The sequence below is a fragment of the Xenopus tropicalis genome, chromosome 2 (assembly GCF_000004195.4).
Source record: "Xenopus tropicalis strain Nigerian chromosome 2, UCB_Xtro_10.0, whole genome shotgun sequence".
NCBI classification, from domain to species: Eukaryota; Metazoa; Chordata; class Amphibia; order Anura; family Pipidae; genus Xenopus; species Xenopus tropicalis.
The window spans coordinates 34,005,376-34,077,464 of NC_030678.2; the positions used below are offsets into that span (position 1 = coordinate 34,005,376).

Below are 72,089 nucleotides of genomic sequence, written 5' to 3' on the forward strand. Positions count from 1 at the left end.
CTTGTTCTTCCGATCTGATCCTGCACAAAAAAGAAAATTAAAAATTAGCCAAAGTTGTATTCGGTTTTAAAAGTTTTTAGACCAGAAATACTAATACTGACGGCATAATATAACGTTAGCCATTTACCATAACATTACTAGTATTCCTGCAACAACACTGTGCCCTGTGCCAAATGTGGGTAACAGAGCTGAGTTTGCTGTAGGTACAAGCTCTGCTGTAGGGATGGGGAATGCTGGAGTGACAGCTCACACTGTTTTCATTGTATTCCTATGTGTCAGAAATTGAATAGTAAATGTATCACATGTATAATACATACTTAGCTGCTTCCTCCAGCTCCTTCTGCCTTGCAATGATCTTGTTACTTAGGCATTCGAGTCTTGGTCCCAAAGCCTGTGAGCAAGGGGGAGAAAAAGGACATTTTATATATGCATTTAGACATGGTGTTAATAGTTCCTGCATTATCTTGCAAAGAAGAGAATAGGAGAGAGTTCTTGACAGTCATTGGCTCTGATAATATAAAGGTACTATCTTAATATAATTATTATTATTTATGAGCTTTTGGTATCCAGATATTAGAACCCATAGCAGCACTACATAGGATTTAATATTCATCCAAAATTTGCAATTAGCAGTTGGTTGCTATGGGTTACAGCACTATTTTTATCTACAATATTCCCCTGTTTCTGTTACCTGCACAAATCTACACTATGCTTCTTTTAAAACACAAAATTGCACAGTATTCCCTATAGCCTGACCAGCAGGAATTGTGCCCTTGAGAATTCAGCAATAAACCACCCAGAAAAATCTTCTGGAACAGTAAAAGTGGGCAGGAAACTTACTCTCCGGGCTTGCTGCGTCTCCTCGTATTGGGCCAGTATGTGCTCCACCTCATGCTCCTGCTGTGAGAGACAAGACTCTGTGTTAAACTACTGCTGATTTGTAACAGCGGCACAGTAATGGTACTTAGAGGGAATAAAAGAAATAGCATTGATAATATTATTAAGGGCAGTTGCTGGGAATATGGTGAGTAATAAACCCACAAATGATAATAATAGGGATACAGTTGGTACAGTAAATAACCGCACTAATAATAATAACAAATATAATAATAATGGTACTTACCTCAGATAAAGCCAGGACCTTATGGATGTCATAAAGAGTTACCTCCAGCTCCTCAAGTTGTTTCTGTAACATAAAGGAAGGTACCAATGTGAGAAAGGGATCTACACATCATAGCTGTTCCCCTTGAAATCAGATCTATAAAGCAATTTTGCTTTAGTTTCATTATTGGCCACAAGTTGCAGTTATTTAAAGGGAGGCTTGGCCTTCTGCATTTTTCAGCTACTCCTGGTTTACAGGACACAGTAGCCAAAACTCACAAATTCTCCTTTCTTATTAGTTTCTACACACACATATTAACTTTGTACTGGCACATGGGTCTATTTAATCCTTTAAACTGCATAATGGGAATAGCTTTAGTTGTTCAGGGAGGGTCTGGATCTGCTCATGTTATTCCCTGTTTTTAATGTAATTTTCCCCATTTCATCATTAGAGTCACACAAAACATTTGCATTTAAATTTTCTTCCCTGTTTATCTAAACTTCTCTTTTGGATTCCTTACCCGATAGGCATCCATAAGGATAAAGTGGGCCATGTCCCTCAGATGTCCAACGTCGTTATCAACATAATATTGGCTGATGAAATGATCCCTAAAAAGCAAAACCCCAACAGATCATTAGTGACACTTCCTACCTACTATTTCACTGTATTTCTACTGTATTTGCACTTATTCATTTGAGCAGATACAATATGGGGCAAACACAAAATGTGCCATAATGCACTGTAGGGTGCAGAGCGGATATCACTTGTGACTGTTTGGGTGCTTTATACAGTATAAAAATTAGTATAGTATTAAAATAATAATCAACTAAAAAAACATTTTAGGCTCTAGAAAAAGCTGAAAAAGAAAGATTAAGGCAAAGTTAGAGGATTTGCTCTTATAAATATTCCCAAAGAGCTTACAATCTAATCTGGGAAAGGTAAGATAATTGATAAGATCATATTCATGTTACTTACCAGTCGTCGATGTCCGGATATCTTCGAAGGTAGTGATGTTCTGCAGGGAAACACATTGCCATTAAACACTGAGCTTACAGAGGGAACCAGTCACATATAAGAACCCAGCACAGAGGCCTTTGCCAAGGACAGTGGCCATGTTTCTGCTTTTCCAAATACATTTTGGGTTAAATGAAACCACAGGCTGCTCTATCATATACTCGTGTCATGCACTGTAGAGTACTATCAGCTAAAGGAGAATTAATCCCCATATTATTGGAGGGGTGAGATTTGCTAGATACTACCAGTGACTGTAATCGCTAAATAGTGAATAACCTCTCCTTTAATATATTTGTCCCATCAGCGGTAATAGCATTGTTCTGGTCCCCCTCCCCAAAGGAAAAGATCCATGGACCCCCCATCCCATGGTCTCCTGGTAATTACACTGCCATGCCCCTTATTTTATACACCCAGTCATCTCACTGTTTGCCAGAGAATTAGCAGCCCTGAAACTGGTCAGTGGCTTGAAGTTCAGCAGAAGAGAAGTTCTGAATGTTTACAAGGGAATGCTGGGAGTGACAACTTTATATTTCTGGGGTCAAAAACATAAAGTTATTGATGTTAAGCACAACACTTACCATAGTAGCCAAGAAGGGCCTCGTCAAAGGTCTTCAGCTTAATATAGTCCTCCAGGACTGTGAAAAGCACCTGTAGGTAAAAGAACGTTAGCCACTCATTACTCAATGGATCTATATGCTGCCAGGGTAGAGGCTAATTTTGAGGGACAGTGTATGTAGTAAGAAGTAATACACTATGGTCTCAAAGAAAGGATTTTACACCCATCTATTGTACATTTGTCCCCATCTACAAATGCTCCCTGGTAGCAAACCCCTTTAAAGCACCCTGAGTGCCATTACCATTAAATTATAGGACATACAGTATCTGCAGAGAGGTGAGTGATATGGCAGCTTCCACCTATATATGTTATAAAATGATGCAAGGTGTCAAATCGTGTATAATGAAACCAGGCACTCAAGGAGAATGAATGAGAGAGAAAGAGCACGTTAGATGAGAGCAGAGTTCCACATTCCCTTTACTTAAAATGAGAGAATAAAGTGATTCCTTACCTTTACCTCTGGCATTCTGCTGCCTCAAAGTACAGCCACCTAAAGGCAAGTGATACAAAGGGGCATTATATTGGCAGCACAGACACAGGCAGTCTCAGCAATAGGACATGTATGTGTGGTTATAGCTTTCTATTCCCAGTCATATTTCAGTACTAAATAGTATTCTGGGCAGACTTGCTACATAAATGGTTAAAGATCAGTAAGATTACCTCTTAAAAGAAATGAGCCAGAAGGTGCCGTTGGAACCAGAAGTGCCAGATGTTAAACTCTTCTGGTTCAGATAGTGAGGGGTTCCTCACACCTGAGGGCCGGCACAAGGCCGGGGCACCCAAGGGAGACCCTCAGTAGAAAGTGGCTTCCCCTAGACCAGCTCAGATCAGAATGGAATTGATCGAACTAAAGGGGAAGCCAAAAAATCGCTCAGGAATCGATGAAAACCTGAAAATCACAGGTAGCAAACACCGCACAGAGTCCAGCAGGAACAGCACTATAGCAATCTGTATAGAGAGACCATAGAATATAATATAAGGGCAAATGCAGACAGAATGCATTTAGTGAATAATTGGACTTCAGGCAGGGCCACCAACAGGGCAGTACAGGTCAGGGGTCCCATAGCAGACAAGATATTTAAAGGTATGATTTGTCATGAAAGGTCAGATCGGGGTTTGGCAATTCATGTGAGTGGCTTTTTATTTTCATTGGGACCATATTTGTTGGTAGGGCCCAGCAACCAGGGGTCCAGGTGACCAGTGGGCTAATGCTAAATTGGTATTATGGGGCCCCATCATTACTGATGGCCTGCCGTCAGGTTTGACCCTGCCCCCAGCCAACCACTCTGGGTCCCCTATGGGGACCATCCCCACATCTTAGGAACTAGTTTTAGATTTAACCCCCCCACCTCCAAATCATAGAAGTAGTAAAGCATGCAGTGTTTCCATAGCAAGTGATAAGTGCCAATTGCAGAGGGGCAGAAAGGGCATTTATGAACATAGGTGCTAAATTGGACCAGTGTGGTTACCCATAGCAGTCAATTAGATCTTTGCTTTTATTTTCATGGAGTCCATATGGCTGTATTACTGGGTAACTGTAATGTGAAGCATGTATATCTCTCACATTAAACATTATTATTCAATACAGCCCCACCATGTACCCTACTGCCCCCCCAATGACCAAGGCAATTTCATACATTATTCTAATGTAAAATATTCTAACACTGTGTATAAATCAGTCCTAGTGCAATTCTGCTAGAAATAATAGCAGCTTTAGATTACTGCAATTACATTGCCTTAGTACCCCTAAATACATCATAGCAGGGTAGCCATTTGGGGGTACAAGGTGCCCAAATCTAATGGGCCCATCATTTATAGAAAAAATAATTAAATACTGTCAAGTAGAACACAGGACAACCCAAAATAGTATGGGGGGGGAGTGTGTTTTGCTGGTAGCCCTGCCCAACTGTCAAATACTTGTTGTGTCCCTCAGCCAGAGCCAGCATTAAAGTCATCTCCAAAGCCCATTTTATAAGAATTCTGCCCAAATGAACTAAAATCCAACCCCCACTAGTCTCAGGGGTACAGCACTATCACTATAGCCTCTCTTTTTGGAATAAAATAAAGGTATTTTGGCAAATAATCTCTCTGAAGGGAAGATCACTTACCTCTCACCACAATGCTCACCAACTGAATAACTGCCAAAGTCAGCGCTGTAGCAGTTAGTCAGTTGGTGACATCACAGACTGAAATGTACCCTGTTCATGAGTGAGGTTTATATGCCATTAGTTTGCCCTTATATGTGCAGAACCTACACAGCTTTTTGTGTACACGGAAAATGCTGCATTGTTGGACCCTAAACTACTCAGTAAATATAAACTATTGCATCTTGCATCCAGAGAGATGTGTCAGTAACAAATGCTGTATGTCACTTATTTTATAGGACTCCCAAAACACTTATGTCAGGGAACCTCCTATACACACTGGTACAAATCTTTACCCACTGATTATATTGACTAAATTATATATACATATGTAGCATTTGTTTGTAAGTTTTGCTATATGAATAAAAACAAATTCCCTATGTGGATCTATGATTGCCCAAGGGGCATTACCTTTGTTAGTTGTATTACTGTACATTTATATAGCCCAGTGATGTCCAACTTATTACATGTAGTGGGCCAATTATATGTCACACAGCATGTTGGAGGGCCGTATTCAGTTAAAAGGACCATATCATATAGTGCAGTCTATGAAGCCCCTGAGCATACTGGGAGCAATAAATATCTTTTGGCCACATCTGACCTGCGGGCCTCCAGTTGTACAGCCGTGACATATAGCCGCCAAATATAGGTTGTGGGGCACACAAACACACTTATGTATAATTCAGCAACAATTCTCTGTTTTTTTGTGGTGACTTTTTTTTGTTTCTGCAAATTTTTGATGCTGATGGCAAAATGTGGGAAATTGCTGCCAATCCATGCCTGGAGAAAAGGTAGATTTAATTGCATTATTCTGCACAGTTATTAGAACTACCAATGCTGATAAAGTTGGCTAATTTGGACTTTTTTTGGCAAAATCAACTGACTGCGAGTAGATTCTAATTTGGTTAACTAAATGAATTATTTGGAAATAGTTGTTAGGGGGGTCCGTATGGTGTGTAACTGTTATGTGCTGGGGGTTGCTGTACTTTCAACAGAGGAGAAGGAGGCACCTGGATTTAAGGGTGAGGCTTAATATGACTTAAAAAACTTTTTTGACACATAAGTGATGGGTAATACCCCTGCAGTGAGCATCAACCATTTGAGGGCGCAACTACACAATCCATTGACATGCCCTGATGTTATCAGTAATACATCCCCACAAAGCTGAAGTAGTTCTTATGCAGTACAAGTGATAGGCAATCAACAAGGAAATATATGAGGTGGTGCCATAACTTTTTTCAAGAAGTGCATCGTCTATCACTTATATATCCTCATCCTGAGGGATTGACGTATATAAACTGTGTATGTCAGTGCTGCACAGCTCTAAATTCTCAAAGCTACGAAGTTTACCTAGCGGATCAGTAGTATCCTGGTTGCAAAAACTTCTCTACAAATTTAGACAAAGGTTCCAGTACTGAAGCTTTGCCAGATACAATTGGTCTGCCTGGTCAATTATCAAGATATTTGTCAATCTTGGGAAGTAGATAACATGTGTGGGAATAACACCATTCTCAGAAGCCTGCGTCACCAACAGGTCAGATCCACAGCAATTTTCTCATAATGACCAGGCACTGTAAGCTGGGTAAGTGCCTCATTCATATATTTAATTATATCCATTATAACCGTGGCACCCCCTTTGTCTGCCTTCCGGATTATAAGAGAATCATTATTTTTAAGAGAGGCAATGGCCTTCCTTTTCGCAAAGGGCAAGTTAACATACAAAGGTTTAGTATTATGTACATCCCACATTCTTTTTACAGCATGTGTGACAACCTTCTCAAATGTAGTTAGAGAATAATTAGTGACCTCAGGGATAAATGACCTCGTTTTTTTAAATTTAGCACATAGTGTTATATACAGTGTTATCAGGTTTCCATTCAGTATTCTTCACATCAGTACTTTGTAATGTACATTAAATTTCATGTCTCTAATATACTTTTGGAATTCAATCACCCACATTGTTATATCTAGGTAACCAGCTTCGCTGAAGAAATGTTAACTACAAGGTCATTTACCTCGTCTGGCTGCAATTTCGCTTTGGGTATTGCCCCCTCACACACGTCAGCAAATTAACTTTTATTATGAGGTAGAGAGGGCTATTCTGAGACAGAATGCAACTGATCTTCATTTTTTTATTATTTGTGGTTTTTGAATTATTTAGCTTTTTGTTCAGCAGTTCTCCAGTTTGAAATATTTGAAAATATACCCTGCCTTTGATAAAGAAATTCATACCTATGGGGATGCCAAGAGCTGTAATTCAGGGGCAATAGTAGCCTAGCCCTGCTTTAACAAGACCTTGACTCATATAATAATTAGTAACATTAGTAAGGCAGGTATCAAACCCAATACTTGGGCCATTTCATCACAATGTGTTTGAGCAGATGCCATGGATTGCCTATTGCTCACCCCCCTAGTGCAGCTACACAACATACACACCTAGAGTGCAGCATAATTACTTGTACTCTGTTATCCACAATTACACGTTGGTAAAGGGGATGGAAGATTTAAACCGAGGTTAGCCTGTAAGGGTTGGGGTTGTTTGCTCTGGAAAAAAGGCGCTTGCGAGGGGACATGATTAATCTGTACATACATTAGAGGGGATTATAGGCAGATAGGGGAGGTTCTTTCCCCCCCCCCATAAAAAGGATCAGCGCTCCAGAGGCCCCCCCTTTAGATAAGAGGAACAGAACTTTCATTTGAAGCAGCGTAGGGGGGTTTATCACAGTGAGGGCAGTGAGGTTGGGGAATTCCCTTCCTAGTGATGTTGTGATGGCAGATTCTGTTAAAGGAAAAATAAAGTCAAAGTCACTTGGGGGTGCCAAAATGTTAGGCACCCCCAAGTGACTTTAACTGCTTACCTCGTACCCCGGGCTGGTGCCCCTGTTAGGAGAAAACAGCACCAGCCCGGGGCACCTGGAGCGCAGCGCTTCCGTCTTCCTCGCTTCCTTTTCCTGAGTGCCAGCGGTGGGCGCATGCGCAGTAGAGTGAAAAGCCGACTTTAACATTTAAGTTCGGCTTTTCACTCTACTGCGCATGCGCGCGCAGCGAATCAGGAAAAGGAAGCGCCGGCAGCTACCCCGGGCTGGTGCTGTTCCTTCCTCACAGGGGCACCAGCCCGGGGTAAAAGGTAGGCGGTCAAAGTCACTTGGGGGTGCCTAACATTTTGGCACCCCCAAGTGACTTTGACTTTCGTTTCCCTTTAATGCCTATAAGAGGGCCTGGATGAGTTCTTGAACAAGCATAGTATCCAAGGCTATTGTGATACTAATATCTACAGTTAGTATTGATGTTGGTATACGATTTATGTATGGGTGTATAGATAGGTCAGTATAGGTGTGTGTGCTGGGGTTACTTAGAAGGGTTGAACTTGATGGACTCTGGTCTTTTTTCAACCCAGTGTAACACCCACTCAGTTTGAAAATGCAAATTGTATGATCGCTCCCCTCTGCAACACGAGGTGAAAAATAGAGGCAAAGTAGAAATTGGAACAGCAGGGATTTTTATTATACAAGTATGAAACACTTGCATAGGGTCCAGTGAGAGAGAGCAGCACAGGTCACATGGTGTCACATGGCGTGCACATCATTCACATGCAGATAATAATGATAAATCACATAACAGTCGTTGTTATACAGTATCTGCTGCTTTGTTGTACTAAGGGTATAAATGATCAGGAATCCCAAAGGCTTTCTTGGGGGTGACATTATAGATGTGGCACGACGTCTACATGTTGTGAGATTATATATAGTAGGTTATAGTATGTTCTCACTCTTAGGATTTAAGCGGTTGTGGGGGAGAGGGTTGAATAATACAGACATATTCAAATATAGACATTGTTAACAGAGCAATAAAATCATAGATATCTTTGGGCTGCTTTTCTAACTTTCAACTGAATCAGTGCAGCTGCCATTAGTAACCAATCAGATCCTTACTCTTGTTTCCCAACATGACTGGCCACCACTAAATTGGTTGCTATGGTAACATTGGTGCAACTCAGCATCCATGTTAGTGAATTGGCCTCCTCATGTCTTACTGTCTCTTAAACCAGGCATGCCAAAGCCGCATCTCCAGCTCACGTGAACTATGATTTCCAGCATACTCGGGAGTAACTGAGGCTGTTGGGAGTTGTAGTTCACGATCACTGCAGGCTGTAACTTTGATGCCTGTGCTCCACCGAGTAAATTATTCCCCAGAATTCAACCTAGAAACAGAAAGGTAAAGGGCTTAAAGGCACAAGAGGATTTTCCTCCACCACCAAGGAAACCACCCTGATGCCCTATCAGCAGTACAGTTTATATCATATACACACACATTATATATATATTTATAAAGCATTTTCTGAAACTCAGTATAATAGAGGGGAAACATACAGACAATAACAGACTGTACACATGGACGGCCAGGGTGGTGAGATGCTATAACCACTAAACTAATAAAATGATCAATGACCCAAGGTTTGTACTGTACTCTATGAGAGAGGAGGAGATACTAGAAGCTAAAATGAGGAGTACAAAGATGGCCACGGGTCTCCTGGAAGGGTTTAAGCACCCAAATTCTGACAGTAATGCTAAGGCTACAGACATAAACATGGGAATTATAAGTGTTGGCTGCACTGTAATATTGTATGGTTAAATGGTTCTCTCAGCACATAGAGAGGGCTGCTGGTATATGTGGGAACCTGCATATTAATAAAAAGTCAGTAAGGGGGCATTTACTATAAGAAACATGTGTACAAAGAATACATTGCCTTCCCTGAACATAGAATTCCCACAAGTCTCTGCATGAGCTTTAACTATCCCCCTGAATATGCCTATACATTTGGCAGCTCTATTCACAAGCGGCAGAGCTGGCAATGGGGCCTGATTTTGTAGCCTACAAAAATCCAGAGCAAGGTGCAGACTGCAGCTAAAGTGGGGGGTTTATTGGTGGCTGAACATGAACTTCTTCCCCTAATCTTTCCCTTCTGCCTCTCTCCCAGCAAGAAACCAGTTGTGTGTAGAAGACCTTCAGGCACCAGTTAGTTTGTAGCAGTAAAATCAGATCACCAGGGACACGTCTAGAAAATCCAGCTAGAGGGGCTGCACTACTTGCAATGTACTTACAGTCATAGCAGCCCAGCAACATACATAGATGTGTCCCTAAGCCTTCAAGTGATTTGGTGATCTGGGAAATCTGCTGTGAATCATTGTCGTGCCATTTCCCAGTGTCCTCTTTGTGTTCAACCGATTTGCTTTTTCCCTATAACAGTACAAGGAGATTGGTAAGCTGCATACAGATCTCATTTATTCTCTTTATTTCTTGGCTGACTTGCTGATTTATACTCTGATACTGGTCGGCACTTTGTAGGAGAGGCCTAATAGACAGGTCAGTAAACTGCCCACTTGGTTTTGGGGGACTGAGCCAGCAGCTTTTATTGGCCACAATCAAAAAGTCAATGTAAATCATTAAGTAGCCAAGGAGCATCTTTTAGGGCTCGTACAGAAGGGCATTTCATTCTGTATTGCTCTGTGGCAGTGTTCTACCGCAGGAAAACGCAGGGCAAAACACAGCCCTTTCCTCCCTATCGTGCTGTAAGTGCTGAACGCAGTTAAAAGGCAGCATGTTGCGTTCCACCTGTGTTCAGCATTTACATGCGCCTGTGTGAAAAAAGGAGTAAGATCTGTGCCGTACTCATATAAATCTAATAGCCTACAAAAATGGGAAAGGTACAAATTCCTGCAAAAAACGAAGGACTGAGACTTACCAATAGCTAAATGTGTGTAGAAAGTGCCTGAAGCAGGATGAGAGGATATATGCTCGTGGCACATGGATTCATATGCAGCCTATACAACTGTCCTTCTTGAGAGGAAAAAATAAGCATCAAAGAAAAATGGCCCTTAATAAATATTTACCCTTTACACCTTTGCCAATAATGAGAACTGAACAAGATTATAATCTTCATATGTAAAAGACAGTATTATGAAGCATAAGAACATAAAATCAAAATAAAAGCATGTAACAAAATAATTGTGTTAAACATTGTTGAAACCACAGTAACGCTTGCTTACACTGTCCATGTTATGCAAAGCAACCAATAAAAATAACGTTACAGTTCACAAAATATTCACATATTTCCCAGATCATCGGGTCCAAAACGATGGACTACATAAAGAATATATTAATATAATAGTGTATTCTGAAATAACCACCCCCCATCAATCATATTTAAGATCCCCATATGGCTGTCTAAGAAGGGTACCCAGGCAGATACAGGGTGCAACAATAAGCAATACCCTAGCAATGCCCCTAGAGCAGGGTGCTGACTGTTGCACAAATACAACTCCATCCAGGCAGCTGCGGGCTGTGCATAATGGCAGTTGTGTAGAATAGTGCTGTGGCTTATTCCAACAAGAGTAAGCTACACAAGCTTTAGGAAAATCACACAGATAACTTGCTTAAAGGGTTCCTTCCTTTTGAGATCTTATATAACAATGTATTTAGAGCACTCCTTTCTTTCTATACCAAATGTATCCCTGGCATGAACACTTCTGTGGAGAGCAATAAAGCGTTTTGGTCATAGTAAAAGTTGCACCATAGGGGCACGAGTTTCTCACTGCACAGCAAGGGAGATAAGAAAGGTTCCATTTAGCACTCCTAGCCTCACAGGCACCAAGACTGGCTGCCAAATCAGCCACTCCTGACAGGTCAGCAGCTATGTAGGCTATGCATAGGAGAAGAGATCATATTTAACAATGCATGGGGCCAGCCAAGGGCATCCCCAACTCTTATGATGCGGACCTGTTTTCCGATGAATCTACATAGGGCCTCTATGTAATCTGCTTGTTGGACCAAGGACAATACAAGCAAATTGTCCCATGTGTGGCTAACAGAACTCAGGACCTAAACAGAATCTGCCTGTGCAATGGCTGTTGTTGGATTGATTGGTATAGTCTGAACACACTTGGCAGTGAGTGCCTAGCGAGATCCAGAGCTTCTGAAATGAACAGAAGCTATATACAGATTGTATGTGCTGGAATAAGCATTAGAATGGAGCACTGCATCTGAAATATGTTTCATAGATGTTAGACAAACAAAATATAGCCCCCCCCCCCTTCAAACTTCATTCATCGTTCAGGATATAGAAAGGGAAGAACAGTTTCAGATTTCAATGGGACATTTCTACTACAGTGAGTAAATATATATATATTCTGTGCAGGATACAATAATGTATAGTGCTCCTATGTCACTTAGGGTTCACATGCAAAGGGTTTCAGAAGTGAGCAGATAAAATGACGGATGAGGCTGCCATGTAACAGGGAAATGAAGGGGAGTTTGCTTCTTGTTTGGCATTTACCACAATATGAACTCATTTCTGCAACAGGGGAGAAAAAAATGGCTTAAAGCACATTAACAGGCCTTGGCCAGTGGTTCACTCAGAAGGGCAGTCTAATTCCCTGGGCTGTGCTTCAGTCTTTTTGGATTAAAAAAAAATAATTAAAAAGAAATTAAAAGAGCGATTATTAACCCCTATAGATACATGTCTGTAGCACTTTGTTTTTCTGCATTTAATAGCAATCAGCGATCCTTATCTTTTTACATAACCTTCTATAAAATGCAAAGTAAATATAGGGCAGATTATACCTGCAGAGCCACACACAGCACCTTAATTACACAGCACTACCTATAGCAACACTCAGACCCAGACTAGCACCTTTCAGAGCAATAACTGCCCATGCAGGGTGACCCATGATGCTTTCCATTCAAGTTAATAGGCGGTGATCTTCTGCACTGTCTTCTCCCAGAAGCCTTAATCCAAATGCCCTATGTATCATTCCCTGAACATGTCTCTGATTCAGTTAGACCAGCAGTTCTCTCGTGTGCCCAGTTTGACTGCACAAAAATTAACATATTCCTTCAAATTTATGCTGAAACAGGAGAGCAATGGTGGATGCCTATTGCTGGGAAGTACAAAAAGAAACACAATGTTGTATATTGTACAGGATTGTCCAGCCTGCATTCCTTCACCTTGAGGACTTACAGCCAATGACTTTCCAACCATATTGGAGATGCAGTTTAGAGGCTAAAAGGATTAAAGGTTGGTTTCCCCTTATATAGAGCCAAGAGACCCCCCATGCACACTAACACAAAGTGGTGGTACATTGTTTCAGGGCTATAGTGAAATGAAAAACAAAATGGCTGGAGTTCTTGCATTGACAGGTAAAAGCAGCATTTTGGTAGCTTAGAAAGCATACACCATAGGGCAGAGAAACTGAAGGCACAGAGGCAGCAACTCCAGCCAAAGCAGAACTCTGCCATACAAACAGCTTGAATTATACAAACAAACAGTAACCATCTACTTGAAAAAATATCCATGAACAAACTTAAAAACAGAAGATAGATATGACTATTCATGTCCTGTCATTGTTGAAGGCAATCTCATGTTGAGTGCATATGGAGGTGGACTCATTATTCTTATCCTTATGCCAAGATGCCTGTGGCTTTCTGGATCAGGGGAATCTGCAACAATACCAAGAGGAAGATCAATGAACTTAAAGCAAAACAACACAGTAATGTAATCATGTACAGGTTAAAACTGATAGAAGGAATTGGATGCTTTGGCATTGAGAAATACATTGTATTTGTAAGCATCATTTAACTTTAAAAATAATAGAGCTTACTGTAATTAATGTATGAACGTATCTGCATTCAAGCATTCTACAGATAAGCACAATACTGAAAAGCACTCTATATGGCCACTAGATGGCACTGCTCTGAAACTATGCAAAAGAAAAGGCCATGTCCTCATACTGGTTTGTTACATTAAGGGCTCTGGGACACGGGGAGACTAGTCGCCCGTGACAAATTTCCCTTGTTGCGGGCTACTAATCTCCCCAAAATGCCATCCCACCGGCGAGAGTGTAAATCGCCGGTGGGATGGCATACGCGGCGCTGCGATTTCAGGGAAGTTTCTTCTCAAGGCAACTTCCGCACCGCATATGCCATCCCACCAGCGATTTACATTCTCGCTGGTGGGATGGCATTTCGGGGAGATTAGTCGCCCACGACACGGGAGATTTGTCGTGGGCGACTAGTCTCCCCATGTGCCAGAGCCCTAAACCTACTAATAAAACAGGGCAGCATTAACAAAGGTGGAAATGAAACAAATCACAGATCATCCAATTTACAGCATAAGTAAACTTTCAAAATAAGTGAGTAAATGGCTGAGGGTGATATTCTAAGCACTTTTGCAATTTACAGTCATAATTTTTATTCAAAGATATTAAGGTAAAATTAATTTTGTTACAATGCTGGTCTGTGTACTTACCTTCGTGAGATCCACTCCAGTAAGTGCTTGTACTGAAGCTGGGACCTCAGCAAGCAACCGATTCATTTCTCCAGTTATTTTGCTGTTCTCCCCACTAAGAATGACTATTTCATCCACTTTGGCCAGATGAGCAGATACTTTGGCAGCAATCTAAAAAAAAGTTATAAAATAATGAGCTGTGTTATATATAGTTTTATATAATAATTATGTGGCACACTTTTCGTGCTCTGCATTATTTCTCTATGCATATGCCAGCTCTGTGTAACACCCATCAACCACTCTCACAAAGCCTCTAGCTCATATTTGCTGAGAGGGTATTACAGAATAAGGCACAACACACCTATAAAATGCATCATTACACCAATTATTTATCACCTCCCAATACCCTTTTATGTATGTATGTATGTATTACTTCATTTATAAAGTGCTACAAGGATATGCAGCAATGTACAATCTTACAATATACACAATTACACACAAGGAGGACAAATCTTATAATAAATAACTATAAATACACGGAAATTAAGTGCCAAGTTGTATGAGACACAGTAGGAAGCAGGTCCCTGCTCTGTAGAGCTTACATTATGTAATAATACTCTCACAAGAAATCAGAAGGGGGTATGTTGCCTAATGGTCTGATATTTTTTGGTAGCCCAGTAAACCAAACATCAAAAAACCTCTATAGCAGGAGCCATAGTTTGTACAGAGACACACGACTGGACACAGGAGAGAGAGAAGAGATATAAAGAGCACAAGAGTCATAACCACTATCTGAATTATCAATAGGCACTAAACCTTATAAAACTAGATACTGTATTTAAACAGTGGCATAACAATGGAAGCAGCCCCCTTTACTATTCCTTATAAAGAAGATAATACAAAAAATAACAAAAAAGGGACCCTTTGCATTTCTACCACTATTAGTCAGTGTGAAACAAATAGGCACCTGGGGTAGGCATTCCAACACCATAGCCATTTTAGCTGCTTCACCATACTGCTGGTAGGCCCCTGCTTTCAGCTTCATTTTCTCTGCTTCAGCTTTGCCAATAGCCTCAATGGTAGCAGCTTCAGCATCTCCAAATTTCCGAATCTTTTCAGCTTCAGCTTGAGCATAGAGCACCTGCTTCACCCTGGAAAGGGAAAATAGTCAGTGAAACTTCTTTGAGAAAAACATTCCTTTACTTATTTAAATACAATAGACATTTCTTTTAATGTACAGCAGAAAATTACAGACATAGAATGTGAGAGTCAGCACCCTATTACCCTGTGTATCTGCCTAAATGATACCCTCCCTGGCCGATATCTGTTTGGGGCTTATTAAAATACAGAACAAGCAGGGTGAAAAAAACCTGTAGGCCGAGGACAGGCCATGAATGTACCTAAATGGGACCTCCGTGTAATGTGAACAAATGTTACCTACATTTGTAGCCAAATCAGGTAAGTTATCAAATCAAGTTAAAGCATTTGCTTACTTCTCTCCTTCAGCTATTTGCTGCATTCTGTATGCCTCTGCTTCAGCTGGCCTTCTGACAGTGGCTATCAGTTCTTTGTCCATACGGACAATCTCTTTCTCTTCAATGTCAATCTGCTTCTTACGTTGCACAACTTCAATCTCGATTTCTTCCTGTCGGATCTTTTGCTGTTCTTTGGCAGCCTGCAGTTCATAAGCCAGCTGGGCCTCTGCTTTCTATAAAAATTATAAAACAGAAAATGAAAACCACTAAGGACATTTAGTCACAGTATAATGGTCATTATAGTTCTACTGTATTTACAACTATATCATCCAAAATTCAAAGTCCAAATCAACCTGACTTTAGAATTTGAATTTCTTTACTACGGAGGAGGGATGGAATGCCTGCACAGCAATGTGAGAAAAATCAGAAGTAATTGGATACAGTTCATGGAACAGTAAACTAAAAGGACACAAACAAAAAATTTTAAATATTGTTACAAACCACATGGAGAATTGATAAACCGATAATAAAAAATGTCAAGAGATTCTTATGAATCAACTATCTATAAAAATGTAAGTTTAAAATACCTAATCCTCTATAAAACTTGGAAAAAAGCACTAACTATAAACAGAAAAATTATCCAGAGCTATAAAGTCACATCATTTAAAGGTTCACATATTAGGATTAGAATTAAGGGTAGTCATAGTCAAACAACAACTGGAAATTGGGAATTACTGATTGAAAGAACTGAAATCTATATCAAGCAGCACCTGATATCAGTAGTTGGTATAATTCAATAACCAAACATTAGAAAGGATTTACTTACTTTAGTGTTAACTTCCTGTGAAAACCCTGCTTTCTGCATTTCAAATTCACATTTGGAGTCAGCCATTTTTGTGTCAGCTAGGTATTTCACATCAAGCGTTTCCCTCTTGCACAATGCTTCCTATAGCAAAAAACATTTTAGTAAAACATTACCTTTGAAAATCAAAATTTACTATTAATTACCAGGGTGGGAAGTTAGATATTACTGGCATGTTCTGCTGTCATATTCTTGTCTACTGGGGAAAAGGCAGGATGTATAGGGGGCCCAGTGGCACACTGGACTAACAGGCAGTTTCAGTGGGTGTTTAAGCAAATGTCTTATTCAGATTCCTTAAGACAGAGGAGGGTCCCTAAACTTATTTTGCTATGGGGTCCAGTAACTTCTACTTATAGGATTACCACTCACCCTTATACCAGCATCACGTTCTGCTTCAGCCACTCCAATATCAGCATCTCTCCTAACAGCAGCAGTCTGAGATTTATCAAGGGAATTCAACCTTGTCATACACATCCTGTAGAGAGAAAGGAGACCGAGGAAGATTTTAAACTATTTCAATGACACTGCTTTGCAATTAAGGCAGATCAAAAATGAGCATTTCCAATAATCCCTTCTAAGGACAAAACTGCACTTGCAGCTTCCTGTTGTGAGAAAACACACCTTTATTTCCACAAAGTTATAGTTGTAGCGGAAATATGTTCTATTTACAGCCAGAGGGAATACCACTTTGTTAATTTTCTAATCAAGTAGCTCTTATTGCAGTAATTTTAGCTAACGATGCACTAGAATGTAAGGCATATAATAACTAGTTGATATAGGATTTGCCATATTGTTCCCAGCTTGTCATACCTTGATGGTAAAACTGAGGATTTCAATACTCATACGTCCCACATCAGGGGCTGCCACTTCTCGAACTAGTTTGGCAAACTGATCTCTGCCCTGGGAGATTTGTTCCACAGTTAGTGTTCCTATAAGACAACAGAGTGACACCAGTATTTTAGGAAGAATATTTTATAGTGGGAAAGACCCCCCTGTGAAATGCAGTGTCTGCCTCAGCTGTGCATTGCTTGTTGCTATGTTGGCAGCAGTAGCGACCATCATTCATCAGGATCCCTCCCAGAACTGCCCTAATAAATGGACAAAAAGTTACCACCCTATCATTAGCAATCATTTTCAAATGAAATATCACCCAGATATAGTTGACCCCTTTTTTAAATCTCTTTTGATAGCGCTACAATACCCTAAAGGACAGTAAAGGCCAAATTCAAAGGTGGCGGGTGCTGGGGTTGGTGCCAAGGCCGCCATAAGGGGGGCACAGTGGGTACGATCGTCCCGGGCCCGGGTGTTTTTAGCTTTAAAGGGGGCCCAGCCATGCTAGAGTTCCCTTAGCTCGGGCCCCCTTTCATGAAGCACGGGCCGAGCCCAATCTTTAGTTGCGTCTTCCTCTATGTGCCGCGGCTCTCTGCTACATCCTCGCTTTTATAAGTTTGCACCCGTGCGTACTGACGTCACACGCACGGAGAGCAGCCTTATAAAAGCACAGAAGCAGCTGGGAGCCGCGGCACATAGAGGAGGACATCACAGGAGCTGGAGGCCGCTGGGGGGAAATGGAAGGTGCTTGGGGGCCCTGGGGGAAGCAAGAGGATGCTGTGGAGGAGCTGGAGGATGCTTGGAGGCCCTGGGGGAAGCTGAAGGATACTTGGGGGGCCCTGGGGGAAGCTGAAGGATACTTGGGGGGGGCCCTGGGGGAAGTTGAAGGATACTTGGGGGGCCCTGGGGGAAGCTGAAGGATATTTGGGGGGGCCCTGGGGGAAGCTGAAGGATACTTGGGGGGGGCCCTGGGGGAAGTTGAAGGATACTTGGGGGGCCCTGGGGGAAGTTGAAGGATACTAGGGGGGCCCTGGGGGAAGCTGAAGGATATTTGGGGGGGGCCTGGGGGAAGTTGAAGGATACTAGGGGGCCCTGGGGAAGCTGAAGGATATTTGGGGGGGCCTGGGGAAGCTGAAGGATACTTGGGGGGGCCCTGGAGGAAGTTGAAGGATGCTTGGGGGGGCCCTGGGGGAAGCTGAAGGATTCTGGCGGTGCCCTGGGGGAAGTTGAAGGATACTTGGGGGGGCCCTGGGGGAAGCTGAAGGATGCTTGGGGGGGCCCTGGGGGAAGCTGAATGATGCTTGGGGGGGGGCCCTGGGGGAAGCTGAAGGATGCTGATGGTGCCCTGGGGGAAGCTGAAGGATGCTGGCGGTGCCCTGGGGGAAGCTGAAGGATGCTGGAGATTTCTGATGGCGGCCCTGGTTGGTGCCAAAAGTAATTGCTATATTTTTCCCTTTTCTAAAGCAGCACAACTTGCCCATTTTACCTGCCTTTCCAAGTCGACTGTAGGTAGACTAGATGTAGCCATACATGGGCAGATCTAAGCTGCTGATAACCCACACACTAACTTCACAACTTAAGCTTTTCCCATTGTAAGATTTCCCAAGATAAAAGATAGCCATTCCACACACAGCTTGGTGGAGTTACGAAACATGTATCGTAACACATGGATGATCATTTATGAACATGGTGCAGTGAGCAAAGTTCAATATTGAGGCGTAATTGCTATGTTTTATACCCACTATGCAGCATTTTACCCCAGAATTCCAGCATCATTGTAGCCAAGTGGCAAGCTGATTCCATTGCACACAATGTGTCAGTTGCATGTGCCAGATTTTAGCTAATGAAATGTCGGCCTAGGCTAGCATTCTCAGAGTGGGGACTGTGGCATGGCTTTAAAACTGCATTAGCATGTGATTATTTTGGCCCAATTCTGTTGCACAAATTGTCGCAGCCTGCTGTCACGCCCCTAGAAGTACCACCGCATTCTGGGTGGCCGTAACCGCATTCTGGGTGGCCGTAGCTCCCAGGTTTCCCAGCGTCAGTAGGTGCATTCGCAGGACTTGAGTCAGGACAGATGCAATGGAGCTCAGCACTACTATGTGGGGGTACAAGAGTGCATTTGAATACACAGGAAGATGCTGTTCCCAACTCAGGTTCTGTAGCAATGGGCTTTTTGGGGAACAAAATGTTAGTTGTGCCAGCTCCAGTCATAATGAGGTTGTTGTGCCAGCTCAGCCCATAATGTCCCATACCACCCATTTCTGTGAGGGGCTTTGCTAGGAAACCAGCACCTTTATTTCTGTGCTTCTATTTCTGTGCTTCTGGTCAGGGCCGGAACTAGGGGTAGGCAGAGTAGGCGCCTGCCTAGGGCGCAATCACTGTGGGGGCGTACATTAAAGGGAAATTTTTATTTTCTTTTTTTCTTTTTAAACTAGTTTGCTTGGCCTTTAATAAACGACCGCCTCAATCCCCTTCTGGCATGATGTATGTAACTTGTGTTTACTCTTCAGGACCCAGGAGCGCTCCCCACCCCTAAGCCGGCGTTTAGCTTATTCATTTTCTAAACTTCCGAGTTGACGCTTGCGCTGTGCGCATGGGTAGTTGGCAGTGGCGTGTGCGTACACCTGTGCGTCATTCAAACTGCAGAGACAGAAGCGCTGGCGCGTTGCGTTGTTTCGGAGTTAAGTCGAAGTGGAGAAAACCTGAGCACTGAGCAGGAGAAAGGAACCTGGGAGTTCTGGCTTCTGGCACAGGAAAGAACAGACTTGGGGGCAATTCTTGACTGCTGCTGGCACAGGTACATATGATTTGGGGGCAAAATGATAGATTTTTTGGCTGCTACTGCCTACTAGCATATGTATACAGATTGGGGGCAAATTGGGAAATATGGGGGATTGACTGCTGCTGCCTGCTGGCACAGATGGGGGGCAATATGAGGGATTGACTGCTGCTGCCTGCTGGCACAGATGGGGGGCAATAGGAGGGATTGGTTGCTGCTGCCTGCTGGCACAGATGGGGGGCAATATAAGGGATTGGCTGCTGCTGCCTGCTGGCACAGATGGGGGGCAATATGAGGGATTGGTTGCTGCTGGCACAGGTATAGATGGGGTAATATGTTATATGCTGGCACAAATACATGGGGGCAATATGATGGCTGTAGGCACAAATACATGGGAGCAATATGATGGCTGTTGACACTGGTACATGGGGGCAATTAGGGGGCTAATTTTATGTGGCAGCTGGCAATTTATTAGTTCTATCTGATTATTTGGACTGTGGCTGGGCATCGGGTGGGGCAATACTTGAAACTATGCTGTGACTGGGGGGAGGGGGTGCTGATTGAAGCCCTTGCCTAGGGTGCCAAAATACCTTGGCCCGGCCCTGCTTCTGGTAGAATTGTATGTATGTATGTAGCTGTTAGGGGGGTCCGTATGGTGTGTAATTGTTATGTGCTGGGGGTTGCTGTACTATCAACAGAGGAGAAGGAGGCACATGGATTTAAGGGTGTGGCTTAATATGACTTAATAAACTTTTTTCACACATAAGTGATGGGAAATACCCCTGCAGTGAGCATCAACCATTTGAGGGCGCAACTGCACAATCCCTTGACATGCCCTGATGTTATCAGTAATATATCCCCACAAAGCTGAAGTAGTTCTTATGCAGTACAAGTGAATCAACAAGGAAATATATGAGGTGGTACCATAACTTTTTTTCAAGAAGTGCATCGTCTATCACTTATATATCCTCATCCTGAGGGATTGACGTATATAAACTGTGTATGTCAGTGCTGCACAGCTTGATGTCTGGCTCTAAATTCTCAAAGCTACGAAGTTTACCTAGCGGATCAGTAGTATCCTGGTTGCAAAAACTTCTCTACAAATTTAGACAAAGGTTCTAGTACTGAAGCTTTGCCAGATATAATTGGTCTGCCTGGTCAATTATCAAGATATTTGTCAATCTTGGGAAGTAGATAACATGAAACTCTTTAACATGTGTGGGAATAACACCATTCTCAGAAGCCTGCGTCACCAACAGGTCAGATCCACAGCATTTTTTTCATAACGATCAGACACTGTAAGCTGGGTAAGTGCCTGATTCATATATTTAATTATATCCATTATAACCGTGGCACCCCATTTGAGACGATGGCCTTCCTTTTCGCAAAGGGCAAGTTAACATACAAAGGTTTAGTATTATGTACATCCCACATTCTTTTTACAGCATGTGTGACCACCTTCTCAAATGTAGTTAGAGAATAATTAGTGACCTCAGGGATAAATGACCTCGTTTTTTTAATTCAGCACATAGTGTTATATACAGTGTTATCAGGTTTCCATTCAGTATTCTTCACATCAGTACTTTGTAATGTACATTTAATTTCATTTCTCTAATATACTTTTGGAATTCAATCACCTACATTGTTATATCTGCTTTAAGACCTTGACTCATATAATACACTGCTCAAAAAAATAAACACTTAAACAACACAGTGTAACTCCAAGTCATAATACACTAATAAATGATAATGCCCCAATACTATTAGCAATATCTATGACAGATAAAGTAAATTCGCTTTAACGTTAAACTCTGGTTAAGGGAATGGTCCGTACCAATCAGTTAGCTGAGGTCCGGGTGTAAAAACCCCGAACCTTTTCACTGGTGCAACAATGAAACACAGAGATCAGTATAAACAAGTCAACTCCAATAGATCACCAGAATCCCTGGATGGTCCGGGTGCTCGGGGCCCCGAACCCGTAGCTGTAGGGAGGAAATCCAAATCCAAACGTGAAGAACACCAAGCGCTCCGGACTCAGGGGTTTTCACTTAAAAGCAGGTTTTTTATTATTGTTCCATTTAAAAGATTAGACGACTAACGCGTTTCGTGCGCGTGCGCACTTACTCATAGGCATATGCATATTAAAGTGAAATATTTAAGTGAAAACCCCTGAGTCTGGAGCGCTTGGTGTTCTTCACGTTTGGATTTGTAACTCCAAGTCAATCACACTTCTGTGAAATCAAACTGTCCACTTAAGGCCCCCATACGCGGGCCGATAGAAGCTGCCGATATCGGTCCCTTGGACCGACTCGGCAGCTTATCGGCCCGTGTAGGGGCCTGGCCGACTGATATCTGGCCTGAAATTGGCCAGATATCGATCGGCCAGGTTAGAAAATCCAGTCGGATCGGGGACCGCATCGGCTCGTTGATACGACCCCGAACCGACTGCCCCATTGCCGCGTGCAGAATTCGCCTACATGCCTCCCCGATATCGCCACCCGTAGGTGGGGATATCGGGTGAAGATCTGCTCGTTTGGCGACATCGCCAAGTGAGCGGATCTGCCCATGTATGGCCAGCTTTAGGTAGCAACACTGACTGACAATCAATTTCACATGCTGTTGTGCAAATGGAATAGACAACAGGTGGAAATTATAGGCAATTAGCAAGACATCCCCGATAAAGGAGTGGTTCTGCAGGTGGTGACCACAGACCTCTTCTCAGTTCCTATGCTTTCTGGCTGATGTTTTGGTCACTTGAGACGGAGTCTACAACCCACACAAATGGCTCAGGTAGTGCAGCTCATCCAGGATGGCACATCAATGTGAGCTGTGGCAAGAAGGTTTGCTGTGTCTGTCAGCGTAGTGTCCAGAGCATGGAGGCGCTACCAGGAGACAGGCCAGTACATCAGGAGACGTGTAGGAGGCCGTAGGAGGGCAACAACCCAGCAGCAGGACCGCTAGCTCCGCCTTTGTGCAAGGAAGAACAGAAGGAGCACTGCCAGAGCCCTGCAAAATGACCTCCAGCGGGCCACAAATGTGCCTGGGTCTGCTCAAACGGTCAGAAACAGACTCCATGAGGGCCCAACATCCACAGGTGGGGGTTGTGCTTACAGCCCAACACTGTGCAGGACGTTTAACATTTGCCAGAGGACCCTGTGCTCTTCACAGATGAAAGCAGGTTCACACTGAGCACATGTGACAGATGTGACACGTGAGTCTGGAGACGTGGTGGAGAACGTTCTGCTGCCTGCAACATCCTCCAGCATGACTGGTTTGGCAGTGGGTCAGTAATAGGGTGGGGTGGCATTTCTTTGGGGGGACGCACAGCCCTCCATGTGCTCGCCAGAGGTAGCCTGACTGCCATTAGGTACCGAGATGGGATCCTCAGACCCATTGTGAGACCATATGCTGGTGCGGTTGTCCCTCAGTTCCTCCTAATGCAAGACAATGCTAGACCTCATGTGACTGGAGTGTGTCAGCAGTTCCTGCAAGATGAAGGCATTGATGCTATGGACTGCCCGCCTAGACCTGAATCCAATTGAACACATCTGGGACATCATGTCTCGCTCCATCCATCAACGCCAAGTTGCACCACAGACTGTCCAGGAGTTGGTGGATGCTTTAGTCCAGGTCTGGGAGGAGATCCCTCAGGAGACCAGCCGCCACCTCATCAGGAGCATGCCCAGCATTGTAGGGAGGTCATACAGGCACGTGGGGGCCACACACTACTGAGCCTCATTTTGACTTGTTTTAAGGACATTACAAAGTTGGATCAGCCTATATTGTTTTTTTTCACTTTAATTTTGAGTGTGACTCCAAATCCATGGGTTGATAAATTTGATTTCCATTGCTAATTTTTGTGTGATTTTGTTGTCAGCACATTCAGCTATGTAAAGAACAAAGTACTTAATAAGAATATTTCATTCATTCAGATCTAGGAAGTCTTATTTTTGTGTTCTCTTTATTTTTTTGAGCAGTGTAATGAGTAACATTAGTAACATAGCTATCAAACCCAATACCTGGGCCATTTCATCACAATGTGTTTGGCTGCTTTGAGCAGATGCCATGGATTGCCCATTGCTCACCCCCCTAGTGCAGCTATATAGCACACACACCTAGACGTAGTTTTACTAAACATGGCGGCGAGGAAACTCCTATTGTCAGACTGTATTAGCCCCACAGCGAGAGATACCCAACTTAACCCGCCAACATTACGGCGACTCCGCCTCTTTGGCATTACTCCTCCCACTTAAGAAAAGCCCTCACTCCACCCTTTCTATTTTACTCGCGTTCGACTGACATAAAGTAGCGGGGCATGAAGCCGTATATCCAGCCCCACCCCTTCTCGTCCCACAGATCATTCATGTTTTGGCTTCGCCCCAACTTGAGTCCGTCCCACAGCTCATTCCCCCCGCCCCGTACTAACGGGAAGCAGAGGGTGGGAGGCGGTGATTGGCGCGCTGGTTCCGCCCTGTGAGGGGTTGTGCGTGTTGCTTTCCCAGTCGCTTGTTATTGTTTGGGGGAAGGGGCACGGAGCGCCAGTGCTTGAGTCGCGGAGAGGCTTTAGGAGCTGATTTATTTTGTCCGGAGAGATTAGTAGTGAAGCGCCGGTCTGCATGGGGAACTGCCATACAGTGGGGCCAAATGAAGCCCTGGTCGTATCAGGTAACTATGGGGCCCCGGGGTGTGACTGAGGGAACAGGAATCCATTGGAAATCTATGCATATAGGCCTTAAGCCTCTCTCACTTCCTCCATGTTGCCTCGGCGTGCTAAGGCTCGTACCGTGCAATTGTACCCCTATACCCCTATACAGCAACCCATAGGCATAATTACCCTATACCCCTATACAGCAACCCATAGGCATAATTACCCTATACACCAACCCATAGGCATAATTACCCTATACCCCTATACACCAATCCATAGGCATAATTACCCTATACACCAATCCATAGGCATAATTACACCCTTGTTAGAGAGAGCTTACCGTGGGGACCCGGGCTTGCTGAACTACAACCTTCCTCTGCGGATCCCGACTGGTACAGCTGCGCAGCCAGAGGTTAACCTAGATTCTTACAGAAATCCATCAGCTTCTCTGTGGGAATTGGTGACTGAACAGAGGCAAATATTGCATATCAGGCATGACAGGGTTTGAATTTCTCTGTTCTTCTGTCTGCATTTATATGATATCTGCAGTGACAGCCATCTCATATTGGGTGTTGGGGGTGGGGTGTGGGAGTTGTAGTTCAGCACACCAGCTGATTAGACATCGCTGTTTTATATGGACTGAGCATTTGCCTTTAGGATTTCCTTATCTGAATAGGCAGATAACCATTGCGTATAGCCAGCATGTGGCTTGTCATTTATCCATATATTATATATCTATATATTCTTCATTTTTAATCAGGTGATTATTACATTTCCGAGACACATACCAGGAGCATCAGGCTAGAGTGTGTTTACACACTGACAGTTGTACAGACAAACAGAAGTAGACAGGATCTGCAGGGAGTGGCAATGATCGGACTGGTCCAATGCAGAGAATTCAGTGTATTCCCTCCTAGATGAGCGTGATGCCTTGGGCAGCTGAACTGTACTCATGTATAAAGCAGCAGCCCTTCTTGAACCTAGGGAAACCTGCAAGGGGATTTTGACTTCACTAAGGCGTTGCCTCATGGAAAATGCGAACCCCCCCACCCCTTCCCCCGTGGGAATTCTATGCCTTTTTTCCTTATAAACATGGCCTCTGTGTGTGCCAGCCCTGCCAGTGTTTCCCTTACTCATTCATTGCTTTTGGTTTTTAAGAAACCAGCTTTGTCCGTTCTCAGGATGATGTTACTAGTTATTTTTAACCAGTTTTGCTAAATATTTTTTAAACATTATCCTGGGTTTTTATTGCATGGTGTTTGCTGGCTTGTTCTTTATAGCTACAGCCATCTTTAATCTGTTGCATAAACAAGAACCCACCCATTCTGGCTCTGTTTTCAGTGGAACCTTATTTTATCCATGTTTAGAATTTGGACCTCAAAATCTTACAGCGTGAAATGAAAGCTGGTGGTTAAATTACAATAAAATGAAAAAAAAAAATAGCGAATTCATTCAGATTTTTCAAAACTGCTCTCTAGTGGCTATTGCTTCTTAAATAGCTGCACAATACATAGTTTCATGTGTACTGATAGTACACAGGGCTATTAGTCACCCACAAGAAATTTGCATTACCAGTGGGCAACATTTCTGAAAATACCTTTGTATTGTAGTCAACACTGATAAACTGATTTTTCTGGTAATTGTCTGAACCTTCAGGCAATAATGCAGGTAATAAGCGGCAATTCCCCATTGACTACAACAGAAATTAATTTTCAGGAGTCTTGTCCCTGCAACAAATCTTCCTGTGTGCCACCACCTTTAATGGCTTTGAAACATAAAATAATGTATTGTGCAATTATGTGGCAGTTATGAAAGAGCTCTGAAGCTTGGGCATACATGTAAAAATCACTCTGTTGGAAATGTTGCCCTGTAGTGGATCTTTGCCTGACTCGGCTGCTGTGTTTTGCATCACATACATTAGGTTGCCAATCATGCACCGATATGGCCGAGCAGTTTAGTGGATTTCGGCATTACTGCTAACCATCATTATATATGTGGCCATTTTGGGAAACAGTTTGTACCTGCCAGATTGCAGCAAGCCTGTTTGGACCATTAATCTAATCTGCTGAGGACTGTTCTTGGAAAATATACTTAGATCTAGAAGAGAGAGGTGCCACAGGCCCTTTATTTGGGCATTTCCACTTACTAACTAGTGCTGTTTGGCACAACCACCACCCTCTAAAGAATATAGGAAATGTTAGCATACTGTGCATGCAAACTCTCCTAGACATCCACAAGGAATCCGTGGGGAAATCTGTGAACACGGTGGTGCTACTCCTAGTGAAATATGCTTTCCTTTTCCTTTTGGTCATAGTTGATTCTCAATCAAAATACTGGAACTGTCACAAGTGTGGTGTCTTGTGGTAAGAACCCACGCAGCGAGTTACTCAGCCGCTATAGGTCTCTGCTACCGCAGGCGAGTAACCACTCCAAAAAGTATAATCGCCAGTGGAAAGCCCTTCACGTTCCTTCTGTAACCCAAAGTCGCACAGAGTTTCCTCCTGCAGGCAACTTCGTGTGACTTCGAATTACCAAAGTGATGCCAAGGGCTTTCCACCAGCAACTTCTATTGTTGCCGGTGGAAAGTCTTTTTGGAGCGGTTACTTACTCGCGATAGCAGTGATCTATTTCGGTTGAGTAACTCGCTTTGTGGGTTCTTACCCTTAAATTGATTCATGCCCAATCCATAGGATGACCAGAGCAAATTTTATTCAATAGTTTGGCTCATCATCTAATAAAAATATTTTTAAACATGTAAGTAAACCCAGTAGGATTGTTTTGCCCCAATATTACCCATGCAGCTTAGTTAGAATCAAGTCAAAACTAAAGACTGATGTAGCAGCAGAAATGCTGGTAGGTGGCTAGCGGTACTTGGACAGACCCACAATGGCTGGGCCTGCTGGGATTTTTCCTGGTGGGCAAGTCAGACCTTTACCTAAAGGAGGAGAGGGTCAGCTATCCCTTTTCTTGAGATGGAAATCCCAAAGCTGCTTATTGTATAAGTGGCTGCTAGTTTAGTTAATAATTTAATTGATCCATTTTTGTAAAACTTTTGTATTTGGAATTGTTTCTTTAAAGTTCTCCTATCACCCTAAATTGTTTCCCCTGTCAGAGGTACCGGCTAATAGAGCTCGTACTCCAGTTGGGAGAAACAATTGTGTTTAAAAAAAAAAAAATAGCACCCTACAGTGCTAGGCTGCCCGCACCAGGAGGGAGCTCCTGCTTCAGGTAGTCGTGTTGTGGGACTCACATGCGCATAACAAGGAAGTGTCACAACTCGCTCATTATGCACCTGCGTGTGACATAGGATTGGTGGATGCAACTCGCCCACCTATGTCACACACATGCACATAATGAGCGAGAAGGGAGTCTCGCTTATTATATGTATGTGCGCTAAATAACATGGGCATCGTCACCGGCAGCAGCCTAGTAGTAGCAGGGATTTTTTATTTTTTAAATTATGTTTTCCCCAACTGGAGTGTGGCTCTATTAGCCTGCAGCTCTGGTGGAGGAAGCAGTTTTAGAGTGATTGGTGCCCTTTAACAAAGTCCTTCCAGTTTGGTTGTAACTGGTTAATTTGTGGCAGTTACACTACTATTGGTTTCACAATTATCACGTGAAACATAATTTGGAAATCCCCTACTGGCTTCCGGTCATTGTATTGTAAAGAAGAGTGACTGTGATGAAATTCAGTATTGAATTGATAAATCCAGTGCCCAATGTGCAATTATACATTTTTAACTCAAATATAGTTGTTCATATAGTTATTTAAATAAAAAGTACCCATTCTGTAGTGGATGTTTTCCCTAATCATATTGTTCTTGCCCTTTCTCAGCCTAAGTTTTTGTCCTTGGAAACAACCCGGTCACACAGTTTGACATTATGAATTCCAAATCACAGACTCATGCTGAAATCTGGTGGCCATAGGCTGGCTGATAATCTTTGGAAACTGACACTTGACAATCAACAGAAAACCATGTGACAAAGATGTGTTGGCATTGTCTACCCAACATACACATACTGAAAATCCTGCTAAACTTGTTTTCATACAAATATATATAATAAGAGCAAATGCATGATTATTGTGTTTTAAGCATTCTCTGCTCTGCACAATTAGTCCTAGGCCACACAGCATACAAAGCTTAGCTAATTGGCCCTCCTCATCTCATCAGATGTTCTGTAACCTTTTGCTAGCTTCTCTATGAATGGTCTTAACTTGAAATAGAAATGTGTATATATATTTTTTTTAATTTTCTTTTTATTTTAGTAAAATCAGTCAGGAACAAAACACATGCAGTTAATGCCTAAAGACACTAAACCGTATAAATCAAATCATATTTGATGAATCCTTTACCATGCTAATTTTGAATATTCAAGCAGGTGGGGTTGGATCCACTCCTTTGGTGAGGTTGCCAAACAAGTGGATCTATACCTAGCAACCCGTTCCAAATCAGGATGTTCCAATTGTTTTGTCCGGGCCAACGATTGTTTTATAATGGGGGCTTAAGGTAACCCATTGGGAGAGGGCTTTATCAGTGTGCTGTTACACTCCTCCATTTTGGGGATTTTCTAGCCTGCCTATTACATCTATAACATCTCTAGATGTATATAAGGTCATATCCTTCCTAGATGAAGAAAATAGACTGCCTATGATAACTTATCACAATTTTTTTTACATGTTGTAGTCACTTCAAGAGTAGAACATTTTTATGATATGTAAGTATGGGATCCATTATCTGGAAATCTGTTATCTGGAAAATCTCCCTGAGACTCCATTTCAATCAAATCGTTCAGATTTTTAAAAATAATTTCCGTTTTATTTGTAATAGTAAAACACTGCCTTGTACTTGATCCCAGCTGGTTTTATTAGAGACTTAAATTAGGGTAATACATATTACAGAACAACCCCTCATCCAGAAAACTATGTCCTGAGCATTTTGGATAACAGGTCCCATACCTAGTTATCTGTCATACTAGTTTTCTGTCTGATTCACATTGGATTTAAATGTTGGTTGACTGTGAAGGATTATTTTGTACAAACTTTTCTATATTTATAATATAACCAGTGGGACCCCTCCACACATGAACATACCCCCCAACTGTAGTTACTCCTGCAATCTGCTCTGTTCCCCCAAACCTGCCAAGAAGGGGTATGCACACTGGAAATTGATTAGCACCAGGGAGCCTGAAATCAGAAGTGAACTGGGGCAAACATAGTGGCTGGCAAACTTCATTTGGGTTTGTCTTGCAGTAATGGGTAGGGTTAATTTGAGGGTCAAAGTGAACTTTGAATGAGCCCTGCTGATAAAGATCGGATAGGGGTTTAGCTCCCCTATGAAGTAAATGTCCACAGTAGAGTACAAAGGGTAGTTTCCTTGTGACTTTTTCACTGTTTGTGAAATTCCACCCATAAAAATGTACTTGTGTTACACTTGAATTAGTTAATAGGGCTAGTGGCACACAGATTATTTTTCATATAAACTTGTATTTATAAGATATAATTTGGGCTGGGCAGCATACAGTTCTTATTTATTTATAAATAAGATATTTATTTATCTGTATCTACCTTGTCTGCCTCATGTAGTGTTTCTGAGTGATGCATAACAAAGGATGTACTCACATGTTGCAACAAACTTATATCCTGCCCTTAGTAAATCAACACACACAATCGCATATTGGAGTCACCCTACAGTGTGAATTTGAGGTGTGAATGCAGGTGCCATCAAGATAGGTAGGAGCCAGACTTTAGGGCATGGGCCTTACGACATAGGCCCGTAAACTGTATTGATGTGCAGGTCACCCCGAAACCTGTGGTATTTGCGGGTGCGGGAGCTTTTCTTTTTACCCTACCTGCTTGTGACCTTCTGTGCCTGGCTTCCGCCTCAAGAGCCTCTATTTATATGTCACACTTGCCCCACCCCCGTCGTGATATCAGTGATGGGACAGGCACAAATCTATAAATAGAGGAAGATTGTTGGGTCAGGTGTCTTTTGGGTGCGGGCATTTAGGGATGGGTGTGGGTCGACTTTTTGTCGACCGGTACATCACTAGTGGGCCACCAGTTGGACAGCACTGCCGTAGGGGATCAGCCAGTCCACAACCACCTCAAGTAACGGCAAAATGAATTGCTGGGTAATGCTTCTGACTGAATTCTCACAACAGTCCCTGCAGCAATACCGATTTGTAGTGTTTGTTCGATAAATCAGTTCCACACACAGATTGTAAAACTTTTTTCATTTTATTTAATTTTTTGAGTTCCTTAGGGTTAGTGTTCTGTTTCCTCCCTATGCTCCTGTATAGACACATATGTCTGGCAACACTTATAGGCACACCCAACAAATTGAGTGCAGAATCATAATGTTATTCACATCACCACTTGAAATCTGATACGATGTGGAGTGAATGAATCTGAACAAACATGCACACGTTTTAGGTATAGAAAAAGCTTGGAATGAACATTTCTTTGTGATGTATATTAGAAGGAAGTTCAATAAGTTGCAAATGTTGAAAGGGTTAAAAGTGACCTCTTTGTCTCCCATCAACACAAAGCAGCATATTTACAGTAAACTGAGCATTGCCCCTCCCATGTAGCATCTGGGGCTGTCACAGCCAGCATTTGGCTTAGGAGCAGCAACTCCCAGCAGATACAACAGTGCATCTGTCGTTGTCTTATAAAACAGTGGAGATTTCCCTGAACAGTGTAGCCTCAGCTGTTTTAGTGCATTGTAGGATGGCTCGCTAACCCCCAGAAAGTTATTTATTTTTTGAAAGTCAGTGGGGCTCATTTAACAACAATGGGCAAAATTGTACTTGGGCTTTGTTGATAAATGAGGTTAAATAGTTTGACCTTGCCAAACGAGCAAATCTTGCGGCAGTGATCCCGCAACCAGGGGTTTGTGAGCAAAATGTTGCTCCTAGTGGCCTCAAAGTAGGTACACCTTTGGTTTGGATGCAAGTGTTTGAAACCCTGAGACACAAATTTACTCCTGTTTAGCCTCCTGCAGGCCAGCAGTCTACATGGGGTTACCCGATAGCCAATCACATCCCTTATTTGGCAGCCCCAAATATTTTTTTTACATGCTTGTGTAGCTCACCAACACTTTTTTTACATCTGAGTGTGGCTCACGAGTAAAAAAAAAAAAGGTTGGGGGATCCCTGCCTTACATTGTATGGCCACCTTTAGGCCTAGTATTTAACTTACACTATCTGCCAAGGAAGGATAGTGTGAATTAGTTGTATGCACATGGAAATATGCTATGTTGAAGGAGCATTAAAAATATTCTCTCATAATTGGTGTGTTCTGTATAAATGACTGTTTCTATTAAAAGGAAACCCCTAATATCTTGTATTATTTGTGTCTCTCTACTAGGTGGTTGTTGTGGCTCTGACACAAAACAGTATGTGTATGGAGGCTGGGCGTGGGCATGGTGGTGTGTATCTGACACACAGCGGTAAGTAATCTGCCTTAATACTACATTTAATTTTCTTCTCAGATGATTTCCAATTTGACTGTATATGATTACCCTTTTGAACAGGTGTTTTTTGTTACATCTTTTGCATGCTATTTATGTAGTTATGGTAGGTAATCTTTAAAGGTACAATATCTTTTGATTACCGGGGTTAATAAAACAGTTAAGCAGTATCCTAATTTACAACAAAGCCACTATTGGGCTTTACAAATGTAAAATTCAACGTTGTACCTTTAATTTGGTTATTGCGAACTGTTCACTGCAGCCTGGCCTCTGCTACACGAAACACGAGTACTAACAACATAAATGGTTCTGTACAAGCATATTTAAATGATACAGCATGGATGCAGAATGAGTTTTTATTAAGCAATAAGTTTTGCTTTTCCCTTGTTTCTAGTTTTATTATTCTGTTTGGTGCCAGCCGACCAGAACCATCTCAAAGCAGTGCTGCTGTGCAACAGTGGGAAAGGAGCATGTTTAAAGATCCCACCTGTTTTGCAACATGTACTGTTTTTTTGTGGTTGTGAACAAGATTGGCCAGGGCTGCACAAATACCGTGTAGTGCCTTAAAGTTGTGTTTTATGCTCTTATCAACAAACCTTGTCTGACATCAAAAATTCTGCACCCTCCACGTGACTCTGTCTTATATACAAATTTTTTTCATGAGCTCATCGAGCAAGATGATTTTTGCCCAATGTGGCCACTGAAGTGGTGAGCCAAACTGAGCTGATCCAAATGTTTGGCTACACAATCCTGAGGGGTCTGTGCAGACCTCTTTGAGAAAGGATGGCATCCATGGCTTTTATGCATCATGTCACTGTGAGTGAAGTTATTTTGTTCTGTTTGTCCCTTCTTATGTGTGACAGATTGGTCTTGTTGGGAGAGAGACAAGATGATGGTCTCCGATCTTGTTATCTAACGAAAAACCCTATATTGTTGTGTCTTGTATCTGTACGTAACTAGTTATGCCTTTGTTATCATGTATCTTGTTGCTTGTGGTTTTCAGTCAATCAATAAGGTTCTTGCAGCGGTTTTTCAGGCCTGTTGGAATCTAACCTCTTTCATCCAGCCTAATTAGCCAAGTATTAACCAATTTAAAGTTAGGGCTAAACCCCAGCAGAATCTGCTTTTAATAAGTAAGCTGCATATTGAGGCAATAGGTATCTGTTTCAACAGTGTCAAATTTACATTACCTTCATTATTATTCTTGACCAAATTACCCAACCATTGCTGGTTACTGACAAATTTGACGCGTTCCAACAGACTACTGTTTGACTTGCAAGACTGAAAATGTGGTCCTTATGCCTCCTATCTTCATGTGAAGGGATCACTGGCATATTGGTTGACCCAGTATGGCCATATAAGAACTGCAGTGATGGTCAGAAGAGGCGAGTTTGAATGTGAGAGAACCTCACATTTAAGGCCAAATCTTATTGGTGCTCTTGGAATGCATCTTTCCGTGCACATTGGAAACCCATTTTTGCCACTCCTGGGGGTAATAGACAGGTGACTGGAAGGTGCCAGTATACCTCCCAACCTAGGAAACAAGTCATCCTTGAAAGCAAATATTAGCCATATTTGCCTTCAGTCAGGACCCCCTGCTTCCTGTGCTTTACATAGTTACATAGACTTTGGTCTTTTTTCAACCCAACTTAACTATCAAGTTCAATCCCTCCAAGCGAATCCAGTGCTAATATATAAACATAATTATACCGACCTATCTATACACTCATATAAACTATATATACCAATATCTATACCAACTAACTGTAGATCTTGGTATTACTATAGCCCTGGGTAATGCTTGCTCAAGAAATCATCCAAGCCCCTCTTAAAGGCTTTCATAGCATCTTTCATCACAGCATCACCCGATTGGGTATTACCCAACCTACACTGCTTCAACTAAAAGTTATGTTTTTCTAATCTAAAGGGATGGCCACTGGTGCACTGATCACTTTTATGGGGGAAAAAAAGAACACCCCTTATCTGTCTATAATGCCCTGCGCTTTAAGGCAAACACTTTTTATTCCCCAGGAAAAACAACCCCAGCCTTGACAGTCTTCCCTCATAGTCTAAATCCTTTATCCCTTTTATGAGCTTTGGCAGCCTCAGTTTTTTAAGCTACGTGGACCTTTAAAGAAACCGTTTAAACCAAAACAATGCAGCTACTATAAAAGAAAAGTATTGCAGAATTGTAGATTTTTGTCATTTCTATTTGTTTATGTTTGTGCATCTTCTAGCTATCCTATATTAAATGGAATTTAGATCCTTATGTTTACTTTCACTGTGGTTAGTACAAATTTAATATATTGGTAGCTTTGAACAGGTGCCTGGGTTATTCCTGATAATGCTAAACCTGGAGAATTTCAGTTTGTCTATATTTTTGGTCATGTCTGCACTGCCTTTATGTCAAGCCCCCTGACCACATAAACCCCTGCTTCTCTATAGGCTGAACACAGTAGAAGGGCTAATGGTGGTGATAATGACCGCTGTGGCTGGGAAGCCCCTGACAGATTTTACATGATTGGTTATTGTTACATAAGACATATAAAAGGTAAATTGGTTGTTCGGAGGAAGCAGCTTTTATGTGTCTGTCAAAAAACAAAAACCCTTGCTTAGTCAAAGATTCATGACCTTAGGTTTTTGTGGCTTTTCTCAGGATGTTATATAGCATTTACAATTCTTAATGTGCCTGAAGTGTAGTCTCTGTGACCTATTTTACTGAAAACAGTAAATATTTGAAAAGAAGGCATCACCCTGTTGGGCAGAGAGCTCAACAGGGTGCCTTTCTATTTTCTGCTATTGTCTCCCTGGACCGAACGCCAATAAGCTGCCAACTTGGGCTGAGAACAACTGCTGACTCTTCCCTTCCAGACCATGTATGTGCCCCACAGACACAAATGTTACATTTTACTGGTCTTCTCTAAGTGTAAATTTTTTGTACCCAGGCTCTGGATATTCCTGTTCTTTTATTTGTTATTTTGATCAGTAGAATTGTATGAAATGAATGTTGCAAAAAGCAAATAGAACCCAGTTCAGTGGATAAAGTAGAGTTTGGTATGAAATACGCAAAGCTTTGCTTCCTTACAGTGAAAATTGTCTGCACATTGACTGCTAGCACCAAAGGGCATTAGATACAGCCCCTATTGATCACTGGCTCCACCTGTGGTTAAAGGAAACATAGTAGTAGGATCAAGGTAGTCATGGTTGTATTATGAGCTGATTATCTGAATATGTTTTTGAAGAGCTTTGAATAACCTGAAAAATTTGTATTTGTAAATTGTGCCTAGTGATGTCATTGGTTATAGTCAGTTCTTAGTGATGCCGCAAGACTCATTATGAATTAACCTCTGTTGCAAAGTATGTGGATGTTAGAATTGACCGCAGTTCCAAGACGTGTTTAAAAGCACGCAGCCTGCAGCATCATATTTTTGTGCAATCATAGAACTACTCTGTGTTACACATAATTCACTATATATCCTGTGGAATTGTTGGGGGCACAGTTTGTTTCACATATGTGAGCAAAACAGTTTTTCATCCATGGTCTGTAGCAATGGGATTGTATGACTGTTTGGCTGCATGCTTTTATTTGTGGGGGATTTACTCACATCAGCATATGCTGTACTCACTTATCCTTTCATCATCTGTCAGAGGGCTGTTTCACTTGGTAGGATTCCTCTCTCTATTTTGCAGTTAAGATGCTTGATAAATGCACAGCTTAGGGGGCTCATTTCAAGGCTAAACTGAAATACATTATTGTACTTTGCCTTTATTGCCAAATGGCGATATGTCAGTATACCTTTTAATTATTAAAAATAAATTCAACACAGATTACAGGGGTAATTTAGTGCGGTGTGCAAAATAAGGACCTCAATTGCCCATTGCACTTTGCAGTGGGGAGGCTACTGATTTGTGTACCCCCTATCCATTCTTATGCTCAATTCTCTACTATTTTGCTGAATCTTATTTATTTTATTTTCTAATTTGGGCCTCAACAGTATAACAGTGCAACATGGATAATAAACAACACAATTACATACTCTGTCTCCTGTCTTCTTTCCACCTGTAATGGTCTTTCCCGTACTAACCTGAGATTCTTTTTCTAATAATTGTCTGCCCTTTTTGTATATTCTCTCCTCTTCTCTGCATCACCTAATTTTTCATATTTATATTATTTCATTCAATTCTGCCATCACTTTTTTTTAGTTATTTTCCTTCTCTAGCTTTTTTTTTTCCCCGTCTTACATTCTCTTCTGCACCTGTATGCTTTTCATTCTGCTTCCTCTTTACTTTTTTTCCCCAAATTCTAATCCTTTTGCCGATATACCCTACATTGTTGTCCCAGCTAAAGACACACGGATCTACTAGTAGCAGCTACTTGTTACGGCAGTACAAAATAGACAATGCTGCTAATTTACTGATAACTGTGTAACTGTGTGGTAACTGATAATGTGTTTTAGCAGAAGCAGTTCTCATTGCTGTCTATAACAGGGTATTTTCTGGCAAGTAGCTGCTACTTAGTAGCTGTGTGTCTTTGTCATAAAGCGTGTACTGTTTCAGATGAGGGCTCTGGGCAATTTTAGTGCCTTATCACTTGCACCCTAAGGAAAATAAAATAACCCCTTATGTACTCCCTGCTATGCAAATCTAAACTCTGCAACCCTCCTGAAACTAGAATGGTGAACCCCATAATAACTAAGTTTATGTAATATAGACTTAACAGAGCTTCTAAAGTGGGCCTGTGGAAATAAGCTACATAGCTTTTGTGGCTGGACAGACCTTTAAGCATAAAGGAGCTGTTGAGAAAACCATGTGGTTGGACATCTACCCTGGATACAGAAATAACATGAAATCTATTATTATTGGTGTCTTCCAGTTTTGTTGCTGTCAGACAAGCTGTGTTGAAAAGCACTTATCAGACAGCTGTGTTGCTAGTAGCCCTGATAGTCTGTCCAGCAGTGCTGCCTGTGTAGTGTAGCTCATACTGAATTCTATGCTTTCCTGTCATAACTAAGGTGGCACCTCTTTCCCAGCTGTATGTGAATACACTCTGCATGCTGCTAATGCTAACCTTACTGAAACCTTGCTCCTCTACATGCTATGGTGGAATCGTTTTTACCTTACTCTCTGGTAACTGCTTTGTGTATCTGCTGTTGTCCTACCCTTGTCTAATGCTGCTCAGACTGTCATTGGAGGTTATGACCATCCTCTGTCGCTGCGAGAATATTGAAACATCCGAGGGGGTCCCTCTGTACGTTACAGGGGTTGCACAGGTAATAAAATGCCAAATGCCTAACTCTACTCTTCTAAACTCCTTTTTTGTTCTGTTAGATGCAGGGACGGCAGGAGGAGCATCACTAACCCTTCTAACAATCTTTTCTGATATGTTAAAATCAACTTTTCTTCCCCCCTTTCCCCCCTTTTCTTTACAGCCAGCAGTCACCTTTGGCCTCATTGTGCAGTTACACATAACCATATATATAGAAGCCATACCTAATTTCTTTATAACCCTTTACAAAGGCTACAAATTGTATCCAGGAGTTTGCTTTACACAGTATGTGAGTAAATGTTTGTACCTCATACACACAATTGATTTTTAGGATGCACTGAATAAAAATGGATTGCTTGGTGATATTTTAAAGAATTTTCCAATATTACAAAATACCCTTGTTTGTATTTATATACTTAACATATTAAGCATGTGCCATTTTCCACATTTTAGCATATATATTTATTTATTTATTTATTTTGAACCATTACCATAATTATTATATACAGCATTTTAGCATACATATGTAATACTGGGAGCTGCCATATTTCCAGTCTCTTACTAAAAAAGTATACATAGATGTCAGTAAAATCAGATATAGACAGTGTTTTGGGCACGTATTAAACTCTTTATTACTGGTTTGTTCTTTATGGGACAGCATTATTACCCATTGCAGGAAATTCCTGTCATGGTGTGTTGCAGTGATATGCAGATCAGCACCTTTGAAGATGCCCCCAGACCCTCAGTATCCCATCTTCTTTTCTGCTGATTCACAGCATGTGCTTTGGGCTGCTGTCAGATACCTGAGCTTAGGGTCTGACACTAAACAGCATTTATTTACTTTACATTCACATTACATGGCAGCTCATAAACCACTGCATTCTGCTTCAGCTTCTATGAGAGACGACCCTTTTTTCTGCTTGATAATTTATGATGACTCTATAGCTTCTAACAGCTGCCCACACTGAGCATGTTCAGTGACCCTTACATTATGTCCTAACAAGATCCAAGATGGGAAGCTCCTATGTACAGCTTTGAAGGAACTGGTCATTACTGTTTTAGGGCCGCTGAACCTCTCTAATATTACAGAAGGTTCAGTACATAAAATACAGTATTTCTAGTCGTATTGATTTTAAGGCTTTAGTCCTTTACAACTATAAGATGATATAAGATTTTTTTAGTGGATAATTTAATAATCCTAGTTATCTACATAATGTACTTAAAGAAGAAGGAAAGGCTAATAAAGAGTTAATCTCAAGCTGCAGGCATACCTTCAGTTCTCTCAATAGTGCCCTTAAGTCTCCCCATATTTCTCCCATTCAGATGATCAGAAGCCTTATAGGTTAAAAAACACTGAGCTCTGTAAAGAAAGTTCCCATAATGCCTCACTCCTGAACCAAGACCTTGTACATGCTCAGTTAGTTGGACTATAAGGAAGCTTCCTACTGATTGGCTAGGATCACACATGCTTAAGGAGGGGGAGGGAGTTCTTAGCATTCTTGAGGGAGGGGGAGCAGGAAAGGGGAGAGAGCTGCGTGTCTCTGGCAGAGGAAAACAAACAGATGAGAAATCCTATATCTTTTGAATGAGGACTCATTTCAGTGTTTCTGTGAGTGCTTATGGCTGTATTTACATAGACCTTTCTGATAAAGCTTCAGTCCCTTAGACCGATTCAGAAGCTAATCGGCCCGTGTATGGGCATTACCGACGGGCAGGTTAGAAAATCTAGTCGGATCGGGGACTGCATCGGCTCGTTGATGACTTTTTCTATGCCTGTTATTATTATCATTTATTTATAAAGCGCCAACATATTCTGCAGCGCTGAATATCCCCAGGGCCAAATGACGGAATTATCCTGGATTCTTCCGATATCGCCCACCCGTAGGTGGGGGATATTGGGAGAAAATCTGCTTGCTTGGCGACATCGCCAAGTGAGCGAATCGGCCTGTGTATGGGGACCTTAAGTTTTTACCTTTCCTTCTCCTTTAATATGGTCATGCTGCTCACAGTTTTCTGTATTTCACCATGTTAATGGTTCAAGTAAAATGCAGTTCTTTTCCCAAAACTATGGGGTGATTCATCAGTGCTTTGAATAAAAAATTTTGCCTTTTTTTTTTTTTTTTTTTTTCTTCTAAAACCCCCAGGTTTGAATTATAGTTTCATAAACTTGAATTTTCTATATTTATTAAGTGCAAACAATCTTAAAACTCAGATGTAAAACTTTGGCATCCAAAAGCTTGTAAGTTCACATAGAAGTCAATAAGAGTTGTCCTAAGAAAAATTTTTTTTTTTTTTTTTTTTTTTTTTAATTTGGGGTTTTCAAATTTTCTACATTTCAAAAATTGAAAAAATAAGCCTTTAGGTGTTGTCAAATACATGCTCCTTTGAAACGGTTTGCTATTAGGATACACAAAATCAGTCATTTGGGCATTTGGTGAAAGCCCACATTTTGCATAAAAAATTAGGCTTAATATCAAATTGAATCCAAATTCTAACTGGCATGTTCAAAAAAAATTAAGATGAAAAAACTTGGGGTTTAGTTTGGGTAAGAGCTAGGAATTTGGCCAATTCCCAGATTAGGTGCATCCCTAATTGGCTGTTTAATTGCTAACCCAAAAAAAGTGGAGGCAGCTGCATAATATTCCAGCAATCCATTCTGCAAACCTTGGGGAAGTTCTGTTTTGCACACATACTGTATAACCAAATGGCGCATCCTTCAGGATCACCGGAGTCCTCAGGCAAGTGCTTAGGCTACTGTTAAGTCCTGGTACAAAACAATGTACTAACACAGTTGTGTCTGTAGGTCTCTCTGAGATTTGCTCCATATTGTTTTAGTCAGAAATGATTACAGACCATTGCTGTACAATACAAATAACAACTCTAAACTAAGCATTGAGTTGAATGTGACTGCTGGTTTTAAAAAGGGGAGAAAGTAACTAGGAGGTATAAAGCTGATATCTGAAGCCTGGAAATGTCCAAATGTTTTGCATTTTTTGGCAGGATTTCCCTAGAGATAATGACGTTACAGCCCAAGTGCGATGACGTAGAGACGGCCGAGGGCGTAGCATTAACTGTCACGGGTGTGGCACAGGTACAGTACAACATAGCATATCATTTTGGAAAAATGCATGTCTCCAGAACAGGAAATCAGTTGCTACAACTTTTTGTGTGAAAAGCAGATGCCCTGGAACATCCAGTTGTAGTTGACCAAAGGTAATTGGTGCAGATTAATACTACTATGTGAAATGAGCTGAAGTAAAGACAAAGATGTGATAATGATTATGTCCTTGCCATGTTGGATGCTGAGAATCTGCAGGGAAGATCACTTAATTGCCTGTAAAACGTACAAAGACATTCTCTTTTCAGCGGTTCACCGCATCCACTATGGCAAGGAACTTTCTGGCATATTGTTGCTTTAACAATATGGGGACCCAAAATACCACTTGTTGTTGCCCTTAAAGTGAAGCTAACAAGTACAGCTAATCATACACTGTTCCTTTAAGAAGCTTAAGGTGATGGGTTAAAATCAGGATTATTTGGTCCCTGGGTCAAGTTAAGGCATAATAGGGCCCTATGCAGACTCTGGAGAGGACCACATCAATGAACTAATCTGTTCATCCCGTAGTGTGAGTTTCAACTCTTTGCAATCGATATTGTGATAGTTCCCAACCAGATATCCTTTGGGCAGGCCATCATTGTGTTTCTCATGGTGCTAGACTATAAATAAGTGCCCCTTGGCATGGAACGCATAAGGTTTTGAAATAACATTGCTTACACCTTTCCTGTGTATGTCAGGAATCTTAAGAATGTATCTAAACATTTTATACCTTATAACTACTTGCAGCCCATGTGGTGCATTGCTCTCATGCATATTTTTGGAAGTTAGTAGCAGCTTTCCACCAGACTTTAAATCTGATCTGGAAGTTCCTTGCAACTTTACTTCCTCCTTAATTTTTTTTTTTTTTTTTAAATGGAGTGTTTTTATACCCGTGAAATACAAAATGTATACTTATGTGTTATAGTTAGAGCTGCAAGGTACTGAGCGTTACATCCTTGATATATGTGTGCTTAGGTTTGTTGTTCATGATAATCCTATGAAGTGTGTAGCTGTTCAGGTATGGGATCTGTTATTCAGAAAGCTCAGAATTACAGGAAGGCCATCTTTCGTAGACTTTAAATCAAATAATTCAAATAATTCTTTAAAAATGACCCCAACTAACTTATAATTAATCCTTATTGGAGGCAAAACAATCCTATTGGGTTAATTTAATGTTTCAATAATTTTTTAGTAGACTTAAGGTAAAGAGATGATCCCTTTTAGCTGGAAAGCCCCAGGTCCTGAGCATACTGGATATTAGGTCCCATACCTGTACTATTCATAATTTGTTATATTTTTTTTTGTAACTAAAGTAGAACTAAACCTTGTATCCCTGTTTGTCAACCTCCAATCCCTGGACAGTGCTCTTCTTAAAACAAACAAACAAACATAAAAAAAACACTATCTTAGTGTACTTAAGTATGGAAGGCACTGCCACCATCTTGTTGTTTGCTTCCAGGTATCCCCGTGCCATTAAAGCTGGGCATGTGAGTAATCATCGATATTCTATACTGCAATACTGCACATATACCCACCCATGGCGGGACAAGGCATACTGGGAACAGGCAGAAAGATTGCAGGGATGTACTATACACTAAAGTACCCTGAGCTAGTGGCCCTAGGAGGTTAGCAATTATAGGTACTGGGTTGCTTAACTATTGGTACTCCACAGTGATCTTGGGTTTAGTTCTCCTTTAAGCCATATTCTATTGTCATCTTACATACACTCAGTGTGTTCAAGCAGTTAAAAGCTTAAACTTATGTACATGCATTCAGCATACGCTTGTTACTATAAATATTTATAATTCTTAGCCCCAATATATCAAACACTAGCAAAAACACGTAAAAATGCAGCTGGTTTAAAACAGAGTATTGCTTGGTGTTGTAAGCAGCAATCAAAGCGCGTTTTGTGTTAGTGTATATGCACCCTTGTACTGTACCTAATATCACTTGAAAAGTATGTTGCTGACTGTGATACTGTGTAATGGGGTATGCTTAGAACTTTATGGCAAACTGTGCAGTTTGATCAAACAGGTGGATGCCCACATTGTATTAATACAACTTAACGACTTGTTGTCTGTGTGATCCCATCTGTTTGAAGGTGCATCCTTATCCTATGCCAAAAGTGCAGTATACCCCACTTTTTCAACATGTGTCCAATTAATTTTGAATGAGTTAATTTGTGTCCATTTTAATTACACAAAAATCTATGGATTTTGTTATTTCTTGAGATTAACAAAGAAAAGTGTAGCTACTCCGTGTGAGGACCTTCATTATTTGTGACTGTTTTGTCCTACAGATAATCGGGAATCCATTATGGTTACTATTTTCCATACAAGGAACAAACATGAAGGTGTTACAAAAGTGCATAAATGAATTGTTTGTGGTCAAAACCTCTGTTCATAAAGGATTTATTTTGTACTTTGTATTACAGATAGATTTTTTTTTTTTTTTTTATAATTAATTACAAAACCGCTTTAACAACTGTATTAAAGGACAATAGAAGTGTACTTTCCTTGACCTCCAGCCAGTCCTCTCTGCTGAAAACCACATTGACCTGCAGCATTTTTTCTATGGGCACCACCATCTTTAAAGGTCTCTCAGGGATGCCTTACAGCAGCCTGGGACTGAGCATTAAAGAAACCTGTCCAACACTATACTACACAAGATCATTTGATCTTAAAGAGATCAGAAATTAAACTTTTTTTTTTATGTCATAACACTCTTTGCATGCTATTTATAATTTTGCCTTAAAAATATTTGGCCAATGCCTATCTGATCCCCCATGTTCCTCTAGAAGGGGGCTGCCATATTTGCACAGCAGTAGTCCATTAGCATTAGAAGCTATAACTGGCAGGTTGTTAAGGGACAGGCAGGTTGGCTAAACAGTTGGTTTAGGAACTTACTTACAGAAGCAGCCCTATCAGCTAAAAACAATTAACATGACCTATAGGTAACTTTTAATGTACATTCATATTTTAAGCAGTAGTTTGTTTTTAGTATTGGTATCACTTTAAAAATCTGCAAGGGATGCCTGGGAAATCCTTAAAGATGGTGGCAGGAACAGTCCCCTAAGCTGGTGCCATTTTGAGCAGAGAGGAACATGGCCCTAGGACCCAAGGGTTAGCAGTTAAAGTCAGTGGGTGACTTACACTTTTGTTGTGCTTCTGTTTCACTTATATGCTCATCTCATAGTTACATTTTTTGTTGCTTTACTGCACTGCATTGATATCTTGTGGCTTAAAACCTCATCTGTGACTGCCCATCAGACAGAATTTGACGGTCAAGGAAAATTACAGTTTCTTCTACTGTTGGGCAACTTTAATTCCTATCAATTTATATAAAGCTGTTTGTTCTCTTGTGCAGGTAAAGATTATGACTGAGAGGGAACTTCTGGCTGTAGCCAGTGAGCAGTTTCTGGGAAAAAATGTTCATGAGATTAAAAACGTTGTCCTTCAGACACTGGAAGGTCATCTGCGATCTATACTTGGTACATAACTTTATTTATTTTATTCTTGTAAATTCTAAGATTTCTGTCATGGCTGTGAATTCTCATCCAAACTTAAAGGAAAAGTAACATTAAAAAGTAAAAAATCTATTCAACATTGCCCTATTGATTGATCGATCCTAGCCTTCCTTCTGTATAGGAAGGAGCCGGGCTAGGATCGATCAATTGATCGTCGCATAGTGGATTCTGCCCTGCATCGCCGTATCGCCCAAATAATATCGTCAAAATAATAAATGGTGTGCAGGATAGGGCAATTACTGGGGCAGGGTAGAATAGATTTTTTACTTTAACACTAAAAATTTTTCTTTTCCTTTAAATTCAGTAGAGCTTGTGTTGAATATTTATGCCACCCATTCTTTTAATTGAACATAACCATATGGGATCCAGATGTCTGTTTTGTCACGTACCATACAGATGGTATCTGTAAATGTAGGGCACATAAAGGGAATCTCCACCCAAACACAACTCAAGCTTTTTGAAAAGTAAACATAATTTCAAGCAACTTTGCAATAAACGTAAATTTAAAAAATATGCAGCCTTTTCATGATTTTTAATGTAATAATATGGTTTGAAACAGTTCCCTAAGCCCCGCCCCCTGTTGTCCTGCTGATCTGGCTGGCTACATAGAAAAAAAATGTAACAGTGTTTGACTGTCCCTAGTTGAACTGAAGAGCCAGTCCAATTCTTCCAACCCTATAACAGAACTGCATTGCAGATAGGGATGCAGCCAATCCAGGATTCGGTTCGATATTCTGCCTTTTTTTGGAGGGTTCGGATTCAGCCAAATTTACGGTCCTGGCTGAACTGAATCCTAATTAGCATATGCTAATTCAGATTCAGTTTGGTATTCGGCCAAATCCCTTACCATGTATTTGGGGGTTAGGCCGCATCCGAAAAACTGGGTTCGGTGCATCCCTAATTGCAGAGTCCAGAACCAGGCAACATTCGCATTCTGGTGGGTTAGATCTGGTCTCTGCAATACAGTTCTTTGTAGACTTAAAAGGAAACTCCACCGAAACATAACTCTCTTTTTGAAAAGTAAACCTAATTTCAATCAACCTTGCAATATTCATCAGTTAAAAATTTGCAGCCTTTTCATGATTTTTAATGTAACAATATAGTTACCTAAGCCCGTCCCCCAGTTCTCCTGCTGATCTGGCTGACAGAAGTCGACTGTCCTCAGCCTGCCTTCAGTCTGCATCTCCCAAATCCCACAATCCCCTGCACACGTGATGTCAAGGAAAGGAACGTCACAGTGCAATGCATTGTGGGTTATTTAATTCCTGCATGCTGTCTGTAAGCTGTTGAGAAGTTTTAGTCCCTCCACTCCTGCCAGGATTTCATATGGTGCAGAAATAGAAAAAATGTTTTGCAGCTGGATTTCAGCATATAAAAATGGAATTTATTCATACTTTTTGAAGGAACAGATTACAGTACTAGGTATATTAGGGGTTTCTGTGTTGTGTGTGGCAAATTTTGGTTCTGAAGCCAGAGTTAAAGTTGGTCTGCTTCTGCAACTTAGCCTGGCAATACATAATAAAACCTTATATAAGTGTTGCCCATCAACCGAACAGCCACATGAGCCACTAGCCTTAGACCCAGGCACCTAATTCTAATAACTTGTCTGTTGTCTTATACAGGAACACTAACTGTGGAACAAATCTACCAGGACAGAGATCAGTTTGCCAAACTAGTTCGAGAAGTGGCAGCCCCTGACGTGGGACGCATGGGTATTGAAATCCTCAGTTTTACCATCAAGGTATGACAAGCTGGGAACAATATGGCAAATCCTATATCAACTAGTTATTATATGCTTTACATTCTAGTGCATCGTTAGCTAAAATTACTGCAATAAGAGATACTTGATTAGAAATGCAAGAAAATTAACAAAGTGGTATTCCCTCTGGCTTTAAATAGAACATATTTCCGCTACAACTATAACTTAATGGAAATAAACAACAGGAAGCTGCAAGTGCAGTTTTGTCCTTAGAAGGGATTATTGGAAATGCTCATTTTTGATCTGCCTTAATTGCAAAGCAGTGTCATTGAAATAGTTTAAAATCTTCCTCGGTCTCCTTTCTCTCTACAGGATGTGTATGACAAGGTTGAATATCTAAGTTCCCTTGGTAAATCTCAGACTGCTGCTGTTAGGAGAGATGCTGATATTGGAGTGGCTGAAGCAGAACGTGATGCTGGTATAAGGGTGAGTGGTAATCCTATAAGTAGAAGTTACTGGACCCCATAGCAAAATAAGTTTAGGGACCCTCCTCTGTCTTAAGGAATCTGAATAAGACATTTGCTTAAACACCCACTGAAACTACCTGTTAGTCCAGTGTGCCACTGGGCCCCCTATACATCCTGCCTTTTCCCCAGTAGACAAGAATATGACAGCAGAACATGCCAGTAATATCTAACTTCCCACCCTGGTAATTAATAGTAAATGTTGATTTTCAAAGGTAATGTTTTACTAAAATGTTTTTTGCTATAGGAAGCATTGTGCAAGAGGGAAACGCTTGATGTGAAATACCTTGCTGACACAAAAATGGCTGACTCCAAACGTGAATTTGAAATGCAGAAAGCAGGGTTTTCACAGGAAGTTAACACTAAAGTAAGTAAATCCTTTCTAATGTTTGGTTATTGAATTATACCAACTACTGATATCAGGTGCTGCTTGATATAGATTTCAGTTCTTTCAATCAGTAATGCCCAATCTCCAGTTGTTGTTTGACTATGACTACCCTTAATTCTAATCCTAATATGTGAACCTTTAAATGATGTGACTTTATAGCTCTGGATAATTTTTCTGTTTTTAGTTAGTGCTTTTTTTTCCAAGTTTTATAGAGGATTAGGTATTTTAAACTTACATTTTTATAGATAGTTGATTCATAAGAATCTCTTGACATTTTTTATTATCGGTTTATCAATTCTCCATGTGGTTTGTAACAATATTTAAAATTTTTTATTTGTGTCCTTTTAGTTTACTGTTCCATGAACTGTATCCAATTACTTCTGATTTTTCTCACATTGCTGTGCAGGCATTCCATCCCTCCTCCGTAGTAAAGAAATTCAAATTCTAAAGTCAGGTTGATTTGGACTTTGAATTTTGGATGATATAGTTGTAAATACAGTAGAACTATAATGACCATTATACTCTGACTAAATGTCCTTAGTGGTTTTCATTTTCTGTTTTATAATTTTTATAGAAAGCAGAGGCCCAGCTGGCTTATGAACTGCAGGCTGCCAAAGAACAGCAAAAGATCCGACAGGAAGAAATCGAGATTGAAGTTGTGCAACGTAAGAAGCAGATTGACATTGAAGAGAAAGAGATTGTCCGTATGGACAAAGAACTGATAGCCACTGTCAGAAGGCCAGCTGAAGCAGAGGCATACAGAATGCAGCAAATAGCTGAAGGAGAGAAGTAAGCAAATGCTTTAACTTGATGATTGGGCACTGCATTGTATAAATTACAATGGCCACTTTTGAGGTGACAACTATCTGATTGGTTGTTGCAGTTGCAGCCCTTCTCCTTGGCTGCTTTTGTGTGTCAGCCTGCCTGTGGGGCTTATCCAAGGGCTGATCAGTAAAGCTCCTTATAAACTGAACCTGTTTGGTTATTAGATGGCTTATAATTACCGTTATCCTTTTCGTTACAATTAGTGGTAAAGTTGAGAACTTGAACAATACTTTTGTGATTGTACAGAGATCTTTTTATGCTGCACCCTCATGTATTGCAAGGTAAATTCTTTCTTGTGCATCTCGGCAACATATTTTTGTTATTATGTAGTAATTATTATTTGAGCATGTAACAGTTAAAGCCAGCTCCCTCCAGTATTTAATAATAAAGATACTTTACTGAAGTCATAACTTTCATGTTTGATGCCTCTGCAATGAAGGAATGAGTACCCTCCTTCCTGTAAAGGTGCTTATACATAGGCAGACATTTGGCACAGAATCCGCTAGTCTTTACTTCATCAGCATCCTAGTATCCCCTGTATGGAGCTAAATTATGCCCTTCCTTACTTCTAGACAAGCAAAAATTTACCTGATTTGGCTACAAATGTAGGTAACATTTGTTCACATTACACGGAGGTCCCATTTAGGTACATTCATGGCCTGTCCTCAGCCTACATGTTTTTTTCGCCCTGCTTGTTCTGTATTTTAATAAGCCCCAAACAGATATCGGCCAGGGAGGGTATCATTTAGGCAGATGCACAGGCTAATAGGGTGCTGACTCAGTAAAGAGTGGCAGAGTTCACATTCTATGTCTGTAATTTTCTGCTGTACATTAAAAGAAATGTCTATTGTATTTAAGTAAGTAAAGGAATGTTTTTCTCCCAGAAGTTTCACTGACTATTTTCCCTTTCCAGGGTGAAGCAGGTGCTCTATGCTCAAGCTGAAGCTGAAAAGATTCGGAAAATTGGAGATGCTGAAGCTGCTACCATTGAGGCTATTGGCAAAGCTGAAGCAGAGAAAATGAAGCTGAAAGCAGGGGCCTACCAGCAGTATGGTGAAGCAGCTAAAATGGCTATGGTGTTGGAATGCCTACCCCAGGTGCCTATTTGTTTCACACTGACTAATAGTGGTAGAAATGCAAAGGGTCCCTTTTGTTATTTTTTGTATTATCTTCTTTATAAGGAATAGTAAAGGGGGCTGCTTGCTTCCATTGTTATGCCACTGTTTAAATACAGTATCTAGTTGTATAAGGTTTAGTGCCTATTGATAATTCAGATAGTGGTTATGACTCTTGTGCTCTTTCCATGTCTCCTCTCTTCTCTCTCTCCTGTGTCCAGTTGTGTGTCTCTGTACAAACTATGGCTCCTGCTATAGAGGTTTTTTGATGTTTGCTTTTCCAGGCCACCAAAAAATATCAAACCAATAGGCAACATACCCCCTTCTGATTTCTTGTGAGAGTATTACTTTCCTACTGTGTTTCATACCACTTGGCACTTAATCTCTGTGTATTTATAGTTATTTGTGTATATTGTAAGATTGTACATCGCTGCATATCCATGTTGCGCTTTATAAATGAAGTAATACATACATACATTCATACATACATAAAAGGGTATTGGGAGGTGATAAATAATTGGTGTAATGATGCATTTTATAGGTGTGTTGTGCCGTATTCTGTAATACCCTCAGCAAATATGAGCTAGAGGCTTTGTGAGAGTGGTTGATGGGTGTTACACAGAGCTGGCATATGCATAGAGAAATAATGCAGTGCACGAAAAGTGTGCCACATAATTATTATATAAAACTATATATAACACAGCTAATTTTTTTTTTAATGTTTTTTTTAGATTGCTGCCAAAGTATCTGCTCCTCTGGCTAAAGTGGATGAAATAGTCATTCTTAGTGGGGAGAACAGCAAAATAACTGGAGAAATGAATCGGTTGCTTGCTGAGGTCCCAGCTTCAGTACAAGCACTTACTGGAGTGGATCTCACGAAGGTAAGTACACAGACCAGAAGGTGGCACCATTGTAACAAAATTAATTTTTACCTTAATATCTTTGAATAAAAATTATGACTGTAAATTGCAAAAGTGCTTAGAATATCACCCTCAGCCATTTACTCACTTATTTTAAAAGTTTACTTATCCTGTAAGGATGATCTGTGATTTGTTTCATTTCCACCTTTGTTAATGCTGCCCTGTTTTATTAGTAGGGTTAGGGCTCTGGCACATGGGGAGACTAGTCGCCCACGACAAATCTCCCGTGTCGCGGGTGACTAATCTCCCCGAAATGCCATCCCACCAGCGAGAATGTAAATCGCTGGTGGGATGGCATATGCGGTGCGGAAGTTGCCTTGAGAGGAAACTTCCCTGAAATCGCGGCGCCCCGTATTCCATCCCACCGGCGATTTACATTCTAGCTGGTGGGATAGCATTTCGGGGAGATTAGTAGCCCGCGACAAGAGAAATTTGTCGCGGGCGACTAGTCTCCCCGTGTCTCAGAGCCCTTAATGTAACAAACCATAAAGTATGAGGACATGGCTTTTTTCTTTTGTATAGTTTCAGAGCAGTGCCATCTAGTGGCCATATAGAGTGCTTTTCAGTATTGTGCTTATCTGTAGAATGTTTGAATGCAGATACGTTCATACATTAATTACAGTAAGCTCTTCCTATTATTTTTAAAGTTAAATGATGCTTACAAATACAATGTATTTCTCTTTTAATTCTCAATGCCAAAGCATCCAATTCCTTCTATCAGTTTTAACCTGTAAATGATTACATTACTGTGTTGTTTTGCTTTAAGTTCATTGATCTTCCTCTTGGTATTGTTGCAGATTCCCCTGATCCAGAAAGCCACAGGCATCTTGGCATAAGGATAAGAATAATGAGTCCACCTCCATATGCACTCAACATGAGATTGCCTTCAACAATGACAGGACTCTATTTTTTACAAAAAAAAAAGACAATTTCTCGTTCATTTTAACTAATCTGGTGCCTTACGTGTTAGGGCCAGAAACATGAATAGTCATATCTATCTTCTGTTTTTAAGTTTGTTCATGGATATTTTTTCAAGTAGATGGTTACTGTTTGTTTGTATAATTCAAGCTGTTTGTATGGCAGAGTTCTGCTTTGGCTGGAGTTGCTGCCTCTGTGCCTTCAGTTTCTCTGCCCTATGGTGTATGCTTTCTAAGCTACCAAAATGCTGCTTTTACCTGTCAATGCAAGAACTCCAGCCATTTTGTTTTTCATTTCACTATAGCCCTGAAACAATGTACCACCACTTTGTGTTAGTGTGCATGGGGGGTCTCTTGGCTCTATATAAGGGGAAACCAACCTTTAATCCTTTTAGCCTCTAAACTGCATCTCCAACATGGTTGGAAAGTCATTGGCTGTAAGTCCTCAAGGTGAAGGAATGCAGGCTGGACAATCCTGTACAATATACAACATTGTGTTTCTTTTTGTACTTCCCAGCAATAGGCATCCACCATTGCTCTCCTGTTTCAGCATAAATTTGAAGGAATATGTTAATTTTTGTGCAGTCAAACTGGGCACACGAGAGAACTGCTGGTCTAACTGAATCAGAGACATGTTCAGGGAATGATACATAGGGCATTTGGATTAAGGCTTCTGGGAGAAGACAGTGCAGAGGATCACCGCCTATTAACTTGAATGGAAAGCATCATGGGTCACCCTGCATGGGCAGTTATTGCTCTGAAAGGTGCTAGTCTGGGTCTGAGTGTTGCTATAGGTAGTGCTGTGTAATTAAGGTGCTGTGTGTGGCTCTGCAGGTATGATCTGCCCTATATTTACTTTGCATTTTATAGAAGGTTATGTAAAAAGATAAGGATCGCTGATTGCTATTAAATGCAGAAAAACAAGAAAGTGCTACAGACATGTATGTATAGGGGTTAATAATCCCTCTTTTAATTTCTTTTTAATTATTTTTTTTTTAATCCAAAAAGAATGAAGCACAGCCCAGGGAATTAGACTGCCCTTCTGAGTGAACCACTGGCCAAGGCCTGTTAATGTGCTTTAAGCCATTTTTTTTCTCCCCTGTTGCAGAAATGAGTTCATATTGTGGTAAATGCCAAACAGGAAGCAAACTCCCCTTCATTTCCCTGTTACATGGCAGCCTCATCCGTCATTTTATCTGCTCACTTCTGAAACCCTTTGCATGTGAACCCTAAGTGACATAGGAGCACTATACATTATTGTATCCTGCACAGAATATATATATATATTTACTCACTGTAGTAGAAATGTCCCATTGAAATCTGAAACTGTTCTTCCCTTTCTATATCCTGAACAATGAATGAAGTTTGAAGGGGGGGGGCTATATTTTGTTTGTCTAACATCTATGAAACATATTTCAGATGCAGTGCTCCATTCTAATGCTTATTCCAGCACATACAATCTGTATATAGCTTCTGTTCATTTCAGAAGCTCTGGATCTCGCTAGGCACTCACTGCCAAGTGTGTTCAGACTATATCAATCAATCAATCCAACAACAGCCATTGCACAGGCAGATTCTGTTTAGGTCCTGAGTTCTGTTAGCCACACATGGAACAATTTGCTTGTATTGTCCTTGGTCCAACAAGCAGATTACATAGAGGCCCTATGTAGATGCATCGGAAAACAGGTCCGCATCATAAGAGTTGGGGATGCCCTTGGCTGGCCCCATGCATTGTTAAATATGATCTCTTCTCCTATGCATAGCCTACATAGCTGCTGACCTGTCAGGAGTGGCTGATTTGGCAGCCAGTCTTGGTGCCTGTGAGGCTAGGAGTGCTAAATGGAACCTTTCTTATCTCCCTTGCTGTGCAGTGAGAAACTAGTGCCCCTATGGTGCAACTTTTACTATGACCAAAACACTTTATTGCTCTCCACAGAAGTGTTCATGCCAGGGATACATTTGGTATAGAAAGAAAGGAGTGCTCTAAATACATTGTTATATAAGATCTCAAAAGGAAGGAACCCTTTAAGCAAGTTATCTGTGTGATTTTCCTAAAGCTTGTGTAGTTTACTTTTGTTGGAATAAGCCACAGCACTATTCTACACAACTGCCATTATGCACAGCCCGCAGCTGCCTGGATGGAGTTGTATTTGTGCAACAGTCAGCACCCTGCTCTAGGGGCATTGCTAGGGTATTGCTTATTGTTGCACCCTGTATCTGCCTGGGTACCCTTCTTAGACAGCCATATGGGGATCTTAAATATGATTGATGGGGGGTGGTTATTTCAGAATACACTATTATATTAATATATTCTTTATGTAGTCCATCGTTTTGGACCCGATGATCTGGGAAATATGTGAATATTTTGTGAACTGTAACGTTATTTTTATTGGTTGCTTTGCATAACATGGACAGTGTAGGCAAGCGTTACTGTGGTTTCAACAATGTTTAACACAATTATTTTGTTACATGCTTTTATTTTGATTTTATGTTCTTATGCTTCATAATACAGTCTTTTACCTATGAAGATTATAATCTTGTTCAGTTCTCATTATTGGCAAAGGTGTAAAGGGTAAATATTTATTAAGGGCCATTTTTCTTTGATGCTTATTTTTTCCTCTCAAAAAGGACAGTTGTATAGGCTGCATATGAATGCATGTGCCACGAGCATATATCCTCTCATCCTGCTTCAGGCGCTTTCTACACACATTTAGCTATTGGTAAGTCTCAGTCCTTTGATTTTTGCAGGAATTTGTACCTTTCCCATTTTTGTAGGCTATTAGATTTATATGAGTACGGCACAGATCTTACTCCTTTTTTCACACAGGCGCATGTAAATGCTGAACACAGGTGGAACGCAACATGCTGCCTTTTAACTTCGTTCAGCACTTACAGCACGATAGGAGCAGTAGAATGAAGAGCACGATAAGAGCAATACAGAATGAAATGCCCTTCTGTAAGTGCCTACTTAATGATTCACATTGACTTTTTGATTGTGGCCAATAAAAGCTGCTGGCTCAGTCCCCCAAAACCAAGTTGGCAGTTTACTGACCTGTCTATTAGGCCTCTCCTACAAAGTGCCGAACAGTATCAGAGTATAAATCAGCAAGTCAGCCAAGAAATAGAGAATAAATGAGATCTGTATGCAGCTTACCAATCTCTGTGTACTGTTATTATAGGGAAAAAGCAAATCGGTTGAACACAAAGAGGACACTGGGAAATGGCACTGCAATGATTCACAGCAGATTTCCCAGATCACCAAATCACTTGAAAGCTTAGGGACACATCTATGTATGTTGCTGGGCTGCTATGACTGTAAGTACATTGCAAGTAGTGCAGCCCCTCTAGCTGGATTTTCTAGACATGTCCCTGGTGATCTGATTTTACTGCTACAAACTAACTGGTGCCTGAAGGTCTTCTACACACAACTGGTTTCCTGCTGGGAGAAGGGAAAGATTAGGGGAAGAAGTTCATGTTCAGCCACCAATAAACCCCCCACTTTAGCTGCAGTCTGCACCTTGCTCTGGATTTTTGTAGGCTACAAAATCAGGCCCCATTGCCAGCTCTGCCGCTTGTGAACAGAGCTGCCAAATGTATAGGCATATTCAGGGGGATAGTTAAAGCTCATGCAGAGACTTGTGGGAATTCTATGTTCAGGGAAGGCAATGTATTCTTTGTATACATGTTTCTTATAGTAAATGCCCCCTTACTGACTTTTTATTAATATGCAGGTTCCCACATATACCAGCAGCCCTCTCTATGTGCTGAGAGAACCATTTAACCATACAATATTACAGTGCAGCCAACACTTATAATTCCCATGTTTATGTCTGTAGCCTTAGCATTACTGTCAGAATTTGGGTGCTTAAACCCTTCCAGGAGACCCGTGACCATCTTTGTACTCCTCATTTTAGCTTCTAGTATCTCCTCCTCTCTCATAGAGTACAGTACAAACCTTGGGTCATTGATCATTTTATTAGTTTAGTGGTTATAGCATCTCACCACCCTGGCCGTCAATGTGTACAGTCTGTTATTGTCTGTATGTTTCCCCTCTATTATACCGAGTTTCAGAAAATGCTTTATAAATATATATATATAATGTGTGTGTATATGATATAAACTGTACTGCTGATAGGGCATCAGGGTGGTTTCCTTGGTGGTGCTTGGTTCTACTCTTTCTAGTGTATGGAATAGGAAAATCCTCTTGTGCCTTTAAGCCCTTTACCTTTCTGTTTCTAGGTTGAATTCTGGGGAATAATTTACTCGATGGAGCACAGGCATCAAAGTTACAGCCTGCAGTGATCGTGAACTACAACTCCCAACAGCCTCAGTTACTCCCGAGTATGCTGGAAATCATAGTTCACGTGAGCTGGAGATGCGGCTTAGGCATGCCTGGTTTAAGAGACAGTAAGACATGAGGAGGCCAATTCACTAACATGGATGCTGAGTTGCACCAATGTTACCATAGCAACCAATTTAGTGGTGGCCAGCCATGTTGGGAAACAAGAGTAAGGATCTGATTGGTTACTAATGGCAGCTGCACTGATTCAGTTGAAAGTTAGAAAAGCAGCCCAAAGATATCTATGATTTTATTGCTCTGTTAAAAATGTCTATATTTGAATATGTCTGTATTATTCAACCCTCTCCCCCACAACCGCTTAAATCCTAAGAGTGAGAACAAACTATAACCTACTATATATAATCTCACAACATGTAGACGTCGTGCCACATCTATAATGTCACCCCCAAGAAAGCCTTTGGGATTCCTGATCATTTATACCCTTAGTACAACGAAGCAGCAGATACTGTATAACAACAACTGTTATGTGATTTATCATTATTATCTGCATGTGAATGATGTGCACGCCATGTGACACCATGTGACCTGTGCTGCTCTCTCTCACTGGACCCTATGCAAGTGTTTCATACTTGTATAATAAAAATCCCTGCTGTTCCAATTTCTACTTTGCCTCTATTTTTCACCTCGTGTTGCAGAGGGGAGCGATCATACAATTTGCATTTTCAAACTGAGTGGGTGTTACACTGGGTTGAAAAAAGTCCATCAAGTTTAACCCTTCCAAGTAACCCCAGCACACACACCTATACTGACCTATCTATACACCCATACATAAACCATATATACCAACATCAATACTAACTGTAGATATTAGTCCCACAATAGCCTTGGAGACTATGCTTGTTCAAGAACTCATCCAGGCCCCTCTTATAGGCATTAACAGAATCTGCCATCACAACATCACTAGGAGGGGCATTCCTCAACCTCACTGCCCTCACTGTGATAAACCCACCTACTCTGCTTCAAATGAAAGTTCTGTTCCTCTTATCTAAAGGGGGGGCCTCTGGAGCGCTGATCCTTTTTATGGGGGAGGGGGGGAAAGAACCTCCCCTATCTGCCTATAATCCCCTCTAATATATGTACAGATCAATCATGTCCCCTCGCAAGCGCCTTTTTTCCAGAGCAAACAACCCCAACCCTTACAGGCTAACCTCGGTTTAAATCTTCCATTCCCTTTACCAACGTGTAATTGTGGATAACAGAGTACAAGTAGTTATGCTGCACTCTAGGGGGCACATTTACTAATCCACGAATCTAAATCACGAATGGGAAACACTCGGATTAGAAACGAAAATTTCTGAAGATCGCAAATATCACGAAAATGCTTACGAAAAAATCGTATTAGTCACGATAATATCGTATTGGCGATCCGAAAGTCACAATTTTCGTACCGAACAATTGTAAACATTGGTAAAACCTTTCCGATTTTTTCGTGCAAACGTCCGAAAAAGTCGTGCAGCGTACGAAAAAGTTGTGTGGACGCCCGAAATAATCGGCGAAAATACGCTCGGAGCTTTCGCATGAACACTCGAGCGTTTGTGCTTTTGTAAATGTGCCCCTAGGTGTGTATGCTATGTAGCTGCACTAGGGGGGTGAGCAATAGGCAATCCATGGCATCTGCTCACACACATTGTGATGAAATGGCCCAAGTATTGGGTTTGATACCTGCCTTACTAATGTTACTAATTATTATATGAGTCAAGGTCTTGTTAAAGCAGGGCTAGGCTACTATTGCCCCTGAATTACAGCTCTTGGCATCCCCATAGGTATGAATTTCTTTATCAAAGGCAGGGTATATTTTCAAATATTTCAAACTGGAGAACTGCTGAACAAAAAGCTAAGTAATTCAAAAACCACAAATAATAAAAAAATGAAGATCAGTTGCATTCTGTCTCAGAATAGCCCTCTCTACCTCATAATAAAAGTTAATTTGCTGACGTGTGTGAGAGGGCAATACCCAAAGCGAAATTGCAGCCAGACGAGGTAAATGACCTTGTAGTTAACATTTCTTCAGCGAAGCTGGTTACCTAGATATAACAATGTGGGTGATTGAATTCCAAAAGTATATTAGAGACATGAAATTTAATGTACATTACAAAGTACTGATGTGAAGAATACTGAACGGAAACCTGATAACACTTTATATAACACTATGTGCTAAATTAAAAAAAAACTAGCTCATTTATCCCTGAGGTCACTAATTATTCTCTAACTACATTTGAGAAGGTGGTCACACATGCTGTAAAAAGAATGTGGGATGTACATAATACTAAACCTTTCTATGTTAACTTGCCCTTTGCGGAAAGAAAGGCCATTGCCTCTCTTAAAAATAATGATTCTATTATAATCCGGAAGGCAGACAAAGGGGGTGCCACGGTTATAAGGGATGTAATTAAATATATGAATGAGGCACTTACCCAGCTTACAGTGCCTGGTCATTATGAGAAAATTGCTGCAGGCTTCTGAGAATGGTGTTATTCCCACATATGTTAAAGATTTTCATGTTATCTACTTCCCAAGATTGACAAATATCTTGATAATTGACCAGGCAGACCAATTATATCTGGCAAAGCTTCAGTACTGGAACCTTTGTCTAAATTTGTAGAGAAGTTTTTGCAACCAGGATACTACTGATCCACTAGGTAAACTTCGTAGCTTTGAGAATTTAGAGCTGTGTAGTTGCGCCCTCAAATGGTTGATGCTCACTGCAGGGGTATTACCCATCACTTATGTGTGAAAAAAGTTTTTAAGTCATATTAAGCCTCACCCTTAAATCCAGGTGCCTCCTTCTCCTCTGTTGAAAGTACAGCAACCCCCAGCACATAACAGTTACACACCATACGGACCCCCCTAACAACTATTTCCAAATGCTAACAAACTCACAGAACAAACCCCTGCCAGGTTCACCTCCCTCAGGCAGTCCTGTTTTGGCTACACACTAGACTGCACATGATGAAATCATGCTGGAGACCCATTCATTTAGTTAATCAAATCTGAATCTACTCGCAGTCTGTTCATTTAGATCCAAGCACATCAGTTGATTTTGCCAAAAAAAGTCCAAATTAGCCAACTTTATCAGCATTGGTAGTTCTAATAACTGTGCAGAATAATGCAATTAAATCTACCTTTTTGCCAGGCATGGATTGGCAGCAATTTTCCACATTTTGCCATCAGCAAATTTTTTTGCAAAACTGCATCAAAAATTTGCAGAAACAAAAAAAAGTCACCACAAAAAAACAGAGAATTGTTGCTGAATTATACATAAGTGTGTTTGTGTGCCCCACAACCTATATTTGGCGGCTATATGTCACGGCTGTGCAACTGGAGGCCCGCAGGTCAGATGTGGCCAAAAGATATTTATTGCTCCCAGTATGCTCAGGGGCTTCATAGACTGCACTATATGATATGGTCCTTTTAACTGAATACGGCCCTCCAACATGCTGTGTGACATATAATTGGCCCACTACATGTAATAAGTTGGACAGCACTGGGCTATATAAATGTACAGTAATACAACTAACAAAGGTAATGCCCCTTGGGCAATCATAGATCCACATAGGGAATTTGTTTTTATTCATATAGCAAAACTGACAAACAAATGCTACATATGTATATATAATCTAGTCAATATAATCAGTGGGTAAAGATTTGTACCAGTGTGTATAGGAGGTTCCCTGACATAAGTGTTTTGGGAGTCCTATAAAATAAGTGACATACAGCATTTGTTACTGACACATCTCTCTGGGTGCAAGATGCAATAGTTTATATTTACTGAGTAGTTTAGGGTCCAACAATGCAGCATTTTCCGTGTACACAAAAAGCTGTGTAGGTTCTGCACATATAAGGGCAAACTAATGGCATATAAACCTCACTCATGAACAGGGTACATTTCAGTCTGTGATGTCACCAACTGACTAATTGCTAAGCGCTGACTTTGGCAGTTATTCAGTTGGTGAGCATTGTGGTGAGAGGTAAGTGATCTTCCCTTCAGAGAGATTATTTGCCAAAAACACTTTATTTTATTCCAAAAAGAGAGGCTATAGTGATAGTGCTGTACCCCTGAGACTAGTGGGTGTTGGATTTTAGTTCATTTGGGCAAAATTCTTCTAAAATGGGCTTTGGAGATGACTTTAAAGGGGAACTATCGTGAAAATCAAATTGTCCAGATGGAAAGATATGATGAAAATAATAATTTTCTCAAATATATTTGTTGACCAAATATGCTTACTTTTTAAATAATATTACAGACTGTTAGGATCCTTTCTCTGAGAGCCAGTTCAAGTCATTGCTGAATGGGAGTGGCAACACCTTGCTGTGATGTCACAAAACCAGTAGAAAAGTCCCGCCCTCCCCTATGCTGAATGCAAAGGATTCTCCCACCAACTGTATACCCTTCTGGTACTTATAATAACAGACAATCTTTGAACATTTGTACTCTTTTACTTCAGGGATATTTCCCAAGGAGAAATTTTAGTTTACCCAGGAAAACAATATATAATTTTTTTCAGGACAACCTAAGTTTTCAAAATATGCTAGAATTTTTGTGTAATTCCACTTCTGTAAAAAGATATAGGTTTCTAAATGTCTAAAAAAGGAAGAAAAATAATATTTTCCATAATATAAACACACCCATATCAAAAACATGAATTATTTTATGCACAAAAATACAACTTATTTGGAAAGTTCAATGTCTCTTGAAAATGCCAATACCAAATATATATAGTTTTATGGCGATTTCTCAAAAACTCCATGCAGTACACTACTAACTTCCCAAAGCACTGCCAGAAAGCTGCATACTTCAGATTTCAAGGCCATATATATCACTTACAGTACAGTTCTTACTTACAGTGACTTAGGGGGGCTGGAGGAGGAAGCTCTAACAGCAGACACGAGTGTGATACGAACTGTTCTTCTGTCGCAGGACCGACTTGCCAGCCCCCATGGCTTATTGCCTATTGCAGGGATACCCAACATTTTATAACTGTGAGCCACATTCAAATGGAAAATGTTTTGGAGAGCAACACAAGTATGAAAAAAAGTTCCTGGAGGTGCCAATGAGAGCTATTATTGGCTATTTGATAGCCCCTATGTTGACTGGAAGCTTACAGGGGGTTCTGTTTGGAAATTACACTGGGTTTTTATGCCACTAAAACTTGCCTCCTAACCAGAAATTCATACATAAGCACCTGCTTTGAGGCCACCGAGAGCAACATCCAAAGGGTTGGCAAGCAAAATGTTGCTCCTGAGCCCCTGGTTGGGGGAACACTGGTCTAGGGGGTTGGGGGCACACCAGACTTTCTATGCTGGCAGCAAAAGCTGCCAGTGCAGAGAGAGGACAATGAAATGCAAAGCACGTATGTGATATGTGCTTGGCAGGCAGAGCTTTTTCTTCAAGCACGTATCACATAAGTGCTAGGCAGTAAAAGCGTTAAAAGCTGCATTTCCACCCGGAAGTGTTGCAGAATGTAGAATCTGCTATCTGTGGCACTTCAGTCCTTTTATTCACAGAACATAGGTTCTACATTCGGTGGCACTTCAAGGGTTAAAGTTTTGTAGTGTATTATTTTTTCTTGCAAAGTCAGCAAAAGGTAGTACAATGGCTTCCTTCTTTTTAAATAATTGCTATAGTGTGCAAAGAAAGAATCATGTGCATGCCACCTCAACATTACCAATAGCCACAGAATATAGTTTGGTGCTCTTAAAACTTTAATACAATATATACAATTTAAAATTAAAATATAATGGGGACAACCAAAATAAAAATGAATATAAAAATGTATTACCCTTCTCAGACCCACTCACAAAACTCCTCCTCTTCCCTGACTCCGCCCCCCAACACAAAACTTCTGCGCTCCCTGCCCTGACCCAGCCACCTCCACCCTAAAAGGAGTGTGTAAAGGGAGCACTGGGAAGCACATAGCACAGTGGGTTCGTTTCTTGTTCCCTGCCTGACTGCACTCCCTGACCCAGCCCCCACTTTTAAATTATGTGTTCAGCCTGCATCGGTTCCTCTCCTTCCTCAACATCCCCCCCCCCCAGAAAGCATGTGAAAAGTCATAACTCAGTCATAACCCTGTTGCACATCTCGCAAGTGTTAGATGCGCTGCTTGCGAGTCTCAAAACTCTCATAGAAACAAATGTGCGACAGGGTTACGACTGAGTTACGATTAGGGTTACGATCCTGACTTTTCACAAGTTTTCTGGGGGAGGGGGATGTCGAAGAAGGAGAGGAGCTGTGTGTAAATCTTACTAAAAACGGAACTTTTGAAGCCACTGAATTACTGATGTAGGCTTACCACAGCTGAGGATTGACAGCACTGGCAGCCAATGAACGAGAGGCAAATCTGTCAGTTAATATGAACCCGACTCCGACTTCAGAGCTGGCCAGAGGCTAGGTAGGAGAGGGGCAGCTGCAGTGGGACCACTATGAAAACTAGAATATTTTAAAAACTATCTAAAAATTTTAATACATTATATTTAGAAAGTTTAATAACTTAATGGGATGAGTCTTTTCAGTCATTATTAATTTCATGATAGTTCCCCTTTAATGCTGGCTCTGGCTGAGGGACACAACCAATATTTGACAGTTGGGGGGGGGATACCAGCAAAACACACTCCCCCCATTAAAATATTGTTATTAATATAATCATTTGGGTTGTCCTGTGCTATACTGGACAGTATTTATCTTTTTCTAGAAGTGATGGGCTCTTAGATTAGGGCACCTTGTACCCCCAAATGGCTACCCTGCATTGATGTATTAAGGGTACTAAGACAAGTACTTGAAATCTAAATCTGCTATTATTTCCAGCAGAATTGCACTATTTTGCCCTGATTAATACACAATGTTAGAATATTCAATTATTATTCCATTAATATCCAATTTAGCACCTATGTTTATAAATCCAGGCCTAATTTTATGTTTCTGCCTCTCTACAACTCTCACTTATCAGTTACTATGGAAACGCTGTGTGCTTTACTACTACTATGGTTTTTAGTTTGGGGGGCTTACATCTAAAATAATGGTTCCTAAACTGTGGGGATGGCCTCTTTAGGGGACCCAGAGCGACTGGCTGGGGGCAGGGTCAGTAATGATGGGGCTATATAATACCAAATCATTAGCCCACTGGTCACCTGGACCCCCTGGTTGCTGGGCCCTACCAACAAATATGGTCCCAATGAAAATAAAAAGCCACTCACATGAATTGCCAAACCCCGATCTGCCCTTTCATGACAAATCATACCTTTAAATATCTTGTCTGCTATGGGACCCCTGACCTGTACTGCCCTGTTGGTGGCCCTGCCTGAAGCCCAATTATTCACTAAATGCATTCTGTCTGAAGTTTATTTGCCCTTATATTATATTCTATTGTCTCTCTATACAGATTGCTATAGTGCTGTTCCTGCTGGACTCTGTGCGGTGTTTGCTACTTGCGATTTTCAGGTTTTCATCGATTTCTGAGCGATTTTTTGGCTTCCCCTTTAGTTCGATCAATTCCATTCTGATCTGAGCTGGTCTAGGGGAAGCCACTTTCTACTGAGGGTCTCCCTTGGGTGCCCCGGCCTTGTGCCGGCCCTCAGGTGTGAGGAACCCCTCACTATCTGAACCAGAAGAGTTTAACATCTGGCACTTCTGGTTCCAACGGCACCTTCTGGCTCTCTTTTAAGAGGTAATCTTACTGATCTTTAACCATTTATGTAGCAAGTCTGCCCAGAATACTATTTAGTACTGAAATATGACTGGGAATAGAAAGCTATAACCACACATACATGTCCTATTGCTGAGACTGCCTGTGTCTGTGCTGCCAATATAATGCCCCTTTGTATCACTTGCCTTTAGGTGGCTGTACTTTGAGGCAGCAGAATGCCAGAGGTAAAGGTAAGGAATCACTTTATTCTCTCATTTTAAGTAAAGGGAATGTGGAACTCTGCTCTCATCTAACGTGCTCTTTCTCTCTCATTCATTCTCCTTGAGTGCCTGGTTTCATTATACACGATTTGACACCTTGCATCATTTTATAACATATATAGGTGGGAGCTGCCATATCACTCACCTCTCTGCAGATACTGTATGTCCTATAATTTAATGGTAATGGCACTCAGGGTGCTTTAAAGGGGTTTGTTGCCAGAGAACATTTGTAGATGGGGACAAATGTACAATAGATGGGTGTAAAATCCTTTCTTTGAGACCATTTTGTATTACTTCTTACTACATACACTGTCCCTCAAATTTAGCCTCTACCCTGGCAGCATATAGATCCATTGAGTAATGAGTGCCTAACGTTCTTTTACCTACAGGTGCTTTTCACAGTCCTGGAGGACTATATTAAGCTGCAGACCATCGATGAGGCCCTTCTTGGCTACTATGGTAAGTATTGTGCTTAACATCAATAACTTTATGTTTTTGACCCCAGAAATATAAAGTTGTCACTCCCAGCATTCCCTTGTAAACATTCAGAACTTCTCTTCTGCTGAACTTCAAGCCACTGACCAGTTTCAGGGCTGATAATTCTCTGGCAAACAGTGAGATGACTGGGTGTATAAAATAAGGGGCATGGCAGTGTAATTACCAGGAGACCATGGGATGGGGGGGTCCATGGATCTTTTCCTTTGGGGAGGGGGACCAGAACAATGCTATTACCGCTGATGGGACAAATATATTAAAGGAGAGGTTATTCACTATTTAGCGATTGCAGTCACTGGTAGTATCTAGCAAATCACACCCCTCCAATAATATGGGGATTATTTCTCCTTTAGTTGATAGTACTCTACAGTGCATGACACGAGTATATGATAGAGCAGCCTGTGGTTTCATTTAACCCAAAATTTATTGGGAAAAGCAGAAACATGGCCACTGTCCTTGGCAAAGGCCTCTGTGCTGGGTTCTTATATGTAACTGGTTCCCTCAGTAAGCTCAGTGTTTAATGGCAATGTGTTTCCCTGCAGAACATCACTACCTTCGAAGATATCCGGACATCGACGACTGGTAAGTAACATGAATATGATCTTATCAATTATCTTACCTTTCCCAGATTAGATTGTAAGCTCTTTGGGAATATTTATAAGAGCAAATCCTCTAACTTTGCCTTAATCTTTCTTTTTCAGCTTTTTCTAGAGACTAAAATGTTTTTTTTAGTTGATTATTATTTTAATACTATACTAATTTTTATACTGTATAAAGCACCCAAACAGACACAAGTGATATCCGCTCTGCACCCTACAGTGCATTGTGGCGCATTTTGTGTTTGCCCCATATTGTATCTGCTCAAATGAATAAGTGCAAATACAGTAGAAATACAGTGAAATAGTAGGTAGGAAGTGTCACTAATGATCTGTTGGGGTTTTGCTTTTTAGGGATCATTTCATCAGCCAATATTATGTTGATAACGACGTTGGACATCTGAGGGACATGGCCCACTTTATCCTTATGGATGCCTATCGGGTAAGGAATCCAAAAGAGAAGTTTAGATAAACAGGGAAGAAAATTTAAATGCAAATGTTTTGTGTGACTCTAATGATGAAATGGGGAAAATTACATTAAAAACAGGGAATAACATGAGCAGATCCAGACCCTCCCTGAACAACTAAAGCTATTCCCATTATGCAGTTTAAAGGATTAAATAGACCCATGTGCCAGTACAAAGTTAATATGTGTGTGTAGAAACTAATAAGAAAGGAGAATTTGTGAGTTTTGGCTACTGTGTCCTGTAAACCAGGAGTAGCTGAAAAATGCAGGAGGCCAAGCCTCCCTTTAAATAACTGCAACTTGTGGCCAATAATGAAACTAAAGCAAAATTGCTTTATAGATCTGATTTCAAGGGGAACAGCTATGATGTATAGATCCCTTTCTCACATTGGTACCTTCCTTTATGTTACAGAAACAACTTGAGGAGCTGGAGGTAACTCTTTATGACATCCATAAGGTCCTGGCTTTATCTGAGGTAAGTACAATTATTATTATATTTGTTTTTATTATTAGTGCAGTTATTTACTGTGCCAACTGTTTCCCTATTATTATCATTTGTGGGTTTATTACTCACCATATTCCCAGCAACTGCCCTTAATAATATTATCAATGCTATTTCTTTTATTCCCTCTAAGTACCATTACTGTGCCGCTGTTACAAATCAGCAGTAGTTTAACGCAGAGTCTTGTCTCTCACAGCAGGAGCATGAGGTGGAGCACATACTGGCCCAATACGAGGAGACGCAGCAAGCCCGGAGAGTAAGTTTCCTGCCCACTTTTACTGTTCCAGAAGATTTTTCTGGGTGGTTTATTGCTGAATTCTCAAGGGCACAATTCCTGCTGGTCAGGCTATAGGGAATACTGTGCAATTTTGTGTTTTAAAAGAAGCATAGTGTAGATTTGTGCAGGTAACAGAAACAGGGGAATATTGTAGATAAAAATAGTGCTGTAACCCATAGCAACCAACTGCTAATTGCAAATTTTGGATGAATATTAAATCCTATGTAGTGCTGCTATGGGTTCTAATATCTGGATACCAAAAGCTCATAAATAATAATAATATTAAGATTATAATAAGATAATAATATTAAATACCTTTATATTATCAGAGCCAATGACTGTCAAGAACTCTCTCCTATTCTCTTCTGTGCAAGATAATGCAGGAACTATTAACACCGTATCTAAATGCATATATAAAATGTCCTTTTTCTCCCCCTTGCTCACAGGCTTTGGGACCAAGACTCGAATGCCTAAGTAACAAGATCATTGCAAGGCAGAAGGAGCTGGAGGAAGCAGCTAAGTATGTATTATATATGTGATACATTTACTATTCAATTTCTGACACATAGGAATACAATGAAAACAGTGTGAGCTGTCACTCCAGCATTCCCCATCCCTACAGCAGAGCTTGTACCTACAGCAAACTCAGCTCTGTTACCCACATTTGGCACAGGGCACAGTGTTGTTGTAGGAATACTAGTAATGTTATGGTAAATGGCTAACGTTATATTATGCCGTCAGTATTAGTGTTTCTGGTCTAAAAACCTTTGAAAACGAACACCACTTTGGCTAATTTTTAATTTTCTTTTTTGTGCAGGATCAGATCGGAAGAACAAGAAGAGGAGCCCCCTGTGGAGGTGCCCAGGCTGAGCACCAGGAAGAGGCTTAGAAAAGCCATAAAGAAGAGATTTCAGAGGATTCGGGTAATTTATTTAATGTCATTTTCTTTTAGACCATCTTTATTATACTACATGAGCCACTTAGGATTTCATAATTATAATTAAACATTATGTGCAGCCACAACCCCTTATACAGTACCTGCCATTGGCCATATAATGTTATATTCCCATAAACCACCTTTAATATCTCAGTCATATCATTCTGTGTTTTCAGCCATAATAATTAACAAAATAATACAGAGGGCTATGTTTTATTGTCATTGTCCCTTCCAATATAAACAAGGCCGGGCGTTTGCACAGTGACATTCCAGATGGCTGATATGCTGTAGGCCCAGAATAAGTCTTTGATATCCAAAACAACAAAGTACATATCTGTCATTTATTGTCTTTTTAAACATTTGTAACCAGTTTGTTCTTTTCTTTCCAGCGTTCCACCAGACAATTCCTTCTGGATTTTCTCTCCCTTTTCCGAAACCCTCCACCTCCCTGACCCTCCTGTTTTTTATCCCTAATGTGTTTGTGTGTAAGTGTGTGTATGTGTGTGTAAGTGTATGTGTGTGTGTGTGTGTGTGTAAGTGTATGTGTGTGTAAGTGTATGTGTGTGTGTATATGAGTGTGTAAGTGTATGTGTGTGTGTATGTATGTGTGTGTGCATGTGTGTGTATGTATGTTTGTATGTATGTATGTATGTATGTGTGTGTGTATGTGTGTGTATATGTGTCCATGTGTGTGTGTATGTTTGTATGTATGTATGTGTGTGTGTGTGTGTGCCTTTCTGTATGCATGGATTTCTGAGTGTGTATAGTTGTATGTTTTGCATTATGCATGTGTATATGTGTATTTATATGTGTAAATATGTAGATCTGAGTGTATGGGTGCATTTGTGTGTCTGGTGTGTGCATGATGTGTGCATGAAATAGTTATACACAGCCATGATCCAGGGTGAAACACCGATTGCCATTTGGAGTCAGAAAGGAATTTTTCCCTTAGTGCAGATTGGCCTGAGCGCTAAGGGTTTTTGCCTTTCTCTGGATCATCGCTTGTTTAGGTCTCTGTGCATCCCATGAAGCTGCTGCTCCCGGCACCATTCTGGCTCCTCCCACCGCGCAGGCCTAGCCAGAAGGTATCACCCCTAGGGCGGGGCTAGAGCCATTTTTGCACACTAAAGGGCAGGGAGAGGGAGAAGGTAGGTTTCTCGTGGGCGCACTACCCAATCCCTGCCCTTTAGCTGAGCCATGTTTGGGAGCCGCAGCTGGTATTAGGGAATGCCCAATATTTTATTATTTATGGCTATGATATTAATAAATCCTGTGCCTCCTGCAGATTTAGCCATAACCATGTCTCTGTGTTGTTATTGAATACATAGGGTGCTGGTACATATTGAGGGGATAAGGGGGGTTCTAGCGCCTCATTCTGATATAAGTGACAGGGGTAATTAATTTTGCTGGGAGGGAATCTAAATGGGCAAGTGTACGGCAGGGTGGGCTAAAGCTGGTGTTGCTGATAGAGAGGTTTGGTTGTGGAACTGGGTTGGTTACTATCTCTGCAGGTGGATTATTAGAGAGGGTTTGCCGTGGGACTTATAACTGGTTAATATATATACAGGTATGGGACCCGCTATCCAGAATGCTCAGGACCTGGGGATTTTTTTTTAGTCTTTCCCTAATTCAGATCTCCTACCTTAAGTCTACTAAAAAAATTATTTAAACAGTAATTAAACCCAAGAGGATTGTTTTGCATCCAATAAGCATTAATTATATCTTAGTTGGGATCAAGTACAGGTACTGTTTTATTATTACAGAGAAGAAGGAAATCATTTCATGTGAATTACTTAATTACAATGGAGTCTATGGGAGATGGCCTTTCCGTAATTCAGAACTTTCTGGATAATGGGTTTCCGGATAAGGGGTCCGATACCTGTATATATATTATATATATATATATATATATATATATACACAGCAGCGAAGAGATCCGCACTCACAGGACTTAAAGAATTAATCTGGTGTTTATTGAGAAGACTAACGTTTCGGCTACCTCTGAGTCTTCTCAATAAACACCAGATTAATTCTATAAGTCCTGTGAGTGCGGATCTCTTCGCTGCTGTATCTAATTCTTCACTTGGACCTGCACCCAGGCTATTGTGACCCGATTGACGTGAGTGCCGGCTCTCTCCTGATGTATATATATATATATAGCAAGAACAAACGGAGCACACCCTATTGAAATTCAAATGCCCAGGGTGCTGGCTAAAAAATATAAAGCAAGAAAAAAGAGCTGCACTCACCAGGACTTGGCAAAAATATAGTAAGTTTATTTAAGCAAAGAGATCCAACGTTTCGAGCACCAACTGTGCTCTTCCTCAGGGAAAAAACCACTGTGGTTTTTTCCCTGAGGAAGAGCACAGTTGGTGCTCGAAACGTTGGATCTCTTTGCTTAAATAAACTTACTATATTTTTGCCAAGTCCTGGTGAGTGCAGCTCTTTTTTCTTGCTATATATATATATATATATAATATAGCTAGGAGATGGCAGAGAAGGGCGCAATAGACAGCGACAGCATGTGTTTATGTACCCTTATCAATGACTTGGTGATGTTCCTGCTATTGACGGACCATTGCACCCATTTAAAATTGTATTTCAAATTATATTGAAGGATTATTCATATTCAGACAAATGGCATAAATGTTATCCCGCAAAGTAAGTCTTTCCTAAGGCAAAATACATCAGGTTGGGGTTTTTTCTAAAAAAAGGCAAATCACAGATCATTAATGGCATTAATAAGGCAACATTAATAGACATTCATAAGGCCAGACAGTCTAATTGCAAGTCCAGGGCTTAAAGAGAACATCAGGTCACAGCCTGTGTAAGTAGTGACTGGGAAATGGTGTAACACGGCCCTATATTCAAAGTGTCAAATTAAAAATCGGTGCCCTCAGCGCTGATTTTATACGGCTTTTTTCAAGCTAACGTCCCTTTCCAAACCCTTTGCTTCCCAGAATTCATGAAACAGCTTTTTAACATGTTTTTTACCCACATGTCATGGCATTTAAGCTGCAATGTTTGGTGTATATATAAGCCTCTCTGTTACACACCTGATAACGAGGCCTGGGAGAGTAATAATTTAATATACACTTATGTTAACATTAACATTTGAGAAAGTTGTTGAAGTCTCCCTGGCTCCAAAAACTATAGATCCAGTGCCCTCTGCTGGCAGAACATTGCCATGACATGTGCCGCTTCCTATATAGCTGAGACAGTTTCCTCAGGCTGCTGTTTTTGTTCCACAGCACTCCAGTTTGGAATTTCAGCAGCTATCTGGTTGCTGGGGTCTAAATTACCAAAGCAACCAGGCAGTGGTTTGAATGAGAGACCGAAATATGAAAATGAGAGGGACTAAATAGAAAAATATGTAATAAAAAGTAACAATAATAAAATTGTAAGCACCCAGAGCAATCATTTTTTAAAGACCAATTGCAAAGTTGCCTGGAATAGGATATTCTATTGTATATTAAAAGTTGAACCACCCCTTTAATTCTTGTTGTCTGCCATAACATTATAGCCATATAATTATTTACTTTCCTGCAGGCCAGGGGAAATGCTATAAAGGCCACTGGTTTGGTCCTGTCTATTGACATACCTCCAACATTTGAAAAATGAAAAGAGGGAGAAAAAGATTTGGTTCACCCAGCGCAGCAATTTTTGACCACGCCCACTTTTGTGGACACACCCCATCCTTTTTTTTTTTCAAAAAATACTCCTTTTATATAGTAAGGAAAACAATACAGCAACTCCTACACATAAAATACAAATATAGAGAGAAGACAGTTATAAGTGAGTTATAACTATGTACCAGTTTGCCCCCCCATACACAGTACCCCCAATAGCCTAAAAGACAGTACCACGCATACACAGTGCCCCCATAGACAATGCCCCCCATAGAAAGTGCCCCCAATTTCCCCCATACACAGTGCCCCCAATTGCCCCAAGTGCCCCATAAACATTAACCCCCATAGAAAGTGCCCCCATAGACAGTAACCCTCCATAGAAAGTGACCCCATACACAGTGCCCCCCATACGCAATGTCCCCAACTGCCCCCACAGACAGTACCCTCCATACACAGTGCCCCAATTGAGACAGTACCCCCATACACAGTGCCCCCAATTCAGACAGTGCCCCCATACACAGTGTCCCCAATTGAGACAGTCCCCCCCAAACACAGTGCCCCCCAATACACAGTTCCCCCAATTGAGACAGTCCCCCCCATAGACAGTGCCCCCCATACACAGTGCTCCCAATTGAGACAGTCCCCCCCATACACAGTGCCCCCAATTGAGACAGTACCCCCCATACACAGTGCTCCCAATTGAGACAGTCCCCCCCATACACAGTGCCCCCAATTGAGACAGTACCATCATACACAGTGCCCCCAATTGAGACAGTCCCCCCATAGACAGTGCCCCCATACACAGTGCTCCCAATTGAGACAGTCCCCCCCCATACACAGTGCCCCCAATTGAGAGAGTACCCCCCATACACAGTGCTCCCAATTGAGACAGTCCCCCCCATACACAGTGCCCCCAATTGAGACAGTACCCCCCATACACAGTGCCCCCAATTGAGACAGTACCACCATACACAGTGCCCCCAATTGAGACAGTGCCCCCCAATACACAGTGCCCCCAATTGAGACAGTCCCCCCCATACACAGTGCCCCCAATTGAGACAGTACCCCCCATACACAGTGCCCCAATTGAGACAGTGCCCCCAATAGAGACAGTCCCCCCCTTCTTCTTAGTCAGCGGCTCCTTGTGCGGCGGTGACAGGCCCTTTTATAAGGTTGCGCCCCTGAGTACGTGTGACGTCATTACGCACGGGCGCAACCTTATAAAAGGGCCTGTCACCGCCGCATACACAGAGGAGGCGCTGGGGAAGAAGGAGCGTCAGCGCATCGTGCTGTCCCGGATACATCAATGAATGTTCCGCATTTGAAATGCGGGACATTCATGGAACTATCCGGGACAGCGGGATGCGCTATCAAAACCGGGACTGTCCCGCGGAAAGCGGGACAGTTGGGGGGTATGTATTGATACCTCTCTGCACCCCACACTTGCTATTCACATGTGGCTGTGCGCAGGGATTGGCTGATGTGCCACAGGCTTAAAGGGAACATATACATGGAAACACTTTTTCCATTTACATTATTCCCTTTAGATTTCATGATATTAGCATTTGTTGTTCTGCTCGGCTACCACCCAGGCCAAACAGCAGAGGGCGATGATATTCAGTATTGTATGTGCTCATATGATGTGATAAACACCTATAGAAACATATAAAAAGGGAAAATATATGAACCTGTATGAATTGGGTACCATTTCATATTTATAATTGTATTTGAACACAAGTAAGATTTGAAGTCACTATCTGGGCTTTGGCAACTTGAGAGACCCACTAGTGATAACTTACTGCCAATATACAGACAGGCACAGGTATATTGTTTAATTCAAGTTGGGGGAATAATGTTTGAATCTAATATCAAATATTTTTGCTGCCCCTCTACCAAAAGCACAGAAATAAAGGTGCTGGTTTCCTAGCAAAGCCCCTCACATAAATGGGTGGTATGGGACATTATGGGCTGAGCTGGCACAACAACCTCATTATGACTGGAGCTGGCACAACTAACATTTTGTTCCCCAAAAAGCCCATTGCTACAGAACCTGAGTTGGGAACAGCACCTTCCTGTGTATTCAAATACACTCTTGTACCCCCACATAGTGCTGAGCTCCATTGCATCTGTCCTGACTCAAGTGCTGCGAATGCGCCTACTGACGCTGGGAAACCTGGGAGCTACGGCCACCCAGAATGCGGTTACGGCCACCCAGAATGCGGTGGTACTTCTAGGGGCGTGACAGCAGGCTGCGACAATTTGTGCAACAGAATTGGGCCAAAATAATCACATGCTAATGCAGTTTTAAAGCCATGCGCTGAAAGTGCCACAGTCCCCACTCTGAGAATGCTAGCCTAGGCCGACATTTCATTAGCTAAAATCTGGCACATGCAACTGACACATTGTGTGCAATGGAAT

The 72,089-nt window shown here is 41.2% G+C and overlaps 1 protein-coding gene and 1 pseudogene across 4 annotated transcripts; one reads left to right on the forward strand and one right to left on the reverse strand.

Annotated features, from left to right (window-relative positions):
- Positions 1-10,812: 10,812 nt before the first annotated feature.
- LOC108645838 lies at positions 10,813-17,429 on the reverse strand (annotated as a pseudogene).
- Positions 17,430-24,465: 7,036 nt separating this feature from the next.
- flot2 (flotillin 2) lies at positions 24,466-55,467 on the forward strand. Of its 4 annotated transcripts, none has more exons than XR_001923960.2 (12): positions 24,466-24,774; positions 32,127-32,208; positions 40,496-40,586; positions 43,959-44,082; positions 45,741-45,859; positions 46,190-46,303; positions 46,589-46,708; positions 47,304-47,518; positions 48,468-48,651; positions 49,401-49,550; positions 50,387-53,462; positions 53,686-55,467. XR_001923960.2 is itself a non-coding variant. In XM_012956838.3 (11 exons), the coding sequence occupies exons 1-11, from the start codon at positions 24,726-24,728 to the stop codon at positions 50,423-50,425; spliced, it is 1,287 nt and encodes a 428-aa protein (XP_012812292.1). In that variant the 5' UTR covers positions 24,470-24,725; the 3' UTR covers positions 50,426-55,466.
- The last annotated feature ends 16,622 nt before the right edge of the window (positions 55,468-72,089 follow it).

Bases quoted from the DNA above. Each gene is read 5' to 3' on its own strand.
- flot2 (XM_012956838.3), top strand. From the start codon at position 24,726: ATGGGGAACTGCCATACAGTGGGGCCAAATGAAGCCCTGGTCGTATCA. The intron at 47,519-48,467 runs GTAAGCAAATGC...TTCCCTTTCCAG, and splicing joins CAAATAGCTGAAGGAGAGAA to GGTGAAGCAGGTGCTCTATG. The intron at 49,551-50,386 runs GTAAGTACACAG...GTATTGTTGCAG, and splicing joins CTGGAGTGGATCTCACGAAG to ATTCCCCTGATCCAGAAAGC.